This window comes from Erigeron canadensis, chromosome 9 (genome assembly GCF_010389155.1).
Source record: "Erigeron canadensis isolate Cc75 chromosome 9, C_canadensis_v1, whole genome shotgun sequence".
Taxonomy (NCBI): Eukaryota; Viridiplantae; Streptophyta; class Magnoliopsida; order Asterales; family Asteraceae; genus Erigeron; species Erigeron canadensis.
Genome location: NC_057769.1, coordinates 35,889,698 through 35,961,786, shown reverse-complemented (window position 1 = coordinate 35,961,786; position 72,089 = coordinate 35,889,698). Strand labels below are relative to the sequence as shown.

Genomic DNA, 72,089 nt, shown 5'->3' with positions numbered 1-72,089 from the left:
TATGAATTTATTAATTAAATAATTCCTTATAATTACTCTTAAATTCTTAAATTAGCTCTAAAGTTCATAGATAGTTATATATGGATTATTTACTGATCTTTAAGCCTTTTTATTTGTAATATTATGATTTATACATTTATTTGTGCATTATTTCTATTTATTTACTAATAATGATTAATTAGTGATTTTTACTTAATAATTTACTTTTAAATGTATAGTTCTTGTTCATTTACTTATAATTATTTTTCCCCAGTAGGTTTTGGTCACTTTTATCATTAGTTATGTATTTTTGATCAGATTCATAATTTATGCAATTTATTAATTAATTTATATACCTTTTAATTACCATTTTAATTCATTAATTCATAGAAATTCTTACAAATCACCACAAAAGCTTTTGTCCAAAAATCCCAGGTCTTTTAGGCAACTTATATCAATAAAAATTTATATCAATTCAACCTCTCTTGTGTCTTTGTAATTTGAGGACTTTTAAGCATAAAAATCGTTTACCGAAATAACGTTTTAAGCCTCATTTCTTAAGCAATTTAGGTACTTCAAAAAGGATTTTTTCTCTTGTTTCATTTTGTCCAGAAATTGCATCATATTTTGATGGTCCAAGTCGTGATAGTGATGGTGGTGTGATATGTGCAAATTTGTGCTTTCGGTTAGTGATTATTTGACCCGAAAAGGTGATTTTTGAGCTTGTTATTGCCATGCATCAAATGACTTGACTTTTATACTTTTGAAACACATTATTTCTAGTAGGTTCATCATATTTTCTTGCTCAAAAGATTATGGTGCATGTGTGTGCTCAAGATGCATTTTTGCAAGCTTTCGGTTTACGATTTCAAGCATATTTTAACAAGTTTTGATTCAAGTTTTATATCCTTGACATTTTGTAAATTTTTCCAGAATATTTAACATCAAGATTATCATATTTTTCGCTTATGAAAAGCCTAGCTTCATCCCATAATCCAACAAAAGATTCAACTTTCTTAAATCTAACAAAGATGCAATTATCTCAACTTTTTAACAATAAATCTTTATCCATCAATAATCCTTCATCATAAAAACATACTTTTATGAAAATTTCCAGAAAAATTCCAGAAAATATGTACCAAAAATTTACATAAACATGTTCATCTTTTCATGCAAAAATGTTATCTTACAACTATCAACATATATCAACACTTTTGATGCTAACTTTTATAGATCTAACTTTCCAACAACAAAAGTCCATATCTTTATAAAATTTCCAGAAAATCAAACTTCAAAATATATAAAAACATGACCATCTTTCAAAGGAAAAACTACTTTAAAAGCTATTTAATCCATAACAACACTTTTGGGTCTTAAACTAGTTAAATCCTTTGATCTTTCTTCATGGATTCAACATGCATGAGCATGGAAAGAAAGATCCTAGCAACTTTGTCCTCATCAAGTGTATATTCAAAAGAAAACATAAGGAAAACATGAACTTTTGATAAAACATTTTTAATAAAAACAAGAACAAGATTAAACTAGTAAAGAGATGAAGATATATACCCTTGAAGAACACTTTTTGTAGATGGATACATGGCAGAAAAATCGTGGCCTATGATGCTCCAAAAACCCACAATCTAAACTTATAATAACCCTTAAATATATCTTGAATTAACCCTTAACAATCTAGCTTAAAACCCTTATTATTAATATATGTTTATATTGATTTTTATTATGTTTTTGCCTTTGTTCCTTGGTTGGTCAAAATGAGAGGAGAAAGAAGAGGGAAGGAAGAGTTTCATTGAGAGAAATTATGTGTGTGAAAAGTGAATGTGTAGTGTATGTAAGAGTTGGGAGTTACTAGGAGAATAATAAATTAAAATTTGAAACAAAAATGTGAGTGTGAGAATGTAGGGGGGGGACGGCCAAAGAAGGGGGAAAATGAAGAGGTTTCTATTTTTTTTTTTATATATAATAATGTGTAAGTACATATATGTGTGAGTATACTAGTGTTTGTATTTGGTTTATAAGTGTCATGTGTACTCTTAGTTGTACATGTATGTTAGTTACTTGTGTCATAGTTGATCTACATATGTATGTATGTCGTGTATATATGTATGTATGTATACATTTTTGTGTTTTTAATTTGTTACATAGCTCATTGGTTGTATTCTTGTATTTATTTTAAGCATACATATATATACTTGTTATTATTTAAACACTTTTATGTACTTTGTTTTTCATGGCATTTTTATGACTAAATATTATTTAGCTGACTTGATGGTACAAATTGTTGGACATTTACAAGTATTTTAAATTTCTAGCTCAACTTGTGAGATTTATATTATTATTTATAAATTGGTTAAATATTTATTAAAATTTTGTTCAATGGCATTTTATTGAATTGAACTTATCACTAACAATAGCTTTAGATTGCTAATTTAGGGGCATAATCTACTAGCTTCAAGTATAACTATGGCTTGCGGGAACATAGACAACCTAACTAACACGTATATAATATTTAAAAAGTAGGGTTGTTACATGCCAGAATTACCTTCCATGGTGGCTCTATGTTTCGTTAATTTGCTGAAAAAGGTTCAATTGGTATATGATGAGACCGATCGTGGCTCTGATACCATCTTAAACAAATGAATATGAATATGAATAATGAGTAATTTTCTTATTGAATAGATGAATTACAATGAATTAGAAGATTACAATTTATACTACAACTTTTAGCTTAATTATGGAAAGTATTGCTGTAAATATGATGGGTGATAAGAACGAATTCATGGCTATAATCTTTTATTATGAGAAATGATATAGAGGCTCATCCCTTGCAATCTTCTTTTTAACATTGTCTTCAACCATGGCCAAGAATGAAGATTCCACCACCGCTTCCAAGTTGTCATCAATATATAAATCCACAGCCGCCGATCGGAACGAGGTGGACCGTGGATGAACCCGAACCCAACAAACAACCAACCACTTCCAATATCAACCATAACTAAAACATTCAAGCTATAAGTATCTACATATATGTAAAAATAACACATACCAAATTTTTTAGACCATTAGGTGTATAAAAGAATGACTTGTTGCCACAACCATGAAGCATCCATTACCAGCCAGGCCACTAGTCTCGTATAATGGTGTGGGTTTGTGGTCAAATAGAAAACAGAATTCTATACTAACAAATAAAATGAACCAAATTGACCAATTTGACTGAACCAAAACTATTTAACCAAAAAGAAAAAAGAAAAGTAACTACCCAATCATTAAGAGCCATGGGCTGAATGAGAATTATTTATGGGTCCAAAAAGAGCCCAGAAAAGGCCATAGGCAAGCCGGCAACAAATTAATTTGTCTAACATTTTTTTTAAGAAAAATTAAAAAATATTATATCCAAAAACATAACAAAAGTTATTGTTTTTAAAAATAAAAATTGCAAAATTATACAATATTAAAATAACATATTATAAACAATCATATGTTCATACCCCTAAAAAGTCGGACCATAAGTTGTCACCCATATTACTCTTATGTCTAAACTGCCCATACCAATCACATATAACCAATCGATGGTTGGGTGATAGATATTTGGTTAACTCAATATAGTTTGGTCAAGTTCCACAATTATGCAAGAACTGAAGAACCGACCACTTTTTGCTCTATTATGGTCGATGTTAACATAATCAATCAAACATCTACACTTTACATAATTTTTTACTTATTGGATGGACGAGAATAGCATATTTGGCAAGTATTCGTTGCAAGAATGCGTCAAAATGTTGATATTTTGATCGTTATTGCTAGGAAAGGGTCCAGAAAATTTCATTTACTTTTGGTCAAGCTTAAACTTTACCAAAGCTTAAACTTGGTAAAGTTTACGTATATGGAATTGTGTTGTATTGTTCATTTAGCCTTCTTGTTAAGTCTGGGATTCGCTGAAGAAGACTTGCTCGCTGACACATGTCGTCAGCAAGTCTTTAGCAAGTCATCAGCAGATGAAGAGACGTCTTCAGCAAGTTGAATACTCCAACATGGTGGTCATGGCGGGAAGAATTCAAATCAAATGAAGACAAAAAGGTCACATGGTGGTTAACTAACTGTAATATGCCTTGAATGGCAAAGATACATGTTGGGACCAAAGCAAGGGTTCTCTCTCTCTTACCCGATTTGGTATAGAAAGGGCACATGATTCAAGTACCATGAACCAATTGGATGTCGACAACCACTATCAAGTCACAATCAAAGCAGGCTGTGTTGCCCCAAGTCTTCTCCTATATAAAGCAACACAGCCACATTGTATCAAGTGTGTTAGTCACCTTGAAAGTGTGTGTCACTTGCAATTGCTTAAGTTTTTAGCGTGTCTAGACTTAGCAATTATCTTTGTTCTTTTGTATTCTTGTAAGTCAAGTGTATAAGATCAACCATGTATTCATCGTTTAATCAATGATACATATGATTATCCTTGCATTGGTGTATTACAATTGAACTTAACATTGTTCTTGTTATTTACTTGCTTGCTTACTTTCTTGTCTAGTTTAATTAAAACATAAGTTGTGCATTCGTGGACCATTAAGTGGTATCAGAGCCACTGTTCCTAAATCATTAGAACAAGATCTGTTTGCCTCCTTGTATTTACATTTAAAACTTCTGTTCTTTAGTTCTTCTTGAAACTTTTTTTTTAAAACAAGAACATGTCTTATGTTCCCAGCCTTGTGAACACACGTGACTTTGGCTACGTGTTGACACCTCCTAAGTTTGAGCCCAAAGATTTTGGGTCTTGGAAGGAGAGGATGCTCCTTCACATCTCTGGTGTGGAACCCTATTTAATGACCATATTAACTGAGGGTCCATACGTACCGATGTATGTCCAAAGGACTCCAGGAGCTACACCTGAAGCTCCTGAGATCGTCACTGACCTGGTTAAACCAGAGGTTCAATGGACAGATGAAGAAAGAATGCTGGTAAATCTTGATGCTAGACTGAAAAACATGATTATAGTTACTCTTCCCACTGAAATCATGAAACTAGTCATCAAGTATCCCTCTTCAAAGGAAGTATGGGATAGACTTGTCAGCACCTATGAAGGATCTGCTGACCTTATCAAAATCAAGAAAATTGATTTGAAAAGAGCTTATGAAAACTTCTTCTCCCTTCCTGATGAAAGTCTTGAGAGCACCTATACTCGCTTTAAAGGGTTGCTCAATGATATGACAAATGTTGGCATTACCCATGATAACTTTGAGGTATGTCATAAATTCATCGATTCTCTTCCTCTTAAGTGGCAGAACTTAAGACAAACTCTTCGTACTATGAAGAAAATCCAAGATTTTGATCTTGAAGAACTTTTTGGCACTCTTCAATTTGAAGAAAGAGCATTGGCTCAAAATATTCGAGCCTCTGCTGATGCCAAAAGACATGCTGGCCCTTCTTCTTCTTCTTCCTCTGTCAGCATCTCTCCTCATCCTATTTCTGACCCTGTTGCTCTTGTTTCTACTGAGCCCATCGATCTCTATGATGGTGCCAGTACCTCTAATCTTCCAGCATCAATTCAAACTCTCATTAATGAGCTGGATGATGAAGAAAAACAAGATATGTTTAATGACTTCATGGGCTTTGCCCTGGTTGCTGGTAGAAGATACTCCAGAAGGTGGAATAATCGCAAAACGGTTACTCCCCTCAAACCTCCTGTTGACAAATCACAGGAAGAGTGCTGGAGGTGTGGCAGGAAAGGCCACTACCAGAAGGAGTGTAGAGTCTCCTTACCCAATCCTGCTGCTTCCAAAACTAATCCTTCCAAATCTGCTGATGAATATAGGAACAAATATTATCAACTGAAGGCTAAGGTGGCTGAAACAGAGGATGTCAAAGTTCCAGCAAAAGGTCTAATTGCTGAAGAACATGATTGGGCTGACTCAGATGATTCTGATGATGACGATTATGTTGATGCCATCTGCCTTATGGCACTTGCTGACAGTGATGCTCTGACCAAGGATCAAGTCTCCACTAGTCAGTGGGTGAACGTCACTGTTAAAAAGGTACACTCTCTTCTCTCTTCTTCTAATCAAGACAAGACCAAAATTATTGAGTCCTTGTCTTGTGATCTTCAGTTCGTAGAAAGTCTACGTGCTGAACTTCAATCTAAACTTAACTCTGCTGGAGTAGACTTAAGTGAAAAATCTGAAAAACTTGTGAAATTGAAAAATGTTCATGTTGAACTTCAATCTCATGAGTTGATGACTCAAAAACTTCAACTTGAGAATGAAACTCTCAAGGCTGAAGTTTCTAATCTAAAGAAGATTGTGACCTCCTGGTCAAAGGCTTCTAAATTTCATCATCAATGCTTGAGCGAACAAGTCCCTGCTCAAGTACAGGCAGTAATTGGTGGCAATTTTGATGCTGCTGCCTCTATCGTTGACTCCTTTAATGATAATGTAAAGCCTGAAATCTCCATTCCTCCACCCTGTTCATCTTCCATCTCACAAGATGAAACGAAAAAGTGGTATTTTGTCAAGGGACAAAATGACTATCATGCTGAGATGGACTCAAAAGCTACAGCATCTACCATTGTTCCCTCTTCTTTAAATGCTAAAAGTACCAGTACCTCTACCAGTACTTTTGACATGTTCTCCCATCTCCCTATTGTTGGCATGATGCCACATGAAGGGAGAATTCAAAATTCTCCACCAAGAACCTTTAAAGGGGATATCTCGAGTGATGGGTATGTACCCATTGCTCCTCAGCCTCTATCCACAAAAGGTGTTGAGACTTTTAAAAGAAGCACTATTGCTGCTCCCTATGACTATGGTACCCTTCAGCGGGACAATCATGTCGGTCAGCAACTCTCTGGTGCTCAATCTTCATCTCAACTTGAACCTACCCATACAAATTCAATGTCTGATCATCAAATGAACAGAAGGGTTAGGTTCGCTGATGTAAGACACCAGGAAGTACTTCCCACAAAGGCTGTACATGCTGATGCTCAAACTGATACAGTATCTCAAACTGTTACTCCTAAAAGAGGAAGACAGCCTTCTCAAAATAGACCTGACACTCCTCAGCGAGGACACTTTCCTCGCGAGGACACTCCTCAGCGAGGACATTTGCCACATCAGCAAATGAGGTATATTACTCCACAAAGAGGACAAGTGCCCTCTCAGCACAGTCAATCCTCAATACCAAACAGGGAGTATCTACCTCATAGGCAAATGAGGTCAGTCACTCCAAAACGTCAAGTCAGATCCACAACTCCTAATCGTGAGAATCAGTCTCAGCAGGGTTCCTCCTCTTCCTATCGTGCTGGAAAGCAAGCATGGACCATGATTAGAGGTGTGAGTCCCTCAATAGCTACAGATCGCTCTCGAGATCGTCTATTGTTATGTCGTGAGTGCGGAATCCTCACGAGATAACTAGTTTGATTAGTTAACGTGTATATTGCTAATTATCAAGTAAATAATGAGCCGTATGATGCTATATTCGTTTCTATAAGCTATAGAACGAACTTAGTGGTCTGGTGTACGTGTATGTCGAATGTGATACCTCATTTTAGGGTATTCATTCGTATATATATGTTTCAGATCGAACTGGGCTTGCTGGGCTTTGTTCTTACGAACTTAGTTGCCCAGCCCATGTAACGAAGTTAATCTTCGTTTGTACCAAACGAAGTTTATCTTCGTTTGCCTCTAACGAAGATATACCTTATCTTCGTTAGTTGTAATACTTGGTTATATTCCTAAGTGTTTCATCTTAAGGAATCCTAACACATATTATGTTTGTACTTGTATAACACACAACAAACATCATACATAACACACATATATATAACACCAAAACATGTAATCGATCATTACCAAAACATAAAGTCCATAATCTATCAGTTACATATATAGATACGACATAAAATAACATAATGTCTTAATCTAAACGACATATCAAATCTAAGTTGTTGTTGTCACATCAACGTGCATCAACAAACTCCCCCTTGACAGCAGCACCTTCGATTTCTCCAGTCTTCAAAATCTGATCATGCATCAAACAACAATCTTTTGCTATTCGCATGAATATCTTCATGTAAGCAGAGTTGAAGTATCTTACGATATCGACTTTCTTCATGCTTCCAGAATGGCGAGAATGAACACTCTGTATCGTATAACTTCCTCAGATCATTTCTTGAAAAGTTCACCAACTACATTGGATCATATACTCTTCTCAACAAAATCTTCTTCTTTGAGTCTGCATACATCTTTGCTTCACCAGAATTTCGATCAATCTCCCAATTATCCATCTTGTCCAAGACATCTTGTGCCCATTTCTTGGCAGGGACTTTGATCATACACTTAACATCATGTTGAACATACTTAACTGTTTTATCTGGCTTGACCACTCTTTTCTTCGATCTTGGCTCAATCTTAAACTGTGGTTTATCTGAATCTTTCATGTTCTTTCTCAACCAGAAATCATTTCGGAGATTCTTACCAACAACATCAACTAAGCCATCATCACTTGGATTGATAATCCAGTTATTTCCAAGCTCATGTAAATCTTCTTCACACAAACTCCTGAAATGTCTCTCACACTACGCTAAGTACTGACAACCTTCTGGTCTTTTAAGTACAAACAGCTTCAGTTCATCATCATAAAACCAACTCCAAATGATTGTCTTGTACTTTGCAGCATCTTTGTCTGAGATATGTGTCCAATACAGATTTTGTTTCCACGTTTCCCTATGTACTATCCATTCATTAACTCTTTTCTCGGGAACATGTCGATCAACCATATGTAATGAATCATCATCTCTGAGAGGAACTGGAAAATCATTTGGATTGAATTGTCTTGTCACATTAATCTCATAATCAGACGGAATCAATGCATCACCATTCTTAGCATACACAACAAAATGTAAAACTTGAGTTTGGCTACTGAATGGAACTTGAAGCATTCTTTCCCGAACATCTGATCTCTTCTGATCCAACACTCTATAATAAAGATGAAATGTAATTGTATTGAAATAAGATAGATTACATTTTCATTACACAAAATGTCATAACTTATTACACACAATCAAATATACATTCTATCTAAAAATCTTTATCATAATCAAAATTAGAAACCTGAATCACGAGGAGCACCAGAAGGACCAGCACCAGTACCAGAAGCACCAACAGCAGAAGTATCACCTCCTGTTTCCCCTCGATCTCTGAACCCTTTCCTTTATCTTCAACTGGGCGAGAAACATTCCTATCACCAGCATTATCAACATCATCATCGTCATTCTGACGTCTTGGTTGAACCGCTGACAATCTGCAGACCTCTTCAGGAACTTCTCCCCCTTGATTCTTGACCCAGTTGATCAAAAAAGTCAAGGCGGCTCGAGTCTCGGTGAGATCAGACTCCAAAGTACGAAATCTAGTCTCCAGTAGATCAACACGACAACCAAGCGAAGAATCGGAAGGAAGTATGTACGATAAGGAAGGAGCCATCAGAGGACGCAATCCTTGTACTTGAGAAACAGCAGGAACAACAGCAGTAGTTGGTCTTGGAGGATCAGGAAATGCGACAGAAGAAGCTTCAACAACACGTCTACGCTTATTTCGGGTATATTGAAGTTCAACATCACCTTGCCGTTTCACCGGACTAACCGAACTAGCTCTATTCACCGGATCTTCCATATCTTCAAAAATCCCACGCAATTCAGAATCATGCTGAGCTGCAACATCAGGATCAATCTCAGCAGCATCAGGAATGGAGTTAGCTAAATCTGAAACAGCTGGAACCGCATGACAAGCCTTACTTCTACGCTCTCTATGGAACGCAACACCCTCTTGATCAAACGACTGATGTGAATGATCGCTTTCAGAAGCAGCCGAGATATCATGAATCATCTTAGTTCGACGTTCAGCAGCAGCAGAATCATCTGTGTCTGTCTCATTTGTAGCAGCAGAACCGTCGGAACTATCAACATCACCTCCATCATTTCCATCATCCGAACCATCAGACACATCATTTGAATCATCATCAGAACCATCAACAGAACTTTCAGAATCACCAGAATCAGAATCTTCATCAACATCATCCACAAACATATCATTCTCAAGACGAGATCGATAGTTTGGATTAATCAGGTGACCAAAAAGTGGTGGATCATGAAGACCAACCACATTACTTGTATTGGCTTCAAGATCAGCAAAAAGATGCGAAGGCCAAGCATGAAGAACGTAGCGAGGACCTTGGGCATACTCTAAGTTAGGACAAAAGTGTCTAACTATGGCCATAACAAAGCGAGGATACAAAAGAAATCTCTTCCTCCCCCTAGCATTAATCTGATCAATAAACTCTTGATAAAAGTATCGTAAGAAAGGATAAGGTCGATTATATACCAATGCAACCATCTGCGACGCAATCTGAGCAGACAGTTGATCAAAACCAGCCTTGCGATTGCTCAAACAGACGAGCAATGCATACGCCAGATATCTCCATCTTCCCTGAAAACCACTTTTGTCAAAAGGAAGTTTGACCTGGCCAACAAATCCCATTCTCTGAAAACAGCGAAGAAGAAGTTCAAACTCATAAGTCATCTCTACGTCTTCCTCTTCTTCGACTTCCGGTTCTGCTCCTAGATGCAAAATAGTACGAAGCGATTCAGCATTGAAATCAAAGGTGATGCCTTCAACAGTAGCACGTACAAAACTCTGTCCTTCAACCATGACTTCATGAGCAGTGGACCAAAAAGAATCGATATACTGCCTAACAAGTCTAGGCGAATCACAAAAAGCAAAAAATAATCGCGAGCGAGCAATGTAGTTAAACATTTCATGAAAATATTCGCAATTATGCTGATCTGGATCAAGATTCAGTGCAAGATTATGTTTCTTCACAAACTGACGAGGAGCGAGAGCCATTTCTGCAAAACAAATCACAATATCGAAACAAATATAAATAAGCACGGTAAATGAATTGCAGAATTGAAAAACCTAATCAATAATTTCACAAAGTAAAACTGCACAAAATTATTCAAACTCAACGAAAATAAACACTAAATTCGTTAAGTATACAGAAACGAAGATAGAATCTAAATTCGTAAGCAATAACGAAACGAAGATAAATCTTAAATTCGTAAGAACTAAACTTAAATTTTCACCTAACGAAGTTTAAATTCGTAAGGTCTAAACTGGACATTCAAGTTCGTAAGTTATAACTTATCTTCTAAGTTCGTAACTTATAAACGAAGTCTAAGTTCGTTTGGACAGAAACTAAGTTCGTAAGCATTGCTAAGATACTAAGTTTGTTAAGCCTTGCTAAGTTCGTTCCTTATCAACTAAAGTCTAAGTTCGTAAGGCATAATCAAAAGTCAACTTCGTTTCTATCAATATCTAACTTCGTGCGATCCAAAAGCTAAGTCCATGTTCACAAATCTAAATTCGTTTTGAACTAAAGTCTAAGTTCGTTTGCACAAGTCTAAATTCGTTTGAGTAAAACAGGTTAATGATTACAAGAATTTATAAATATAATCAAAACGAATCAAATCGAAGATACATGGAAAACCTAGATCATTTTCGTGGATGAAAAGAAGATCAAACACTTACTTAGATCACGGTTTGCAAAAGAAATCAAGAAAACGAATTAGATAGAGAAAAAAGAAAAGAGTTTGGGTTTTAGGGTTTTGCTTGAAAATAAAAGTAATTTTCGTTTTATGAAAAGAAACGAAGAAAAACCCCTTTATATAGTGAAATAACAATGGGCTAACAATGGGTCGGGCTAAACTCCACGAACGAAGTTATCCAAACGAAGATAGCCTTCGTTTGAACAAAATAGTTTCTTAACGAAGATAACAGTTATCTTCATAAGAACAAATCAAAATCAGAAAATATTCCAGATTTCAAGAAGTTTCTGAAAATTTTTCAGATTTTCATCCAAGCAATCTTCCAAAACACGACCCTTTATCGCAATCTGTACATAGCAAAAACTCGTTAGAAAGCAACCTGTTCATGCCTTGTACTAAAAACGTGTTATCACCCAAATTCATAATCATAATGTAAGTATATAACCGAACATTATAATCTTGAATGAAAACCCATGGTTTAAACACTAACCATCAACAAACCTGAAAATAATCAATTTATATATGAACCTCATTACCAATGACGATTATGACACCGAGAACTTCCTTTGATCATAGATATGCGTTACGGCAAACCATCTTGAAACACTTAAGTCGCATACTAGATGCCGTCTACAAGACAAACAATGAACAATCCAACAAAAATTCACTGAAGAACTTAGTAAAGTTTCCAAAAGGATGTCATAAATCACAGCATGAAATTCAAAAAGAAATTAATATCATATTTGATTATTTTCATTAAATACATGAATCATAAAGTAAATAACTACTCGAAAAGCAAGTTCATGTATTCATCCTTCACATGCTCAAATCTGCATCACAAATATTATCACTACACACCAAGGATCTTATCGTCATGATATCATCCGTGTGAATAACAATGTATAAACAGAAATCAGCACTCAAACTTTATCATCTTAACCTGAACACTGCACACTTACCACAGAGCTCATCAACGCATTGAGAACAAAACAGTATAATGCAGAAAATTCAAGCTACAAATACTCTCAATCAGGGTTAACAAATATGAAATAACTTAAAAATCTAACAATAGATCAAGGGAGGTCATTTCTCGGCAAACCCTAAAATGTCACCAAGTTATTAATCAAATACTTAACTTGTTACAAAATAACTTTGACATTTCACATAACACTTGAAAGATCATTTTCTAAACTTAAACAAATTAATGTCCATATTAGAAAATCTTCTTTGTAAACAAACTACACAACCTCATTAAAATTCACATGAAGGAATCCAGCAAAACATATACTCAGAATTTAAATAGGATATCTCGTGCAATAAGAACTTATAAAAATACAATTTTGACTCAATAACAAGAAAAATAACTCAGAATAAAAGTTGCAGAATAATAAACTAATCTAAATTCTAATTAACTTGACTTTATACATTATTAACATTATGCATGATTATTGCTGATTAGATCAGGTTAGCATGTTACATAAGCCTGCGGGTGAGAAATAAGTCTCTTATTATAAGTTCTGAACCGTGACCCAACAACGATTACCGGTATGTTTGTCCTCTTAAACACTCGGTACGTCCAGTTTCCTTTGTGTTATGACACTTTCGACATACCCTGGCCAAGGACAGTCACCATGTAACCCGAGTAGCCTAATATGCCATTGAATAGTTTGTGAACTTATGTAACCCACATTCAGATATATTTCCGTAATCGATACAAGCACTAAGATAACAAATATTCAATATATTCAAAAACATCCCTACCAAATCATGAGACACTTTATAGATAATTGAATTTAATTACTTTGTGATTTCACATGTTTGCTTCTGCATTTCATGATTTATAAGGAACCCGTGATTTTCTATGAGATCCATGTAGCGAACTTTCTGACAACCTATCCCAAGTTGGAAGCTTTAGGTAGGCTAGGTATTCAAAGACACCCCGAGGACATACTTGTCCAAATCTCAAAGACCACATTAGCCCCTTAATTGCTTCATTTGATTTGCATAACAATATCACATTTACTTTTATGCTCATGATTGGTAGAGGTTCTTGCCTATTCATTGAACAAATCTTATAGTAATGCTAGATCTTTCACAAAATTTAAGGACTAGATCAATTCATTACTGAAAAGCAAGCAATCTTAGCCATATATCTGAATATGTTTCCCACAAGAACATTGTATAAATTAAGTTCAGATTGAAGGAAACCTTGATACTTTGTGCCTACCGATGTATCCCAAATTGTAATCACTGAACTAAGCAGTTATATTACGATTAAGCAGGCTTAAAAGCTAAAGTATCGTCACTTCTAATCATTTATCGCAGTAACCTTACTTTATTCATATATTTTTTTTTGGATTTTCGATTTTTTCAATGTTTTTGTATTTTTCTGACACTAGATATATACGAACTTATACTAAGACAACTCTTTTTGTATTTTTATGACTCTATCTATGTACGACTTACACTACAAAGACACGAAAAATACATTTAAGTTCTTTGAGAAAACGAACTTAGCGACAGTTAGGGTATCGGGAGGTTGTTTTGAGAGAAAATAATCAAACAAACGATCTCGAACCTTCAATAAGATATCGATTGGCTCTGATACCACTTGTGAGTCCCTCGATAGCTACAGATCGCTCTCGAGATCGTCTATTGTTATGTCGTGAGTGTGGAATCCTCACGAGATAACTAGTTTGATTAGTTAACATGTATATTGCTAATTATCAAGTAAATAATCAGTCGTATGATGCTATATTTGTTTCTATAAGCTATAGAACGAACTTAGTGGTCTGGTGTACGTGTATGTCGAATGTGATATCTCATTTTAGGGTATTCATTCGTATATATATTTTTCAGATCGAACTGGGCTTGCTGGGCTTTGTTCTTACGAACTTAGCTGCCCAGCCCATGTAACGAAGTTAATCTTCGTTTGTACCAAACGAAGTTTATCTTCGTTTGCCTCTAACGAAGATATACCTTATCTTCGTTAGTTGTAATACTTGATTATATTCCTAAGTGTTTCATCTTAAGGAATCCTAACACATATTATGTTTGTACTTGTATAACACACAACAAACATCATACATAACACACATATATATAACACCAAAACATGTAATCGATCATTACCAAAACATAAAGTCCATAATCTATCAATTACATATATAGATACGACATAAAATAACATAATGTCTTAATATAAACGACATATCAAATCTAAGTTGTTGTTGTCACATCAACGTGCATCAACAAGAGGACATCAGATTCCTCAAAATCATCATGGTGAATCCATACTTGGTCCTGTTCCTCAAATGCCCCCTCCTAAACTTAGACAAGGGAATAAGTCCAAGTCTAAGCAAAAGAGCAAGGCTTCATCTTCCTCCACTCCACAAATAAATGAATTTACTCAGCGAGTAAATGATCTTTCCTCTCAGCTGAGGGACTTTCTCCTTCAAAATCAAGGCAATTCCTCTGACAAAAAATGCTATCTTTGTAGCAGCAGAGGACATGTTGCCTCTGAATGTGTTTTGTTCAGCCCAAAAGATGCTCCAGTAGTTGTATGTCAACCAAACATCTCTACAGCTGCTGAAACATCTTCCTCCTCGAATAGGATCAGTGAGAACCTCTCTACTGAACCAGTTATCAGTGACACCTCCTCTGTCACAAATGCAAGCATTGAGCAGCTTTGCTTATCTTCATAGTAATGAAACCAGCATTATGCCCACAAATGAAGATAATACTATCCCTGTCTCTATGGGAGATCACATAACTCTTGAGGAGGCTCTCTCTGTAGAGCCAACATCCTCCGCTGAAGTACCTTCAGATAATCCTGCTGATATAGAAATGGATGATCAAAGTGAACCTTAAATCCTTTCTTTTCATCCATGCAGGGCTCGCTAGGTAAAGGAGTATGGTATTTGGACAGCGGTTGTTCAAAACACATGACAGGCTCTAAGTCCCTGCTGGATGACTATACTGAGGCACCTGGTCCTACAGTGGTGTTTGGTGATAACTCCACTGGACAGACTGAAGGGTATGGTCTTCTTTCTAATGGCCTCATAAAATTCTCAAAAGGTGCTTATGTAAATGGATTAAAGCATAATCTCATCAGCATAAGTCAACTATGTGATGCTGACTACAAAGTAATCCTTAATAAACATCAAGGCACTGTAGTAAACATCAACAAGGAAGTCGTCCTGGTTGCACCAAGAAAAAGAGATGTATATCTTGTAGACTTCACTCCTATCAAGACTGATAGTGAGACTTGTTTCTTTGCTAAGTCAGCATCCGAGTTGAATTGGTTATGGCACAAGCGTATGTCGCATGTGAATTTCAAAACCATAAACTCACTGGCCAAAAAGAACCTTGTTCATGGCCTTCCTCCTCTGTCTTTCGAAAAAGATAGGCTTTGTGGTGCTTGTGAAAAAGGCAAATGCCATAGAGCTACCTTCAAAACTAAACAAGCCAACTCTGTTAAGGGTTGCTTTCACCTTCTTCACATGGACCTTTTTGGACCAGTGAATGTCCAAAGTCTAAAGGGTAGCAGATACACTTTAGTGATTGTGGATGAATATTCACGATATACTTGGACAATTTTTCTTAATTCTAAGAGTGATGCTGCTAATGAAATCATCAAATTCATTAAGAAAATAGAAATCTCAACAGCATAAGGGTCAAAGAACTCAGAAGTGATCATGGCACTGAGTTTAGAAACCACACTCTTGAAACTTTTTGTGCTGATCAAGGGATCTCACAAAACTTCTCTTCCACTAGAACTTCTAAGCAAAATGGTGTTGTTGAAAGGAGAAATAGAACTCTTATAGAGGCAGCACGCACTATGCTCAGTGAGTCCTCTCTTCCCAGTAGGTTTTGGGCTGAAGCAGTCAACACTGCTTGTCACACTCAAAATCGACGTCTCATTGTTAAAAGACATGACAAAACAGCATATGAAGTTTTAAGAGGAAAGAAACGTCAAATCAAATACTTTCATGTATTTGGCTGTCCTGTCTTTATTCTTAATAATAAGGATCATTTAGGGAAATTTGATCCTAAAGCTGATGATGGTTACTTTGTTGGATACTCTTCCATTAGCAAAGCTTTTAGAGTATTCAATACTCATCTTCAAAAAGTGGATGAATCCATTCATGTCACCTTTGATGAAAGCTCATCTGCTCTTAATGATATTCATCCATCTTCTACTGAAGAGATCTTCAATGAGTTCACTAATCCTCCTATGGAGGATGCTGACTCATTTATAAATGCTTCTTGCTCACTTCCTCCTCAGCATCTCTCTGAGGATAGTTCAGCAGACCCTGAGCTGGAGCAAGTTGCTGCTCATATCTATTCGATTGAGCCAGTTGAGCCTATCTTAAGGTCAATCCATGCAGCATCAGCCAAAACTAGATCACTGGGCTGATGCTGTGCAAGTTGATGACTCTACTGATGATGAGTTTCATGATGCTTCAGCTAACACTGAAGACATGGTGTCTGCTGATGACCCCATCATTGATAACTCAATTCAGTCAAATGGCTCCACTGATCAAACTCCTCTTGATCCTTCCATTACCATTGATTTCTCCTCTTATTCTTCTCCTGCTGATCCCATGCAAATATCTTCCGCTGTCACTCTAGGTTCATCAAGTGTTCCTTCACTTAAATGGACTTCAAGTCATCCTGCTCACCAAGTTATTGGTGATCCCCAGCAGGGCATTGTGACTAGATCAGCGACTAGAAACACATGTCTATATGTTAACTTCTTGTCAATGATCACTCCTAAGAATATTGGAGAGGCAATGGTTGACCCGTCGTGGGTTGCTGCCATGCAAGAAGAACTAACTCAATTTCAAAGACAGCATGTCTGGTTCTTAGTTCCTCTTCCTCCTGGCAAAGAACCCATTGGAACTAAATGGGTTTATAGAAATAAGATGGATGAAGATGGTGTTGTTATTCGCAACAAGGCTAGGTTAGTAGCTCAAGGGTACCTTCAAGAAGAAGGTGTTGACTATAACGAAACCTTTGCTCCAGTGGCTAGACTTGAAGCAATACGCTTATTCCTGGCACATGCTGCTTATCGAAACTTCATTGTATATCAAATGGATGTCAAGAGTGCCTTCCTAAATGGAAAACTTGAAGAAGAAGTTTATGTGGAGCAGCCACCTGGTTTTGAAGATCTAACCAAGCCAAACCACGTCTATCGTCTTTATAAAGCATTATATGGTCTTAAACAAGCTCCCAGAGCTTGGTATGACACTCTCTCTGAATTTCTTCTTTCTCATGAGTTTCAGCGAGGATCTATAGACAGCACCCTTTTTATCTATAGAAAGGGTGCTCATGTTCTCTATGTACAAATATATGTCGATGACATCATATTTGGATCCTCCAGTAAGAAACTTTGCAATAAATTTAGCTCACTAATGTCCTCTCATTTTGAAATGAGCATGATGGGTGAGCTAACCTTCTTCCTTGGTTTACAAATTCGCCAGCTCACTGATGGCATCTTTATAAACCAAGAAAAATATATACGAGACATGCTGACCAAGTTTGATATGTCTAATATCACCACAAAGTCTACTCCCATGTCTCCTCCAAACAATCTTCATGCTGACTCTGATGGTAAGCATGTAAACCCCACTCTCTATCGTGGAATGATTGGCTCACTGATGTATCTCACAGCGAGTCGTCCTGACATTATGTTTGCTACTTGCCTTTGTGCAAGGTATCAAGCATCACCCAGGGAGTCTCACCTTCTCGCTGTCAAGCGAATCTTTAAATATCTTAAAGGGACTTCCTCTTTAGGTCTCTGGTATCCCAAGGAGTCTACCTTTGACTTAGTTGCATACTCTGACTCTGACTATGCTGGCTGCATGTTAGATAGAAAAAGTACCAGTGTGGATGTCAACTGTTGGGGGAAAGGCTGACTAGTTGGTCTAGTAAGAAACAGCATACAGTTTCCATCTCCACTGCTGAAGCAGAATATGTGTCTGCAGCAAGTTGTTGTGTACAAGTCTTTTGGATGAAAAACCAACTCGCTGACTATGATCTAAATTTTTCCAAGATCCCCATCATGTGTGATAACACTAGTGCTATTGCCATCACACATAATCCTGTTCAGCATTCCAAAACTAAGCATACTGACATTAGGTATCACTTCATTCGTGATCATGTCATGAAGGGGGATGTTGAAATTTACTTCATTCCCACTGATGACCAACTTGCTGACATCTTCACTAAACCTTTAGATGAAAATAGATTAAAGGATCTCGTCAGCAGGTTGGGAATGTTAAATGGTGATTTTACAAGTTCAACAACATGATCACTCATGTTTTGCTGCCCATATTCCTCTTATGAAGATGAGTAGCGACTTCTTAAGTCAAAGTCATCAGCGAGCTCTTCCTTTTACTCGCTGATCCCTGTTGCTTTGGGAAAAAGCAAAATAAAGGCAATGGAAAGCCAAAAGTTTCCATCTAGTCCAGCAGCAAACGGCTGCTGGTAAAGACGTCTAAAATCCGTTGATCCCTGATGATTTGGGAAAAAGCATAACAAAAGTAATAGGGTGCTAAAAGTCCCTATCTAGTCCAGCAGCAAACGGCTGCTGGTAAAGACATCTAAAATCCGTTGATCCCTGATGCTTTGGGAAAAAGCATAACAAAAGTAATAGGGTGCTGAAAGTCCCTATCTAGTCCAGCAGCAAACGGCTGCTGGTAAAGACATCTAAAATCCGTTGATGGCTGACAATTTGCCAAAAATTGTTTAATGCTCATCAGCATCCACCCCTTCTGTTTTTGTGGTGCTGATTAAAACTTGGTAACTATTATTTCTTCAAAATAATACTACTCTTCAGTGGATACCTCAAGCCATCTGAGTGTATTCCACTACATGCTTTATTAATATTATATTATATATGTCTCAAACAGTTACCTCAATTTCCTCCCAAATGAGCTACTTGTACACTGTACAGCCGTATACACTCGAGTATATTCGGCGTATTGGTACATGTCTCATCAAACTACTTATTTACGTTACTCACATACGTATTTTTGATTAATAAATAAAAAACATTTATTTGCACTACCATTGGTACAACATAAGCATTATTTCTAGTTTTATTTTTCCTAATACATCAAATATCTTCATACTACGTATGTGAGAGAAAAAGTGACGGTTCACTTTTGCAGACGTAGGGTCCACTCCCATACCATATATATTTCCAATCATGTCTATATCCAACCTTTTACGTTTCATTCTCTCTAAACTCCTCATATCTTTCTAAACTGCTCAAATCTCTCAACTTCTTAAAGTTCTTTCAAATTCTCTTCAATATCATCTAATCATTCCTCTCAAATCCTCTTTTATAATATCTCAAATGGCTTCTTCATCTGCACAATCTCCTTATGCTGAAAACATTGATTCTGAAAGTGTTCTTGCCTATCTCACTTCCAAAGTATATGATCCTGAAGGAATTTCATCTTCTCCTCTCGTTTCTTTTCAAGCTTCAAAGCTGACAGTCAAAGCAAATAACTATCTTGGATCTCAAGGAGTACCCAAGAATGTAGAAGGGTACTACTCTATGATGGATTTCATCATGGGGTGTGACGTCAGAAGGGCTCTCTACAGAGACCCTGGTGAGATGCCTGTTCATCTTCTAAGAGAGTACTGGTGGACGTGCAACTATGATAAGGTGAATGAAAGTACAGTATTGACATCACCGTCAACTCACTGAGGAGGGCTCTTCGCCTCCCTCAACAATCTGAAGAACGTCCATTTGTTGGTGTTGTCCCAAGCCAAGTATGGAAGGATTGGCTAGCCTCCATTGGATATGGTACAAGTATGGAGCCAGTATGTGCACAGCAATCCTCAAAAGAAGTTTCTGTCGGGGATATGGAGGTTGTTGTTCACCCATGTCATACAATGTCTCGGTGGGAACAGTGGATCATTCGATCAAGCCACTGCTGGCCAGATGCAGATTATCTATGCTCTGGCACATGGACGTTTCTTGGACTTTGATGCAGTCATTTTTGAAGATCTCAAAGGCAAGGTCACTATTAAAAACAGATCGAGTTCAGTGCCTTTTGCTCGATTTCTCTCACTTATCTTCAAAAGTGAGTTGGGAAAAGAATTTTTCATCGCTGGAGCTAACTACATCAACTCTCCGAGGATCGCCAATACTATCTACAAGACTCCAGCATGCGATCCTGAGCTATTTGAAGCAAGATATGCTGAGCTCACTCCTGCAATGTATAAGGTACTACTCACTGTCTATCCTGAGCAGTATGCCCCTAACCCTGCTGGAGCTGGTGTGCTGGTAATCTCCCCAGCAGCCTCCAAAGCTCCCAAGAAAACCAAAAAGATATTACAAAAACTTTCTTCCATCTCACCTCCTGCTGCTGTCCCAACACAGCAGCAGCGAGTATCAAAGGGCCCAACCACTAAGGTTAAGAAGTCCTCACGGCCCAAGGACATTAAAAACCCAGCCAACCCATCAGGAGTCTCCCAACAGACTGCTGACGAGAATATGGGAAACAGTGAACAGCCACCTCAAACTTCTGTAGGCGAGGTTGGTGTAGATATTGGGTCAACCCAGCCCACTAGAGTTGAGTCAACCACTCCTATAATTCCTCCCTCTTCTCAACCTTCTGAGTCGCTGACAGCAGCCAGATCACAGGTGTTGCTAGAGTCAGCAAATTCTACGGCCGATGATGAGTTGGTGCAACAACACACTGACTCTGAGGCACCCGGTTCCCCTAACCCCTTAAATTTCTCTACTAAAGCAAGGTTGGTTGAAGGTGAAGGTGGTGCTGAAGTTGTTGAAGGTGAGAATGTTGTTGAAGGTGGTGGTGTTGTTGGTACGAATAATGAAGAAACAATTGCTGGTGAAAACCCTGAAGGCACAAATGACTATATGGATGAAGGTGAAGGGTTTGATGTAGAAGGTGCTGGATTTGACGTGGCGGATGATGAGATGTTTGATGATGAGGAAAGTGATTTCCAACTGGAAGAGTTCACCATCGATGAATTCCAGCTGGATTCCTCCACCCATGCTGATGAACAACTTGCAAGTGATATGGAGGAGGATGCTGATGAGGACACCGCTGCTGCTGCTAATGATAATGCAGCAGTTGTCATTCCTGAACTGGCTGTTGCTGATGACAATGCAGCAGCCCCTATAGAAGCTCAAACAGAAGCAGCTGTTGACCTAAGCGCAGAGATTATGGTTAATGCACCTGCTGGTAGGGCAACACCAGCAGTGATGGCACTTGACAATATGCCTGCACTGAGGATGCCTTCCTTCAGCATGCCCTCTTCCTTCCCCAACATGTTTGAAAGTCAACCTGCTAGCAAGTCTGCCAATATTATTGACTGCCAAAGAACTGGGCCTTGCTTACAATACCCATTCTTCTGAAAGGCTTGCCAGGATTGAAGAAACGTTGAATGACATATCCAAGGCTGCTCATCTAGCTATTGAAATCAAAGATCATGAAGATGATGCCTTGGTACGTACACTAAAGAGCTGGTATGTCAGGCAGCAGGAAAACAGTGCCAGCATCGAAAGCATTAAAGAAAAATCCATCTCCCTAGCTGCTGATCAAGAAAAACTGCGCACTTCTCTCTCCTCTATCAAAAAAGATCAGCAGATTATTCTGGGGACAATTCGATCGCTGTGCAAATCTAGAAATGCCACCAAAGTAATGGCTATGAAGGCATCTACAAGTAGCACCTCAGCAGCTCCTGAAGTTAAAAAGCTTGCTGACCTGGTCTCTCCACTTATCTCCCAAGTGGAAGACAACACCAAGGCCATCCGAGCCTTGGATACTCGTGTGGCCAGTCTTCCTCCTCCTCAAGTATCATTCACTGAGGAAGATCGTAAGTGCCGGCAAAAGTTGGAAACAGAGGTTGCTGAAATTAAGAACCTGCTGACCCAACTTCTTAACAAAAAGGATGCTCCTACAGCAGTAGTGGAGGTAGTTATAAATGATACTACCTCCAAGGGGGAGAAACTTGATGCTGCTCTCTATGATCTTGTCTCTGAAGCAGTTAAGAAGGCTGCTAATGATATCATTGAAAAAGCTACTGACAAGATCATCGATGAAGATGACAATACTGGTACAGCCACCGAAACTATCAATGATGAAAGAGCAATAGTGGTTGTACAAGAGATGGAAAGTGATGTTGTTCCCCCTGCTGGTGCTGAGGGGGAGACAAATACTGAGGGGGAGCAACAATTAATGGTGATTGATGCTCCCCAAGATGATACAGTTGCTGAAGAAGTGCTCAGCCCTCGTACTATTGCAGCAGGTCAGGAAGCTGCCAGACAACAAATGTTAGAAAGAATGGGGGCTGAAGCAACAAGGGTTCAAGCCAGTAGGAGACCAGAATATTATCTCAATGCTGACAATCTCTCCATCATCTCCCCAGCAGGCAATCAATTCCAAGTGATTGACATTCTTGCTCTAACTACTGAAGGAAAAACTCAACAAGAGGCACTGGAGGAGCTTGATAGAAGGAAGGTGAACAAAGAAAATGAAAGGAAAAACATGGAGCTCATTGTCAGGATGGCCCTTGCTGAAAGAGATGAGATGGATGGTGAGCAGAGAATGCTACTACTTACTGGTGGGCCTCAGGCCCTGCAAAAACAAGCCGATGTTGAACAGCAGGTCAAGGAAAAGAGGGAGAATTTTGAACGGGAAAAAGCCAGGTGGTTGGGCATTATGGATGAGAGGAAAAGGCCTGAAAAGATTGTTGCTGTGGAGGTCAGGAAAGCTGCTATGGGAACACAGACAAATCTAAAGTTCAGAAGGGAGGGTCTTCCCACTCCAGTAAAACTAATAAATGTGAAGTTGAAGAACCTTGGGGTGTCTGAATGGTTTGAAGTCTATATGCTGATTAAAGATAAGAAGGCTGCTAGCTATGATCACCTTCAAGACATGCTCAAGAGATTTTTTGAAAGGGTACTGGAGTATGAAACTAAATTCAAGGAAGACCTCCCCCTTCTGAGAACTATCTTCGGCACTCCAGCAGCTGTTTCTCAGACAGCAGGCAGAAGGGTACCAAAAAGAAAGCATTCTAGCATACCTCTGTCCGCTGACCTCCCTCCAATTCCCACCGATGCTGGCTTGAACCTAAGGCTTCCCCCGAGAGCTTATTTTGAAGAAGGAAGGGTATTGGAGCAACCTGCTGGCATCTTCTTCAACAATTTTGCAAATGATCAACTATTCTTTTGCCTTGAAGAGATGGAAAGGGCTTCTATTGGATTTCTGGTTGGATTAAGGAAAAGATTTGCAAAAATGGCTAGTGCCAGACCAGTAGTCAGCAGAATAGAAGAAGAGCTGATGAAGCCCCACAGGTTGAGTGATCCAGTGCTGAGGATAGCAAAGCAAGAAGAAGCATTTGAGATTGAAGCTGCTATGGCATCCTCGAGTACTTTTCATATGTAAATTATAAATGATGTAACATTCCTTTTGTATGAAATAAAGATCCTTCCTCTTCCACTATCTTTATGTTTTCTTAAGTAATTTTCATCCAGCAAGTCTCCTCAGCTAATAGGGGGAGATTGTTAAGTCTGGGATTCGCTGAAGAAGACTTGCTCGCTGACTCATGTCGTCAGCAAGTCTTTAGCAAGTCATCAGCAGATGAAGAGACGTCTTCAGCAAGTTGAATACTCCAACATGGTGGTCATGGCGAGAAGAATTCAAATCAAATGAAGACAAAAAGGTCACATGGTGGTTAACTAACTGTAATATGCCTTGAATGGCAAAGATACATGTTGGGACCAAAGCAAGGGTTCTCTCTCTCTTACCCGATTTGGTATAGAAGACAAGGGCACATGATTCAAGTACCATGAGCCAATTGGATGTCGACAACCATTATCAAGTCACAATCAAAGCAGGCTGTGTTGCCCCAAGTCTTCTCCTATATAAAGCAACACAGCCACATTGTATCAAGTGTGTTAGTCACCTTGAAAGTGTGTGTCACTTGTAATTGCTTAAGTTTTTAGTGTGTCTAGACTTAGCAATTATCTTTGTTCTTTTGTATTCTTGTAAGTCAAGTGTATAAGATCAATCATGTATTCATCGTTTAATCAATGATACATATGATTATCCTTGCATTGATGTATTACAATTGAACTTAACATTGTTCTTGTTATTTACTTGCTTGCTTACTTTCTTGTCTAGTTTAATTAAAACATAAGTTGTGCATTCGTGGACCATTACTTCTCAATAAAATGTGGACATGTTGTTGGGTTATATAACTATTTATCACATCAAATCACAAAGCACGCAACGGAAGACAAGATCTATGCAGTTTAATTAATTAACCAAAGTATAGAATATGTACCTTATAATGGAGAGATTGAAACAAGAACAAGGTTTAAATTAACCTCTCTACGATTGCACACTCAACGTTGGAACGTATGTATGCTAGTACTTGATCACGAACGAACAACCCTTTGTTTAAACCCGAATACCTAGCTAACCCGAAAACCTTTTTTTCCTAGCTAAGTGAACCGAAAATCAAACCCTTTGTGTGTTGAGTTTCGGCCGAGAGAGAGAGAGAAAGAGAGGAGAGAAAAAACCCTTTGGATTTAATTGTATACAAAACAACTAAACATAGGTTTGTATTTATAGGCTTAGGAAACTTAATGGCCAAGTTTAGGGTTTTGAGAATCCTAGTCGACCGTCCTCCCCCCCCCCCCCCCCCCCGAACATTCTAGAGGGGTTTTCTAATTGTTTCCTAATTCAAACTCTTCTCCGTTAAGTCCGTTAATTAAGTACCGTTAACTTTTAACTCTTTTAACGGACCTTCGTTAGTTTTTCGTGATCAAATTAATTAATAAATTACATTTAATATATTAATCAATTTATAGTTACATTCACGTTGAGGTGTGACCCCGTAGGCTTAAATACTTTTCGGACATACGTTCATTTTACGTGATCATATTCTAACAGCTCCCACTTGATCTCGTAACGAATGAAGGTAATAACATTGGTAAGCGTCTAGCAACACGCCAATGCTCCCGAAAACATTTAAGTATAGTTTTAAATGGTTAAGGCATTTATTATTCCTTTGTTCCGATACCTTTGTTAAATATGAATATGGATCGAGATCATTTCATAATTTAACGATTATGTTTCTCATTCTATAACTAATTAATGATTACCAAATATAATCGAGAACAATCTGGATTTATTTGGGCACGGCCATGCAAACATCCTTAATTAGTCATAATGAGGGCGCCAAACGGTATCATACTTCAATTTCAAATTGAAGGAACAAATCCTATATTGACTACACGTGTCAGTCATCACATTTCACGACGCTTTCTGAAAATAGCCCTTTATGTACCCCCTTATTCAGGTGAGTTAGAACTATATCTAGTAAGTTCGATTCATGTATGTTGACCTACTTGTATCTCAAGTCAAAGGATCAATAAAAGTAACCATTTACGAATTTCACTTAATGACAATGATCCATAAAGTGATAATTCGTTAGTGGGGTAGTCCAATATGCATCCGCTATGGATATCATGTGAGTTTGGTGGGAACCACCCATTACATATTCCAAGAATATAACCAATCACTCACATTTGTCTTCGTTTAATTATATTCCCATATAATTAATCGACAATGGACAATTTAGAATATTTAATAATAAAATATTCAAGAATTAAACATACAAATATAGGACACAATTTAATATTGAATGAAATCAAACATATCAAGTACTTTATTTCATTATAGAAAATATAAATTGTTTAACATCCCTTATCCAAATACTGAAACAACAGATTTACATGAAATAACTAGCTAATTTAAGTCCTATGCCCTCGGCATGCCTTTCAAGCTTGGGCCTAGACAAAGCTTTTGTGAAAGGATCAGCTAAGTTAAAATCTGTGTGAACTTTGAGTAAATTGATTTCCCCTAGTTCGATCTGCTCACGAACATAGTGATATCGTCTAGCATAATGTCTGGCACCTTTCTGAACTCCGGGTTCGTTGGCAATGATTAATGCACCGGTATTATCACAGTACAAATCAGTGGGTAATTCATTTGAGGGGATCACGTCAAGCCCGCTAATGAACTTCCTTATCCAGACTGCTTCCAATGCGGCTTCTGAGGCGGCAATGTACTCAGACTCTGTTGCAGACATGGCGACTGTGGCTTGCTTCTTGCTTTTCCAGTCCACAGCTCCTCCGTTTAAAATGAAGACGAATCCTGATTGAGACTTCATATCATCTTTATCAGTTTGAAATCCAGCATCACAGTATCCAGTCACTTTGAGCTCTAAGTCTGGATTTCCTCCATACACCAAAAATATATCTTTAGTAGCTCGTAGGTACTTCAGAAAATTTTTAACAGCAATCCAATGGCTTTCACCAGGATTCTGTTAGTATCGGCTAACGATGTTTTGCGCGAATGCCACATCGGGTCTAGTGCATCTAACCGCATACATAATAGATCCTACAACCGAAGCATAAGGAATTCTACTCATACACTCCACCTCACTAGGCGTAGTAGCACCTTGTTTGACAGATAAACTAAGTCTTTCTTGCATAGGTATAGACCCACGCTTAGAGTTCTCTATCTTGAATCGCTTCAAGATCTTATCAATATCAGCACTTTGACTTAGTCCAATTAATCGCCTTGATCTATCTCGGTAGATCTTGATTCCAAGAATGAATGCCGCTTCTCCTAAATCTTTCATGGCAAAACACTTTCCAAGATGAGATTTAACATCTTGCAACATTGGAATGTGTTTTCCTATGATTAATATGTCATCGACATACAAGACAAGGAAAGTAACATTACTCCCACTAGCTTTGCGATATACACATGGCTCATCGGGATTTTGAACAAAACCAAACTTTTTGATTTCTTCATCAAACCGTTTATTCCAACTTCTTGATGCTTGCTTTAGTCCATAAATGGATCTTTGAAGCTTGCATATTTTGTTGGGATGTTTCGGATCAATAAAACCTTCCGGTTGATCCATATAGACTTCTTCATCCAAGTAACCATTTAAAAAGGCAGTCTTAACATCCATTTGCCATATCTCAAAGTCATAGTATGCTGCTATGGCTAAGAGAATCCTAATAGCTCTAATGTCCGCAACTGGAGAAAAGGTTTCTTCATAATCAACACCGAAACGTTGAGTATAACCTTTCGCCACGAGACGAGCTTTATAGGTGTGTACATTTCCATCCATGTCCGTCTTCTTCTTGAAGATCCACTTACACCCAACAGTTTGAGCATTTTGTGGAAGATCAACCAAGCTCCAGACTTGATTGTCTTTCATGGATTTCATTTCCACCTTCGCAGCTTCAAGCCATTTGTCAGATTCCGGATCTGATAATGCAGCTTTGAAATTCGGAGGCTCATCGAGATCTCCAACAACGTCTTCTTCTACCATCAGACATAGTCTTTCGGTAGGACGTCTTGTCCTTTCGGACCTACGAAGTGGAATCGCTTCATTATCATCGACTTGAGGTTCATCACTTTGAACATTTTCCCCCCCAAGTTGATGATTACTAGTATCTTCAGAAGGTGACACATCTTCTTCTTGAGTCTCATCAAGTTCTACAACCCTCCCACTGTTCTCTTGAACTAACTTCTTTTCAAAGAACTCAGCATATCGAGCAACACGAACAGTGTTTTTGGCGGGATCATAGAAGTCGTAACCCATCGTTTCCTTAGGGTATCCGACAAAGATGCACTTAGTAGTTCTGGGTTCAAGTTTGTTAGGCGTATCGCGCTTCACAAGTGCCTCACATCCCCAGACTCTTAAGTAAGACAAATTAGGGACATCACCATGCCATAATTCGTACGGTGTCTTGTCAACGTTCTTGGTTGGAACCATATTGAGAATGCGTACAGCAGTCTCTAGAGCATAATCCCAAAATGAAAATGGGAGAGTTGTACGGGTCATCATTGATCTCACCATGTCTAGCAAGGTTTGATTTCTCCTTTCAGATACTCCATTATGCTGAGGAGTATATGGAGGAGTAAGCTGTTGGACAATTCTACATGCTTTAAGATAACCTTAAACTCTTGGCTTAAGTATTCACCACCTCGATCCGAACGAAGAATCTTGATGGTTTTACCGAGTTGATTTTTAAACTCTTTGAATGTTTCAAAGACTTCATGTTTATGTTTAAGCAAGTAAACATAACCATAACGACTGAAATCATCCGTAAAAGTAATGAAGTAGCTAGCTCCTTTTCTTGACACATGTCTAAATGGGCCACAAACATCGGTATGAATGAGTCCAAGAAGATCTTTAGCCCTTTCTGGCGAATGCTTAAAGGGTTTTCGTGTCATCTTGCCGGAAACACATGACTCGCATTTATCAAATGATTCATCATTCAATTTTAAGATCCCTTCACGTTGAAGTCTTTCAATGCGGTTTTTGCCAATGTGTGCAAGACAACAGTGCCAAAGATAGGTAGAGTCCAAGTCAGTCTTGGCTCTTTTGCTAACATTATACATTGAATTATTTGAAACACAATCACGCATATCAATTTCATAAATACCATTAAAAGCAATAGCATCAAAATAATGAACATTATTTTTAGAAACTGAAATACCAATATCATTAAAAACATTAATGAATCTGTTGTCTTTCAACAAAGAAACTGAAATAACACCTCTAGTAATAGAAGGTGCATAATGACAATTGTCTAGAACAATAATTAAACCGGGAGGAAGAACTAAATGAAATTCTCCAATCGCTTCAACAGCTGTTGGTAGACCATTGCCTACTATCAACTGCAAAGCTCCGGGCTTTAGTTTCCTCCTTTTCCTAAGCCCCTGTAATTCATTACAGATATGAGTTCCACAGCCAGTGTCATAAACCCACAATTTACGCTTAGTTAAGGAAAATAATTCAATGGTGAAGATACCTGAAGTACTAGCGCTGCTAGTATTCTTCTTCTCCGAGTTCAACTCGGCAAGATACCTAGGACAGTTCCTCTTCCAGTGCCCGACTTCATTACAATGATGACAACTCTGGTCTTTAGCCATTGTACCCTTTTTCGTTAAAGGCATTTCATTACCCTTGGCGATTGGTTGTTTTCTTTTCTGAACTTTTCCCCCTTTGTTTGCAAGAACATGGGGTGTTGGAAATTTCTTTGGAAGCTGTTTTTCATACTCAATTATCATGGCATGGAGTTCAATAACGGTATTACCCGTCCCATGTAAACGATAATTGCTCACAAAATTCTCAAAGTCTTTAGAAAGTGACTTGAGAATTATTCCAATCATAAATGGAGGAGCATAAGCATTATTCAGTTTTTCCAATTTCTCAAAATACATTTTCAATTTTAGTATATGAGGTCCAACCGGTGTTCCTTGCTTGTGTTGTAGGCTAAGAATTGCTTTATGCAATTCATACAAATATTGCCTTCCAATCGCAGTATCGGTTGCACTCAACTCATTAGTTGCGGCACCAATTCTAGGAACAACTGATTACTCCTCATCAAGGACTTCATAGTTATTTAGAACCATTCTCGGTCTATGAATGAGATCATTTGAGTTTTGTCCAGAAAGAATTTTTCTTTTAATCTTTTGCCGAAAAGCATTGGTGTTTGTGGAGGGATTTATCGCCATCTACAAAACAGATTAAGTTCAAAAATCACTATTTTCGATAATCAATCCTTAAGAAATTAATTACCCAAATGTTTATAGAATAAACAATTAATTTCATTAAGGCTAGGATCCAATTGACATGCAACCATTTCATCAGTTGATCTGTTAGAAATAATTGCACTCAAAGGGTAAGTGACGATCAGTAATTGCATTACAAGTGCAATTCCTAGAAAGTATGGGACCTACGCAAGACACTCGATTCATCAAGCAATCTTTTGTAGTCATGTTTGTAACACCCCAACTAAGGCGGAACAATGAGATGTACAGAAAGTCGAGTATTCAAAACAAAGGATTATAAATAACATTCACCATAGTTTTATTTGATAAAAGAATTTACAAATGTATAAGCATGTGAACCAATTTCCAAGTACAAATGCGTCCACCGTACTTGAATATTAAGTTCACGAAACAAATAACAAGCACATGAAGTAGTATACTACAATGATCAAGGTGGATTCCATTGCCTATCACAAGGTTTGATCTTTTACTCCAAAGGGTAATGCAAATAATCATGAAGCATATAAATCCTCAATGCTTAAGCTTATTTCCTGAAAAGCATGAAGAAAAAGTGTCAACTACGAAAACGTAGTTGGTGAGTGCATAGGTTTTTATATAAATCTTGGTACATCACCGTTTTAATACTTAGAAAAACTGATTACTATTACATTTCGAAATATCCAAACCATATGATCGACAAAATTTTCATATCATGTTATCAAGTTTCCAAATATCATAATGTCATATCAAGACTTGGAGAATCTATAGTAAAATTTCAGGTTCTCATTTGTCAAATCATCATGAGAGAAAAAGTATATAAATCGATTAATCGTATATCATACCAAAATCATTCGGTTACCAAAATCATTTCAATATCACCAATTTCAACGTCTTTCAAGATATCATATGAGAGACGATACCCAATCCGTATGTCCAAACAATTTCCAATTATCAACAATATTAATATGAATTTCACTTAGCCACAAGGGCATAATTCAATATCAAATTTCATTTAGCCACAAAGGCATAATTTACATAATTTTGATGAGTAAATGCTTGAGCCACTACTACTACCATTTTTTCAAAGTCCAATAATAAATAAATAAATAAATTTTGCACAAACTGTCAATCAAGTGCCGTAGTAATAATAATATAGAAGGGTCGTGTCATGGAGACGACCTAAGTAAGGTAGCTAGAACACCCGTGGTCGGACTGGAAGTGGAAGTTGTCACAAAGGCAACCAACCTTCCACCGTTACACAAATGGGTGGGTGGACGAAACCTAGTTGCGCAACTAACTAACTACAGGCCTCCATAATCGGAGTAAATAGTAGTGAACCGAAGAAAGCGGTTTGACAGAACTCAAGCTCATCATATAAATCATTTATCATAATGAACATACGAAACAATTTCATTTCATAATCATAATATCAAGAATCATTTCATATATATGTAATAATAAAAGCAATTTAGCTTATATATCATGCTTTTCACCCCGATAGTTAAAACACATAAAATAGTTTGAAAGGGAGCTATGACTCACCTTGATATGCCGCATATTATACTCATCTATCCAAAATGGGTACTTCCCATCTATAGTTTCCTTGACCATATATCCATTATGTTCCTCCATCATTTTTCAAGCCAAGACTATCTCTACGATAGGACTAATATACGTAAGTTCCTATCTTAAGCCATCACTTAGAAATGCCATTTTCATTATGTTGCTATCAATTGTGGGGTCCAAGTATATTGGTAACACTCGCATCGTTTTGGTTGTAGAGATTGATGGTGTAAAGGGTTACTTTCATTACATGTGTAGTTATAAGTTGTTAGATTTTCGGCAACTTGGCTTCATTTGTGGTTTCACTTGATATATTAGGTTATCATATAGAAATATCTTATTAAGTTATGTTGTCCTTATTCATCATTTGTTGTGTAACCGATTTTAGCGTGAATTAACATTTGTGATATCAATATATATAGCTTGGTTAACATAATTACTTATGTAAATCTCACTTAATTATCTTTGTTTTATTTTGATTACACTTATCTCATGAAATTCGTTTAAGTGTTATGGGCCATTATCAATTGGGCCTTAGGTGTCATGGGCTTTTAAATGTTTTGGGCTTACATTAGTTATTAGGCTTTACCTTATTTGGGTTAGGTGCATAATAGGTCATAGTGGTTATTGGGCTATAAGGCTTATTGGGCCAAGTGGGCCTACTGATTTGTGTTCCTTATGGGTTCATTATTTGGGCCGGGTTAGCCCATTATGGTTCTTAGTTCATTACATAGCCCATTATGCCATTTATAAGATTACTTACAAATTTTCTGTTTTATACTTTATTTTTAAGAAATGTTAGCTACTATTTGGGGTCAAGACGAATTAATTGGACCTTCATGATTTTTACACAGTGACTTATATGTATCTAGTATTTTTGTGAATTTTTGGTGAATTTTTAGATGATGTTTGGTGTCCGTAAAAATTATCTAAACACAAACTGTCCCGAATGGGCACTGCTTGCGACATCAGAAGTTTTATAAAAGTTCTTGATGTTCTGATTGTTAGAAAAATCCCATGATTTTATTTTAAGTTCACAACACATTGAAATTACTTTCCACCAAGTATGACTTCCTGGAACTTTATGGATTAGGAGATAAAAATTGTTAAAGTTTATAAAATATTCATACAAAATTACAGTTTTAACCAGTTTCAGTAGAAAAATCATATCTTTCGTTTGGTTCAGTATTTTTGAGTAATTCCAGTTGGAGATTAATCTTAACTCATTTTTCTACAACTTTTATTTTGATAGTCTTTCTTGAAAATGCCCTCACATGCCCAGTTTTCCCGTTCAAAGACAGAAGATGGATTCTGTCAGCTTACTTTGTTTGCCCAATGCATGCCTTTACTTTATGGCTTCACCCAATACTTATTTTGGCAAACCCAATACATTTTGTTCATCCTAATTCATCTCTTCATGTTTTCTCCAGATTTTATTTCATATTTTATGGACAAATCATGTGATGAAGGTGATGAATTTATATTTGTGTTCTTGTGATTTCGGTTAGTGACTTTTATGCATTGTTTGGTCTTGAATTCTTATAAAATCCTTATTTCTTGTACTAACTTCATAAATCCCAGATTATTAACATGTATTTTAACATCAAAATATATATGAAATCATCAATTAAAGACCCATCTCAAATCTCAAATCAAAACAACTTAAACTAGTGCAAATCCAAGCATGCATGTAATCATCTCATCATTTAATCATCTCATCATTTTAACAACAAATCTTTATCCAACTTCAATTCAACAACTTAAAAACATATTTTTATGAAAAACTCCAGAAATATATTCATCAAGATATATAAAAATATGACCATATTTCAAAGGAAAAATCACTTTAAAAGTTATTTAATCTATAACAACACTTTTGGGTCTTAAACTTGTTGAATCCTTGAATCTTTTCTCTAGATCTTGACATGCAATAGCATGAAAGAAAAGATTCTATCAACTTGCTCTCATCAAGTGTATAATCAAAAGAAAACATAAAGAAAACATGAACTTTTGATAAAACCTTTTTAATATGAACAAGAACAAGATTAATCTAGAAAAGAGATGAAGATATATACCCTTGAAGAACACTTTTTGATGATGAAAATATGCAGATTTTCGTGACCCTTAATGCCTCCAACAACCCTTGTTTCAACCTTAATATAACCCTTAAACTATGCTTGAATTAAACCTTTATTAATCTAGCGTATAACCCTTATTATTAATATGTGTTTAGATGGATTTTTCTTCCTTTTTATTCCTTGAGGGCTGCCAAAAATGAAGAGAGAAAGAGAGGAGAGAAAGTAGTTGTTTGAGTGTAAGAATGTGTTTGTGTGTGTGTTGGAAGAATAAGTGTTGGAGTGTTAATTGTATGGGGAGTATAAGGGAGGATGAATTTTGATTGGAGGTGTTGTATGGGGAGTGGGGAGGGCCGGCCTTGGGGGTGGAATAAGGAGGGGATTTTTAGTTTAAAATTTAAAATGGGTATTAGTTGTAGGTGTATAATGTGATTATGTATAGGTTATATGTATATGTTCATGCATGCTTAATATTTACTAATTATTTGTGGTTTAAAACAAATTTGTGTTAGTATGTATATATATATATGTCGTGTATATATGTATGTATGGATATATTCTTGTATTTTTAGTTGGTTACATAAGCTATTAGTTATAAACTTGTATTTATTTTTAAGCATATATATACTTACTCATTATTTAAGCACTTTATGTACATATAACTTACAAATATTTTCGAGATGGAAATTTTTATTTTCATGGCCATATTTACTTAAATTTGGTTTGGTGTTTAATTTGTTGGACAATTTATAGGAATTTTGATTGTTATCTCAACTTGTGAGTCTTACATTATTGTTTATATAACTTAATTGATTAACAATAAAATTTTTTGTTCAAAGGTATTTTATGAAGTTCATTTAAAACTAGTTTATTGCTTGAGATTATCTCGAATGATTCTAGTTATTGTTTATGGCATTTCTAAGGCATTTCACCATACTAGAGGGCAATTGTCAATATGCCTAAATGTCTAGAAGGTCAATTTCCCTAACAAACCTCTAGGGATAGATACCTAGATAAATATAAGTACGTTGTCTTAGTCGGAAAATGAGGGTTGTCACAATGTTTTGTCCCATCTTTTGCCACGGGTCAAGGTCTCACCGCTTAACTCGTTTTAAGTCGTCCAACTAAGAACGTGCAAAATTGACCACCACTATGTACCAGTGAATGGGTTTTGCCATGCAATCGCCATTTCACCACTGTGTACCAGTGAGTAAAACGACGACCCCATGTGTCCTTGACAAATTGGATGGCAATGACTTAAGTTTATTGGGTCATACAATTTGATATGTGATCAAAAAGTTATGTTTAGAAGATTCATGCATATCTTCTAAACATAATATTTAATAAAATCATTTATATAGTCTTAATAACACAAGAGAGCTCGGTAGCTCCATTTGAACGCACAAAGAAACGAAAGGGGAAAGGTTTGCGATAAACGCAATTAAAAACTCGCCCTTTTAGAAGGCTAGCGCACTCCGGCTTATACCTCTCTTAGAGTTTGTTCAAATGGTGAGCCGGTGTATCCCAAGGTTGTAAGACTCCAATTTTATTAAAAAATCTCTTATTTCGATATTGCTTAGTCAAGTTTATCTTTTCTCAAAAACAATTTTACATCACAATTTATATCACAATAAATATGTAAAATCATAAACTATAACTTTTAAGCATGCAACGAGTTATGGTAGGTCACCTAAACATGTCACTATGGTTTATTCATGTCTAATCCGGCTCCACTTTCAAAGAAGAGGACCACATACATCAAGTCGCCTTGATTGTGTAAGCCTTAAACATATACAACACAAACAATTATCATATAATCACATATTTTGCTCACTGGAATCTCAAGTAGCTTCACGACCTGTTTAGACCTATTTCTATTCCGATTCAGATTTCGACCAGAACTACAAACTGTGGTTTCCATGCAGGTTTTTCACAATCAATGCGGTTTCTATCACGGTGATTGCCATAGCAATGAAGCTACCAGTAGATCTAAGCGCAAACACGGAGGATGACAGTAATGCGAGGTTTGTCAGCATTTTGTTCTTGGTCACCATGGTAGCCAATTTCCTTCCTTCTTTGGGGCTTATGGGTGACAAAGAACTTCTCATTAACATCATTGCCTTGGGTATTCTATTAATCACCATACTTGTTAATATATGGATCCTAGCTTTTTCATGGGCGTTGAGGAGTTTTGCTGCAGGTATATTCATATTACCTTGTCTGTTGGTATTTTCGGTAGCTTTGACCGTGCCAGCATCTAGAAGAAACTTACAACTACAGTACAAGGAGTTGTGCAGATTGGCTTCAAATCATGACGAGATAAATTTCTCTTACGAAGAACTCGTTAACTACGTTAAAATGCATTGGATGATGGCAGAAACAGGTGACCCCCAATTTGCGATAGCTTGTTCACAGATTTCTTTTACTTTAGGAGTTTTATGTTCAGATGTTGCCATCTTTGCCGTCTCATGGTTTATAGATCCATACTTTCCTCGCAGAGAATCATCCGATTATGATTGGTCAATCAAGATTATTAATAATGTGCAACATGTTGGGGTTTTGGTAGGTTGTGTAGCACCAATATCTAGATGTTTTACTGTCATCGGTTATAACAAGCCTTCTACGAAATGGAACAAGAACCATCTAAACGTGTTCAAAGTTGAAAAACAATGGATAGAAAGACTTGAGCAATGGAAACGCATCCACGTCCGTTCTCATATCCCAGGGCGCCATTGCAAAAAGGTTTTCCATCTGGTCAAAAACATGATTTTGAACATTTGTATTGCACTTCAGATAGTGGCTGCAGTTATATGTAAAATGATTTGCCTTCTTCCTAGATGTTTCCTGATCTTATTCTTTTATTGTTGGTATCTCTGCAAATTATTATTGAAAAGGTTTAAATGGGGGTCAAAAAATGACTACATAAGTGAAGAAGAGGTGGAAAAATATGCCAAGTATGTTATGCTAGCTGAAGAAGAGGCGAACCTTTCAGAGAGAATATTGACAAATATGCTTCGATCTATAACTAAACTTATTAAAGTATCTGCAGAGAAGGAGCCGAAAAATCTTATGAAGCTAATTCTAGATATATCTACTGGATTCAATGGAGTAATAAAGTTCGACAATGATGAAGTCCCTCCTCTATATCCTGAAGAAACCCAGAATTGTTGGAGCCTAGTAGCGGTAACGTTAATGACTATTGCAATTGCACTTCCAAACATTTCAAATAGCCATGTCAAAGAATTACTTGCTAGTATGCGGGAAGGACTCCAAATCGTAAGAATTGTTGAAGAAACCCTCAATGAAAATGCTGACTTGGTAGGTTCGAGAAAAGCAGCTAGACGTTTGTGGACAGACATTGAGTTATACAACAAGTGACTACATATTGATCTTCAAAATAAGTTTAGCAAGTCAAAATCAACAAAGAAGATTCTTCAATGGTTGGGTAATGAAGCAGTCAAAAATGTGATAGAGTTTAAGAGCTGCAAAAACAGAAGTTTGAACCGCTCTGTTCATAATTTATTGCTTCCAGTTCCATGTATAGAATTAGTCAAACCATACTACTCCACTGCAGTAAGCAAGAAAATTGGCCAAATGATGCGGAACTTTTTGAGTGGATATCAACAATAATTGCAGATCTATTCTGTGCTTGCTTTACCAACTTACCACGTGTCATAAAAATGAAGTGTCATCACGATGCAATAGAGAAAAGGAGGGACAGTATCCAGATTGCTGCTCAGCTTCTTGGTAAATCCAAAAAGATTCTAGAGATCCTCGAAGATCGCCAACTTCCAAATTTAGATTTAGACTCGATGGCCTATATCAATAAGTGGCTAGCTTTGCCAAATAGTCAAATACCTAACCGTTGTACTTCTTCAACCAGAGTTCAGCTTACTTCTTCAAGATCTAGTGAATTGCACATGGTAACTGTCGTGTAATATGTATGGATGTATTTTTATTGTCTATCGTGGATGTTGTTTTCTTTAGGTTGTCTAGCTTCATGTCTTGAACTTTAACGGGTTCCAATGTTCGTTAGCTATATAAAAAAAAATCAACAAATGCAACCGTATAGCAGAAGTAAAAAGGTCCAAATAACTTATATAAACACCGCGCTCTAATGACAACAATGACGAATCTTCAACTCCTAGCAGTTCTTCATGCTAAACTGCAAGCTGAATCAGAACAAGTGGAAACTGGGTGATTTATGGAATGCCCAGATTCCCTGGTGATTTATGCAGGGGTCATCATAGTTTCTTAGGAAAATTGTAGGTTTTCTTTAGGAATATAGAAGCTGCGTCATCATTTCTATAGCACAAACACGTAAGAGTCACTGACCTGAAGTTGAAGGCAAAGAAAGTCGGGATTAGGCAGACGACCCATAAATCTCTGCTAGAGTCAAACACCTGAATCCCTCAATAATAGTCTCGGTTTCAGTTCTAAAAGTGGGAGAACATTTCTTGCTGGAGTTGAAAATTTATTTATCTTTTACATCTTGGCAACCCGTCGCCATTAGCCCAGAATGTATAGATCCTTAAGGGACATAAGGTCGTCTTCTATAGTTTGACAGTCTTGACAGGTAAAAGAACGTGATGGGCTACTAGCCAGCAGCTAAAACCGACAAGAACCCTTAAAAAGATGCTTTCATTATTATTTAAGAAACTCAACATGTTCTGTCTACCATCAATTTCTGCAATAAACATCAAGTTCTGTTGTAGGTCCTCAAGGAATGGTTGGATTGTCTTCAACCATGGCCAACAATGAAGATTCCACCGCCACTTCCAAATTGTCTTCAATATATAAATCCATGGTCGCCGATCGGAATGAGGTGGACCGTGGATGAACCCGAACCCAACAAACAAACAACGACTTCCAATATCAACCATAACTCAAACATTCAAGCTGTAAGTATATACATATATATGTAAAAATAATACATATCCACTTTCTAATATGTACTAACCTTTAACAAAAATCAAAACTTTTTAAGACCATTAGGTGTATAAAAGAATGACTCGTTGCCACAACCGTAAAGCATCCATTAACAGCCGGGCCACTAGTTCCATATAATGGTGTGGGTTCGTGGTCAAATAGAAAACAGAATTCTACGCTAACAAAAAAACGAACCAAATTGACCAATTTGACTGAACCAAAACTATTTAACCAAAAAATAAATAAACTACCCAACCATTAGGGGCCATGGGCCGAATGAGAATTTATGGGACCAAAAAGAGCCCAAGAAAAGGCCATAGGCTAGCTGCAACAAATTTTAACTTGTCTAACATTTTTTTTTTTTAGAAAAAACAATTAATAAATGTTATATCCATAAACATAGCAAAAATTATTGTTTTTAAAAATACAAATTGCAAAATTATACAATATTAAAATAACATATTATAAAAAAAAAATCAAATGTTCATGTCCCTAAAAACTCAGACCATAAGTAGTCACCCATGTTACTCTTATGTCTAAACCTCCCATACCAATCACATATAAACCAATCGATGGTTTGGTGATAGATATTTGGTTAACTCAATATAGTTTGGTCAAGTTCTACAATTATTCAAGAACTTAAGAACCGGCCACTTTTTGCTCCAATAGGTCGAAGTTAACATAATCAATCAAACATCTACAGTTTACATAATTTTTTTCTTATTGGATAGACCACATGAATAGTACATTTGGCAAGTATTTGTTGCAACAATGCGTCAAAATGTTGATATTTTGGTCGTTATTGCTAGGATAGGGTTCAGAAAATTTCATTTCATGCATGTGCCCATTTACTTTTGGTCAAGCCTACACCGTTTACTTATATGAAAATTTCTGTTTTATCTTTCAGTTAACCTTCTCAATAAAATGTGGACATGTGATTTCTACTCTAAAACATTTTTATATTACTGTCAACATTTTAGATAACTTTAATAATTAAGAATAGGAAAAGTTAATGTATAAAAACAAGTATATCTGTGATAGTACTTCTGACCTTTATGTTAAAATAAGTTAGATGGCATAATTAGTTTTGTGTTTTCAGTAGAACACTTATGTAACATTTGATTTAAATCTAAATATTTTTGCTATTATCATCAGGTAGTTGGATATTAATCAGGACACCTCGACCAGTTTTCATGTGGCTATTATTCATCTAGAAAATAAATTAATTTCCAAGAATTTCATTTCATGAAATATGCATTTACTCTTTAAGTCAAGCTTAGTTCAATAATTCTATGCGTCTAAATTCAAGCGAGTACAGATATAAGCCAACCTTGTTCATTCCTGCTTTCTGCAACTTGTAATCAAACACATATTTAATGTCATGATGCGTTTACTATTAAGTCAAGCTTAGTTCAATAATGTGCTATATGCGTCGTCTTAATATAAGTCAACTTTATTCGATCATTCCTGCTTTCAGCAACTTGTAATCAAACAAATATTTTTGCAACACTTTAATATATTCATAGAATTCTGATTATTTACCTGCAAGCATCATGATGGAACCCATGGATGTCATGCCATGGGTCGGGCTGTATATTTGTGCAGCATCTTTATTCTGTACTCTTGCAATGGCAGCAGACGTATTTAATGGCTTTATTATAGGGAAACTGTGGTTTCCATGCAGGTTTTTCACAATCAATGCGGTTTCTATCACGGTGATTGCCATAGCAATGAAGCTACCAGTAGATCTAAGCGCAAACACGGAGGATGACAGTAATGCGAGGTTTGTCAGCATTTTGTTCTTGGTCACCATGGTAGCCAATTTCCTTCCTTCTTTGGGGCTTATGGGTGACAAAGAACTTCTCATTAACATAATTGCCTTGGGTATTCTATTAATCACCATACTTGTTAATATATGGATCCTAGCTTTTTCATGGGCGATGAGGAGTTTTGCTGCAGGTATATTCATATTACCTTGTCTGTTGGCATTTCCGGTAGCTTTGACAGTTCCAGCAAACAGAAGAAACTTTGAACTACAATACAAGGAGTTGCGCGGTTTGGCTTCAAGTCACGAGGAGATTAATTTTTCTTACCAGGAGCTTGTTATTTATGTTAAAATGTATTGGATGATGGCAGAGACGGGTAACCCCCAATTTGTGATAGCTTGTTCGCAGATTTCTTCTACTTTGGGGGTTTTATGTTTAGCCACCACCACAGGTGCCATCTCTCTGTTTTCTTATGTACGATATATTGATGGATCATCTGATTATAAGTGGTCAATTAAGATTATTTATTCTATGCAATTAGTTGGAGTTTTGGTAGGTGGTTTAGCACCAATTTTTAGATGTTTCACGATCATCAGTTATTTCAAGCCCTCTAAGAAATGGAGCAAGAACCATCTAAACGTGTTTAAAGTTGAGAAACATTGGATAGAAAGACTTGAGCAGTGGAAGCGCATATATGTCCGTTCACATATTCCAGGTCGTCATTGCAAAAAGGTTTTCCATATGGTCAAAAACATGATTTTGAACATTTGTATTGCACTTCAAATAGTGGTTGCAGTCATATGTAAAACAGTGTGCCTTGTTCCTAGATGTTTCCTGATCTTATTTTCTTGTTGTTGGTACTTCTGTAAATCTTTAATGAAAAGGTTTAAATGGGGATCAAAAGCATCCAGGGACTATGTACCTAAAGAAGAGGTTGAAAAATATAGTAAGTATGTTCTGCTAGCTGAAGAAGCGGCGGAGCTTTCAGAGAGAATATTGACAAATATACTTGAATCTATAAGTAAACTTATTAAAGTATCTACAGAGACAGAGCCAAGAAATCTTATGAAGCTTCTGGATTATTCCATAGGATTTAATGGAATAGTAGAGTTCGATGATGATGAAGTCCCACCTCTATATCCTGATGAAACCCAGAATTGTTGGAGCCTAGTAGCGGTAACGTTAACGACTATCGCAATTGCACTTCCTGGCATTTCAAATAGCCATGTCAAAGAATTACTTGCTAGTATGCGGGAAGGACTCCAAATCGTAAGAAATATTGAAGAAACCCTCAATGAAAATGCTGACTTGGTAGATGCGAGAAAAGCAGCTAGACGTTTGTGGACAGAAGTTGAGTTATACAACAAGTGGCTACATATTGATCTTCAAAAGAAGTTTAGCAAGTCAAAATCAACAAAACAGATTCTTCAATGGTTGGGTGATGAAGCAGTCAAAAATGTGATAGAGTTTAAGAGCTTCAAAAACGGAAGTTTGAACCACTCTGTTCATAATTTTATTGCTTCCAGTTCCATGTATAGAATTAGTCAAACCATACTACTCCACTGCAGGAAGCAAGAAAATTGGCCAAATGATGCGGAACTTTTTGAGTGGATATCAACAATAATTGCAGATCTATTCTGTGCTTGCTTTACCAACTTACCACGTGTCATAAAAATAAAGTGTCATCACGATGCAATAGAGAAAAGGAGGGACAGTATCCAGATTGCTGCTCAGCTTCTTGGTAAATCCAAAAAGATTCTAGAGATCCTCGAAGATCGCCAACTTCCAAATTTAGATTTAGACTCGATGGCCTATATCAATAAGTGGCGTGCTTTGCCAAATAGTCAGACAATTAGACGTTGTACTTCTTCAACCAAAGTCCAACTTACTTCTTCGAGTGAATTGCTCATGGTAACTGTCGTGTAATATGTATGGATGTATTTTTGTTGTCCTGTAACCGTTGTACTTCTTCAACCAGGTTGTCTAGCTTCATGTCACTAAGTTTCTTATTGGATGGACGACATGAATAGTATATTTGACAAGTATTCGTGCCCGCAAGAATGCGTCAAAATGTGGATATTTAGTCGTTATTAATGCTAGGAAAGGGTCCAGAAATTTCATTTCATGCATGTGCGCATTGACTTTTGGTCAAGTTTACTTGTATGTAATTTCTGTTTTATAGCTCATTTAGCCTTCTCAATAAAATGTGGACATGTTATTTCTACAATTAAACATTTTTATATTACTGTGAACAACTTAGATAACTTTAATAATTAAAAAAAAGGAAAAGTTAATGTTCAAGAACAAGTATATATATTTATTATGGTACTTCTGAATTTTATGTTAAATTAAGTTTATATGGCATAAGTTGTGTATATTCAGAAAACTTATGTAACATTTAAATCTAAATATTTTTGCTAATATCATCAGATAGTTGGATATTAAGGCCGGTGCTTATAAGGATGGAGTACCCTCAGCTTCTTGACTGCCACGTCAGCATTACATCACTCAGGACTTCCCTTAAGACTCTCACTGTCTATAAGACAAGCTTCTTCGAACTTCTTCCTCACATCATCAATTAATTTATTTTTTCCTATTACCTAAACATAAAATTAAAAAACTAGTTTTTGAATATTAAAAAACATATTAGGATTAACAAATTATAAAGAATACAAAAATAAAAACAATAAATTAATTTTAGGGGCTAAATTGATAACTTTTAAAACTCAAAAAGTTAATTCATAAACATATTATATTATAAGGGTAGAAATGAAAATTCATTATTATATATATATAATATATATATATAGATATACATATATGTACCTGTCCCTTTTGTCTTCCTCAGCAACTTCACCAGCAAATCTCACACACACACAAACTAGAACAAGATACAAGACATACACATATATATATTATGAATATATCTACCATGTTTATATATGTATTAAAGCAAAAAAAGAAGAAAAAGAAAAATACAAGTAAACACCGATGGCCCCACACGCAAGCGTCTTCCAACTTCTTGTGGGAGAATATTTGGCTGGACGCAAGCTTGAGGACACTAGCTGTCAATAACGTCCAACTTCTCCACGTCAAAGGACGCACCCTTTGAGACGCCTATAAGCACAGGCCTAATTAATCAGGACACCTGGACCTGTTTTCATGTGGCTATTATTCATCTAGAAAATAATCTTCCAAGAATTTCATTTCATGATATATGCGTTTACTTTAAAGTCAAGATTAGTTCAATAATTTGCGTCTAAATATAAGTCAAACTTATTCATTCCTGCTTTCTGCAACTTGTAATCAAACAAATATGTTTGCAACACTTTAATATTCATAGGATTCTGATTATTTACCTGCAAGCATCATGATTGAACCCATGGATTTCATGCCGTGGGTGGGGCTGTATATTTGTGCAGCATCCTTAGTCTGTACTCTTGCAATGGCAGCGGATGCTTTCCGTGGCTTTAGAATAGGGAAACTATGGTTTCCATGTAGGTTTTTCACAGTCAATGCAGTTTCCGTCACATTGATTGCCATATCAATGAAGCTGCCAGTTGATCTAAGTGCAAACACGGAGGATGACATCTTTGCAAGGGATGTCAGCATTTGTTTCTTGGTCACCATGGTAGCTAATTTCCTTCCTTCTTTAGGGCTTATGGGTGACAAAGAACTTCTCATTAACATCATAGCCTTGGGGATTCTATTAATCACCGTACTCGTTAATATATGGGTGGTGGGTGGTTTAGTTAGTGTAAACGTGTTACCTTGTCTGTTGGCATTTTCGGTAGCTTTGACCGTTCCAGCATCTAGAAGAAACTTAGAACTACAATACAAGGAGTTGCGCAGATTGACTTCAAATCATGATGAGATAAATTTCTCTTACGAAGAGCTTGTTAACTACGTTAAAATGCATTGGATGATGGCAGAAACAGGTGACCCCCAATTTGCGATAGCTTGTTCACAGATTTCTTTTACTTTAGGGGTTCTATGTTTAGATGTTGCCATCTATGTCATCTCATGGTTTATAAATCCATACTTTCCTCGCGAAGAATCATCCGATTATGATTGGTCAATCAAGATTATTATGTATGTGCAATTTGTTGGGGTCTTACTAGGCTGTTTAGCACCGATATCTAGATGTTTTTCTGTTACCAGTTATGTCAAGCCTTCTAAGAAATGGAGCAAGAACCATCTAAATGTGTTCAAAGTTGAAAAGCAATGGATAGAAAGACTTCAGCAATGGAAACGCATCCACGTCCGTTCTCATATTCCAGGGCGCCATTGCAAAAAGGTTTTCCATCTGGTCAAAAACATGATTTTGAACATTTGTATTGCACTACAGATCGTGGCTGCAGTACTATGCAAAATGATTTGCCTTGTTCCTAGATGTTTCCTGATCTTATTCTTTTATTGTTGGTATCTCTGCAAATTATTATTGAAAAGGTTTAAATGGGGGTCAAAAAATGACTACGTAAGTAAAGAAGAGGTGGAAAAATATGCCAAGTATGTTATGCTAGCTGAAGAAGAGGCGAACCTTTCAGAGAGAATATTGACAAATATGCTTCAATCTATAACTAAAGTTGTTAAAGTAGCTGCAGAGAAGGAGCCGAGAAATCTTATGAAGCTACTTCTAGATAAATCTACAGGATTCAATGGAGTAATAAAGTTCGACAATGATGAAGTCCCTCCTCTATATCCTGAAGAAGTCCAGAATTGTTGGAGCCTAGTAGCGGTAACGTTAATGACTATTGCAATTGCACTTCCTAACATTTCAAATAGACATGTCAAAGAATTACTTGCTAGTATGCGAGAAGGACTCCAAATCGTAAAAATTGTTGAAGAAACCCTCAATGAAAATGCTGACTTGGTAGGTGCGAGAAAAGCAGCTAGACGTTTGTGGACAGAAGTTGAGTTATACAACAAGTGGCTACACATGATCTTCAAAAGAAGTTTAGCAAGTCAAAATCAAAAAAGAAGATTCTTCAATGGTTGGGTGATGAAGCAGTCAAAAATGTGATAGAGTTTAAGAGCTGCAAAAAAGGAAATCTGAATCACTCGGTTCATAATTTTATTGCTTCTAGTTCAATGTATAGAATCAGTCAAACCATAATACTCCACTGCAATAAGCAAGAAAATTGGCCAAATGATGCGGAACTTTTTGAGTGGATATCAACAATAATTGCAGATATATTCTGTGCTTGCTGTACCAACTTACCACGTGTCATAAAAATGAAGTGTCATCACGATGCAATAGAGAAAAGGAGGTACAGTATCCAGATTGCTGCTCAGCTTCTTGGTAAATCCAAAAAGATTCTTGAGATCCTCGAAGATCGCCAACTTCCAAATTTAGATTTAGACTCGATGGCCTATATCAATAAGTTGCGTGCTTTGCCAAATAGTCAGACACTTAGCCGTTGTACTTCTTCAACCAAAATCCAACTTACTTCTTCGAGTGAATTGCTCATGGTAACTATCCTATGATATGTAGATGTATTTTTCTTCGAGTGAATTGCTCATGGTAACTATGCTATGATATGTAGATGTATTTTTGTTGTCCTGTAACCGTTGTACTTCTTCAACCAGGTTGTCTAACTTCATGTCACTAAGTTTCTTTATGATTTGATAGCCAAATGTCACTTTTAGTTTCTGTCTAGTTTTTCCAATGTTTACTCCTCCTTTTTATCCTTTCTGGTCCATTGTTGAAGACTTGCGGTTTGTATTTTTCTTTTTATTTTTTACGAGTATTACAAGGCATGAAAGACATATCTTTTTTCTTTTCTAAGAACAGATGGAATGAAACCCGGGATTCTCGAAAAACTTCATATTATTAATCCACTCAAACAAATATAGAAAGTGAGACTCGAACTCAAGTGGATCCTGACAAACTCAAAGACCTTACCAGTGAAATCCGTATCTATTTGGATCTTCAAGTTGATTTGAACTTGCCGGTTCCTAAGTTTCTAGCTCAAGTATTTTGAGGTAGAGGAGCTCATCTTTTTCCCACTCTTCATCTGTTTTAGAAAATGGCAAATTGGCAACAAACTCGAGCCTTCTTGAATAAAAGGTAAACGAAGGGGTTCCTATCTAGGCTACGCAAGGAAAGCGGAGCCTTTAGCTCTAATGTATGTGGCCCAACTGACCATCTCCTAGACTATATCCACCCAACCATATCCTAGACTATCTCCTTGGTGATCCCGAGATGTTTAATTGCTAAGTTTAAACCCAACACTCTTCTGTACGACACTTACCACAAACCATCTTTTTAAGATTAACACTCTTCTGCTCGACACGTATCCTGGTATTCAACCTGATTCATACTAATGTAGAATTTTGGTATACTTTCACAAGCAGAATAAACGTAATTTAGCATGATGATAAAATGATTAATGCTAACACTAGAGTTAAATCGGCAATTACATCACCGAGATTATTATGACTCCACTCAAGATATAGATCAGATTGTAGGACAAGTATTTAGCTGGAAACTCTGTCACAAAAGATAACCATATTCATCCACACGAGAAGCCAAACTCTTTTTTGACAAACAAAAAAAATCTTAATATATAGCAAATGAAACCGCTGCCAGTAAAGAGTATAATACTATACATTACAATAAATAAATACCTAACATTAATTCAGAATCTGGGTTGTGAGCAACTTTCCCAACAGTAGTCTTTAGCACCAATTACATCCATTGAGAATAGGCTTTCAAAAAAGAAGCAAGTTTTCCATCAGAACGAAAACAATCAAGAAATGCAGCCTTGAAGCAGAAGTAAAAAGGTCCAAAGAACTTATATAAACACCGCGCTCTGATGGCAACAATAACGAATCTTCGACTTCGAGCAGTTCTTTATGCTAAACAGTTCTTCATGCTAAACCGCCATCTGAATCAGAACAAGGGAGGACTGGGTGGGGTTGATTTAACAAAAAGATTCTCGAAGATCAACTGTACAAAAACATAACCTTTAAGGTAGCCTGCTTACTTTATAGCCAACATTACAAATCCAAACAGAACTACAGTAAGATCTATGGAAATCCCTAGTTCCCTGGTGAACTTATGTAGTAATCATATGGTAAGATTCAAGGAAATACCCAGATTCCCTGGTGAAGTATGCAGGGATCATCATAGTTTCTTAGGCAAATTGTAAGTTTTCTTTAGGAATCTAGAAGCTGCGTCATCATTTCTATAGCACAAAACACGTAAGAGAGTGTTTGGGTCAGATGAGCTCCACTGACCTGAAGTTGCGGGTAATGGGAGTCGGGATTTGGCAGATGACCCGTAAATCTCTAGAGTCAAACGCCTGAATCGCTCAATAATAGTCTCAGTTTCAGTTCGAAAAAGTGGAAGAACATCTCTTGCTGTAGTTGAAAACTTATTTATTACATCCATTGGCAACCCATCACCGTTAGCCCAAAATAGATCCTTAAGGGACTTAAAGTCGTCTTCAATAAGTTGACAATCTTGACGGGTAAAAGAACGTGATGGGCCACCAGCAAGTAAAACCAACAAGAAGCCTTCAAAAGATGCTTTCATAATCTCAGCCACTAAACGTGTCCGGACTACCTCATGCACTGTCTCTGCAATAACCATTAAATTCTGTTCTAGGTCCTGAAGGAAAGGTTCGATTGTGGAAGATGACAGCTCACCAACATAAAGACCATCCCAAAGAGAATGGCTAAGATCCTGAAACACAATCTTGTAAGCCATGGACTCACACAGCTGTTGAATGCCTTCCAAACACGCACCCGGGGTGAGATCAAACTTTTTTGATAAACCATTTGAAAAATCTTCAACATGAGCGGATTCAGAATTTCTCAGAAGGGTTATGATTCTTTTCTCTAAAACTTCGAGCTCTGTACGAATTTGTTGCAAAGTATTTATACGTACACATAATTGTGGTACTCCAAAAGCGTTATTATTCCCGTTCATTGTAGCAACCTGAGAATTCCTTCTCTGTAGGATGGCAGATTTTTCCTTTTTCTTGAATACACCATGAAACTTTGCCTCCGCTGCACACCTGGTCAATGCCGGCATAGTGGGAATATATGTATTTCTTGATCCTGTACATCAAATAAGCAAACAGTGAATATTCATGATATCGTATGAAATGTCCATCAATCTGAAGATTACATACTTCAGAAAAACAAAAGCTACATATAGTTGGATGGAATGGAATAACAATAAAATAGATTGAACAAGCTAATGGGAGGTATCATTACATTCGTCCCAAAAATAATTGTCCACGTTAGTATTTTAGTTTGTACCGGTTGTCCATTTCTAAAAAGGTTAATGGGTCTTGCTAATTGTGCATAATATAGTTATAGTAAAAATATTAATGACTGGTTACTTAGGAGCCATTTCATTTTTGTAGGATGGTCCGTTCGAACATGGTTCTTTCAGTTTGACTATTTTAGCGTAAATAAATATGAAGTAAATTGTAACTGTGATTTAATAATGGGATTTTCATATGTTCAAAATGTAAAAGGTGGGTTCTAGTTAATAACTAAATGCTTCAAAAAATAAAGAGAGAGAAGCAACAAGAGAGGGGATAATGTACGTCTAAGCCACCCATATACGTATTGAAATTGCTTTATATAGGCCACCAAAGTGGAAAAGTACGTACCTTATTTCATTTACGTCAATTATGGCATTGAAAAGAAAATGGAAGATAACGTAAATGCCCTTAATGTTTTAACAACAAAAAGAAATAATCTTTGGAAAGGTCTCAACATGTTATGGAAACTTCTTGCATTTTTCAAATATCTTAAAAGAATTTTTGTCATCTGGCATGATTTTGGCCAAAATTGGTATTAATGAAACCAAATACTAATTTGGGTGGCCTACTATGTACTTTATAATATATTTGTGGCCTTAATTAAAGCGATTATATATTTGAGTTACCATACACTTTTAAAAATCAAAAAACTATTATACAGCATTTCTTATCTATATATAGATGTAGAAATAGATATATCATTTTAGGGAAAAAAATATTTTAAGTATTAAATATAGAAGGTTACTAACAGACACATTGAGCAAACAGGTTATATCTTCTTAAGTTATCGTCCCATTCCCCCTCCCTCGAGGAACGTGATTCTTTGCATTTTTGTAGTTCTAATTCCATGGGAAAGACTGTTTTCATTCCATACCATGATGAAATGGAATAAACAAAACAAACTAAAAAAACAGGGAGTCCTTGCCCATGGAATAAAAATTAGCAAAATGAAAAGAATCGTTTTCCATGAGAAATTATTTATTGATTTTATTTCACTCTTTTAGACGTAAACCACAGCTTTAGTTTCATTCTGGAATGGACCATTTCATGTCCTTCATGCGTACGTTTCAAGATGTAAAATTCAGCCAATGATTGTGGAGATTAGAACATTACCGCAACCTGACTTCACTTTACTTGCGTAATACTGGAGACATCTATCAAGGCCAACTATTAAATCAGGAAGCAATGCTGGATGCATGGGAATTGGCAACTGAAAAAAGGCATCCAGAGTTTCATCTATAATCCTCAAGACTTCAATAGCAGAGGGAGCATATCCTTCTTGATTAGCTCGTGGATTCCATACCTATATATTATTTCAATATTTCAGTATTTGCAGACATATTGAAGGTATAATGCAAAATTCTAATGAGAACCACCTCTTGTTGAAGATTTCTGTCTACCCACTCCTTCAATCTGTCCAATCTCAACTTGGTCCAACCTTTGACAAGATTGGCTATTGCAGCTTCAGCTTCAAAAGGTGGCATCTCACGAATGATTGCTTTCCCACCATCATCACTATCAACCGAATCCTCAACTGCTATCTGAACAAGGTCTTTCTCTAACTTATCAGCAGCTCTCAAAACTTGCACTGCATCTGGCGTCAACTCGGTTATACCCGAAATAAATTGTTTTAATTCATTCCCATAACAAATATGAAGAGTGGCAACAGCCACACCAGCAGCAAGAGGATGCCATCTTTTGAGTATTGGGCTAAACATTTTCTTTTCTTTGGTAGCTAATTCACCAACGTCTTTCGCAAGAATAGCAAGGACCGGAAGTGGGTTTGGCTGGTTTCGTGATGCCCTCCTGCTTGAATCTGCTTTCTCCATTATCTGCATCACAATCAAGATTCAGACTTATTGATATCTATCAAACCATAAACAACGAAAACTATTCATAGTAGATCTCGTAACTAGTAAATGTGAAGCCATATATATGAGAAAACGTATCACATTACTAACTTTCTGAATCAAACTATTGAACAGAACATTCATATGGTGGAGTATTGGCGTTTTGAATGGACCCATTCCATTTATCCCATTCCATTTCACAAAACAATCAGCTTTTGACTGGACCATTATAGTTCTTTGACTCCATATCAATCACTGCATTATAAAACTGTGCAGGGACAAATGGACAATAATGCCAATATAAAAGTTTTCTAGTCATTTTACTCTAGTTCTTCATTTAAGCTATATAGCATCAAAAACAACTTACTTGGGCAAAGGCAGTCCGAAGCGATGACCTAATGTATGTATCAGTCCTACTTCGAGGCACATCAACTTCATTTTTTCTTCGGCGACGGTACTCATTAGATATGTCTTCAACCAAAATTTTAGCAGCTGATACCCCCAAAGAAACAATACTCTGCATAGAATTAATATTTCCTTTGTCAAACGTATCATGATATGCAAGAAGTCGTTTTTCAGCCCAGCCCAATATCGATGTCAATGTAGAATTCAAGATTTTAGCATAAGTAGTATCCTTCGTTGTCTTTGCATCTTTTGCAACTTCTACAAGCTGGCAATCAGCAGCATACAGCAGATCATTATCTAATTGTCCAGTTGAAACAAAACGATTAAATAAAACCCACGAAAAACATATGTTATGAAACATTTGGTTTATTCCTAGTATTCCCCATGTTTTCTTAAGGAGTTCCATAACCTCATCAACTTCATCTATAATAGACGATTCATCATTAGCATCAAAGCATGTTTCTAGAAGGATCTCATAGAGTCTAAGATTCAACGGAACCCCATCTGCCCAATGGCATGATTCTGACAACCCATCATTCGATCGGTTGGCAAGTGACATTACAGCTCCACGTAAAACTTGCATTGCCTCGTTATTCCTTCCAGTTTCAATTGGTCTTTCCAATGCACCATGAATAATTTTTTGCAGCCTCTGGGAAGCAGTCGTGGAGTTGCCAAGTGGCACATGAGGGTGTAAAAGAAGTCCAGCTTCCAACATCTTCAAGTTTCTCTTCTGCCACATATCATACTCTTGTTGGTCGGTAAAATCTGAAGATTTAAACTGCTGTAATAGCTCTAATGGAAGAACCATCATTTCAACTCGTCTCCCAACCTGTTATCAGTGTATATAGATTATCATGATAAATATATTTTCAATTAATACATTACAAACTATATTATAAACATGATAGTATATGACAACTTGAGTTTGAACATCTAGCTAATATAGATTGTCCGTATATCTTAATACAAGACACAAGAGTATAACAAAAGTCGGTACAATTTGACTTTAGGATCAAAAGAGACAATTTGCAATAATAATAAACTTGGCAGTCTTCTATTCATGCCAAAATACAGAGGTCAGCAAACACAATCAATATCAAGCACATTACTTTCGTCCACTTTTCATCTAATCAACCAACAAAAAAGCATCAATAACAACTTATAATTATTATCAGTCTCTCCATAAAAAGTTTCCTCCTTTCATCCTCTTATCCAAGATAGTTCATCTATGTACTACGTTGACTAAGTAAATTAAATTTGAACGGAAGTAAATTAATATAACTTCCATTACTTTCAGTTTTGAACATCTACAAAAACCACAATCTTCAAAGGCGTTTGACTACATAGCATCGTTCACAAGAGAAAAGTCTTGTATTCGAAAACGGATTTTCGCTCATTTTCATTATTCCACTACACAAAAAATGGTCAAATTTCAACACACTATAAACCACCAAATATTATACCTTTTTTTTTTAAAAAAAAAACTACATTTTAATTTTCATATCTAATATAATCTAATGTGTAATATAAAATATATATACACATTTAACATCAAAATTACACAACTTTCTAATCAAATTTTGCAAATTTAAAGCATTTACATCACCAAATCTAATCACACACACATATATACATATATATTATATATATATATAATACCTGACCAGCAGAAATTCTCAACAATGCTCTTCTAATTCTAGAATCAGCAGCTTCAGAAATCTTCATCTGAATCCTAATTAACTCACCAACAGTCATAACCTTCTTCACCGCCTTCCCACCGGAACCACCGCCGCCGCCGGATCCAGCTGAGCCAGGACTTCCGGCACCGACAGACGAGCTAGATCGGAGACCGAACGCCTTCTTCATCTTCGACGCCGCCGTCGACGTTATCGATCTCTGAGACGGTGAAGCTGACAACGCCGCCGGCGAACCTGACGCCGCTGGAGAACCGGACATCGCCGGAGAATTGTAGGACAATGCTTTGCCGGTTGAAGTACGGCATGCGGCAACGAAGATCTCGTAGGCGGTTTCACGGAGGTCAGTGGCGGTTAGTGACGGTGTTAAGTCAGTGAATGGTGATGGAAGTGGCGGTGAACCGGAATTAGTAGTGGATGAACCGGTGGTGGTGATGGTGGTGGTGGACCGGGTTCCGTTCATTGTGGTTGAACCGGTTGAGTCTCTTCTTGAATGGCCCAGTATTCTTTCTCTACTAAAGAGAGAAGCCATTTTGAAAAAAAGTGTGTGTGTATGAAACAAAAAAAAAAAAAGAGTAAAGTGTAAAAGATGTGAGAATATGATAATGATGATGATGAAGCTAGCTGTGTGTGTATCAGTGTGTGTGTTTTTTTGTTCTTTTTAAAATTATTTTTTTTTAATTGTGAGTCTGTCAGCAGTGGATCTTTAAATAATTATATTATTATATGGTTATGATTATTACGAGTATTATTTTATTGTTAGATGGGGTTTAGTAACAATAATCCAAGATTTTTTGTTTTTTGACTTTTGACTTTGTAAAAAGAGTTTTTTTCCAAAATAGTGTGGTGGGAAAACTTATTTACCAAACTAGTATAGTTTTAACAATATTTACCATTTTAGTATAAAACATAATTAAACATTATATTTATATCTATTAAATATAATAAATAAAGATATGTTGATAACACATGTTGTTCGATTGCATTCATGTTCATTTTTTCTTTCAATAACGATTGGGTATAAAAAATACAACCATACACAATGATTAATTAGGCAAACACAAAATCGATACTATGAGTTTTCTGAAGATGAAACAACACTACAAAGACAAAAATATCGGCATTTACGATGACACGTGAATACAAATCGATCAAGTATGTCCCAAACACTAAAAATTTATGCTCTATAATATCGATCTAACTTGATATTATTATACGCCAATTAGTTTAATAATCTAAGATACTATGATAATAGCTAAAAGCAATTACTTGGTAGTTAATCAGAGATGTTATTCTCAATGGGATGACATCCTCTCTATAAATGTCTCTTCCATTGATTCGACGATCCGCATTTGATTTATCATTTATTCTATTGTTTCAACAGAAATACCATTATATTTTACTATTACTTTGTTAGTGATTTTTTGTATATTTATCAACATTTTTTTTTATAAAGTTAGTTTTGATTCAGACGTGCTGAAGACAATTTTAACCAACAAATTGTTGGACCTCCAACCCCCCCTTGAGATGAGAAACCCAAAATTCGAACCCGAGACATTGAGGAAAACTCACCTTCGAGACCCACATAATAGATTTAGAAAATACCTCTGACCAACCCACCTAATTTAATGTTTAATTATGTTTTATACTAAAATGGTAAATATTATTGAAACTATATTAGTTTGGTAAATAAGTTTTCCCACTACACTTTGGAAAAAAACTCTTGTAAAACTTAGAAAGTTTTTTCCTTTTTGTTGTTAAACGTATTTATTTTTTTATTTTTTAATAAGTTAGTTTCAATTTGAACTTGCTAAAGACAATTTTAACCAGCGATTTGATGGACCTCCAACCCCATCTTCATAAAAAATATCTTAAAATTTAAAACTCCAGGGCCCACATAATGTATTTAAAGTTAAATGTATTTATTTACAATGTTTTTTGTATGGGTTTGATTTGAAGATTTGAAACAGTATATAATTTTAATAATTTATTTATTTTATTTGATTATATTTTGCATATTGGATTTCTAGTTTTAAAGATTTGATACTTTCTCATCTTAAAATTATTGTTTTTAGTTTTTACGCAAGAATCAAACATTATTTAAAAAAAAAAAAAAAAAAACAAATCCTAACAATGCTACAGCTTCAATACAAATCATATCATTAATATGGAGAGGGGCGGTACTAAAGGAGGGCAAGGGGGTCCAATGCCCCTCTTCAAATTTAAATTTTGTCATGTATTTTTAAATTTTTCATAAATTTTTAAAAAAATTCTATAGGTTTTTAACATTTTGCCCCCTTTTAAATTTATTTTTCGTAAGTATTCTAATTTTGTCCCCTTTAGAATTTTTTCCTGGTATCGCGTCTAAACATGGAACATTATTTGGGTTAGTCTTGGTTGTAATCTTTATTTTTACTTAAATTTGCATATTTTAATTGAATATCTTACAAGTCAAACTTTTGTTACTTATATGAAATGAAGTCTAAATTTGTGCTTAATAGTAAAAATAAAAAATATATAAAAAAGAAAAAATTATATTCGTATTCCATTTATGGGCTTTTTCACAAGTGATACCAAGTCAAACGCCCTTTTAACTCTTTTAGGTGGTGAGTTAAATCCTTTTGTAAATGCGAATATGCACTTTTATTGATTGCTAAAATCCTAATCCAGCGTATTAAATCATGATTAATTTTTATTCTTTTTTGAAAGAAAAAATATTTTTTAGTATGATTGAAATTGAGTAGAGAAAAAAGGCACATGTCAAGGTTGTATTAGAGGACAAAAATAGCCATTGGATTGGATTGGTTATATAAAACTTCATGTCGACGCAAACGTAAAGAAAGCGAAGCTGGAGTACAGGAAATATAGGTTGTATAATTGGAATGGACTTATCATTAATTAATAGAGGTGGCCACCACACATCCCATGTAATAAAATGGTAACATATTATGCTTTTCAAATTTCATTTCATAAAACATTTTATTAAGTTGTTTTTCCTTTAAGAGGATTTGTTTTTGATATATATTTCTTGCTTAGTTGCTGACTTATTGTTCAAAGAGTTATAACGGGATTTGAACAATTTAACTAGTCATCACGTATACCACTATGACCAAAACAATTAACAATAATGTGGAAAATATAACTGAGATGAAATAAATACCTTCTTAAATGTTTTATAATCTAATCTAATGTGTGAAGTAGTTAAATGTGTGCGCGCATTTCATAAATCAAAAAGAAATGTATGAATGGATGTTACATACAAACTACTACTCTACTCTAACATGACAACAACCGTCACATTAATTGGTTAACTTCAAGGATAAAATATTGTTTCAACTTAAAATATGATTCATAAAGTATATATCTACATGTGCACACATGGACTAATTCTCGTTGAGGAATCCACATATCAACAATACTCATACTCAATACTCAATATTATATATAAGTTTAACTTATAAATAAAGTTTGGTATTCATCATGACTGTGTATTATTATAATTTATTATATTTTATAGATGAAGTCTATTAGAGTATTTTATATAAATGATATATTTTTAGTTTGATCCAAATGATCTCTTATCATAGCGAACTGAAGTATCCAACAGACATGTTATTTTTGAGAAAAATAATAGATGTGAAATTACCATGTTATTAAAAAGTCTTAATTTTGACAATGATAATATGGAGGTGGTTGAATAAAATGACAATTGGGATGAAAAAGACAACTGATCAGTTTATGGGCAAAGAGAAATTACATTTGTGCCATTTGCTCTCTTAGATATTATGTTACGTCGCATTCATTTTATGTCATATGAATAAAATATTTCTCTTCTTCTATACTTATATATGTATCTGTTCCAATTTAGAATACTAGTATAGTAGCTTGATATATTTAAAAATATGTATAAAAATTTGGAATTGTTACATAGCAAATAAAATGTGAAAATCAAGAATGAAGATGAGTTAAATTCATATGTCATCCTTTAAACTTCTAAACGTGTATTTAAGTATACGAGCATGGTACCCACGCAATTCGTCGGCGGTGGTGAAGAATGCGGTCTGATGGTGGCGGTGATAGGGTTTCACTTTGCTAGAGATGAAAATGGTTAAAGGACATAGTTGGTATATCATGTGAGAAGGTGCTTAGCAAGGAAAATTATCTAAAGATATTTTTGTCTTATCCCGTTCTTAATTAAGTTAAAAGAAGAAAACCAGTTTCTTTTATAAGGTAATTATAGATATTTTAATCCATTTAGGTTTCCGTAAATTATTACAGTATTTGCCTATATTTTTCTAAACATGTTTTTATGTCTTATCCATCCCTTTGGGAAAATGGGATTAGTTGGTATCTTGACAGCTTGACTTGCGGAAAAAAGCCCAATCAAAATCTACAATTTTCATTACCCATTTGTCCATTACATTATAGCATGTACAAAACAAGTTGGGCCAGAACTGGGCCATTTATCACCTCCAAAGGCTCCAATTCTTCATAAGCATTACTCGTAAAAGGTATACGACATTTCATCGTTTAAATTTCTAAAGGTAGTAAAAGACTATTTCTCAATATCAATTAGCTATACAAATTTACCATAATGGTTTCCTCTGGAATTGGAGTTAGGTATATAAAGAGGCATGCCGCTAAACACAAATTTACCGTTCAAAAAAAAATTAGCTATACAAATTACGTCCACAAAATAAATTTAGCAATATTAATAGCGTACTATATTGTTTTAGCTGTATGTTTACATTTTAGACGTCTTTCCAAAAGAAAACTATATAGTTGAGCATATATAGGTACCTTTATGATCTACATTTAGTTTAGTACCAGTAAAAGTAAATTTTTGTCATAAGTTTAAACCTTTCTTAACACATATATTTAACCAATTGCTATCTTATTTTAAATTACTAATTCGAGCAATGTATAATAAAAACATATATATACATTTATTAATTACATAATCGAATTTACATTTACAATAGAGGAAGGCTAGCGGGCTAGTCTATATACAAACAATAACCATACCAATCATGCTATAAGCGGATATGGAAAACATGAGATGTAGTCCGCCATATTCCTACCCGAGAGTAAAGAGACTGCATCGCGTAAGCTATTGTATACAGACATGTTACATATTTCCTTTCATTACATATGTGATCATTATGTGCACCAACATACTATGGCAATATAGTTTTACTTTTGTACAAAGTATCCTACATCGAGTGAGAGATGTCCAAAAATGACGATCTTGATCGGCTGTTCGATCTTAATTAATTACAGACAATATTGTCTTTTTAATTAACGCTTAATTGGGAATCCAACATCCATGAAGCCCATATGGAAGCCCATAAGGAAACTTTGCTCTTGCAATTTCTACGAATGTTGATGCATCTAATATAAGCGCGTAGCCTTCACCATTTTTGTCACTAACCACTGAAATCACGACTCCTGTGGCGCATATGAACATTAGTACATAAGAACATGATATATTAGTTCTATAAATATTTTTTAGTTGATTGTCTATATATCATGGTTTTAGTTAAGGTTTTGGATAATACCGTCGTCCTCTTCTATAGCACCAGGTCGTGCGACGAAAAATGGTTCAGATGGCACTGCACCTTCATCATACCAATTTTTTGCCTTTTTCTCTTCCAAGTCTATCTGTAAACCGTGTGAAAAATGTTAGAAATTTACAACTAATGAATTATTTTTGTTTTGACACTTGAGAACGTGTAACAAGCAAAAATTGACAAGAAAAAATGTACCTTAGTGAGGGTGTTGGGGAAGTTACAAGGGCGTTGAGCACCACAAGCATAAGCATATCGGTATCTCTTGCCTAAATAAGCCGGATTGATGCTACACATATCCATCCCCCTTCCATGTTCATTGGGGTTTAACGCATCTACTAATTCCCCATTTGGACTCCCATCAAAAGGTATTCTAAATCGACCAACCCTGCCATTAATTTATCTCTATTAGAAACTCAAAATCATCCCAAAAGCCGATAATTAAGAATAAAGGTGTCACAAATGAATCAATACGTACAACTTAATGTACCTAGCGTCGGGTAGAACGTCCTGGCCTGACCATGATCGTAGATTTTGAAGCCGTAGCTTGTCAAGGATGGTAGTGTCAGCGTTATGCTCACAACAATCGGCTATAACTCCAATCACTCTTCCATCTTCGTCTTTCTCTTCATACGCGTTGATGAAGTGAAATGTCACAAATAAAGGAACTTCAACACTTGCCACCTTGAACATTTTATGACAAAAAGTTATTTTAGGCATAACTTAAACAACCATTTTTCTATTAAAAAAAAATGTATCCAACAATGATCAGATCAAACATTTTATATATACTTTTTCTATGTAATGAAGCTTACCAATTTACCACTAGCTTTGCACATAACATGCATAAACCCTTTGGATTCTGGATGCCACTCAAATTTGTACAATGGTGTAGGTTCAGCCCTTAATAAGTTTTGTGCACAATACCTCAAAGGCATCTCGGGTACAATCACATAATGTTCGGTCATCGGGAATGAATGGACCCACCCCGGTGACGGCCCGTTACGACAGTCAACCCGACCAATCACCTTTCTTTCATTTGAACCGGGCTCCATTCTTGCGACTAAATAACCCGGGTTCAACAAATCAGGCAACAATGTCAAAAATTCTGTATCAGTCACTATAGGATGGGCTGAGTGTACCAGCCCACCGAGTGAGTCACTATACTCGAACTTCCCTATAGTATCTAAATTATTGGGGTCGATTATAATTGACCCTTTAATTGTCTCGGTGAGACAAACCACCCGGCCGTCACCTAACTGTACAACGCCAGTATTGGCATTATCAGTTAGGGAGGCACCTGAGAATAAATTGGCCAAGTCTCCAATATATGACAAAAAGTTGTCATATTTTGGGACCTCTGAAAATTCACGATAACAAAGTTTATTGTTTTTTCGTGCGGCTTTATAAGCATCAGATTCAATTTGTCGGTGGCCCATAACAAGGCGGCCATTCTCGAAGTGGAGGCGAACAATGGTGGCGTAGCCGTCGAAGAGGTGGCGGAAGCTGTAGTCTCCGATATGCCACAGTCCTGGTCCATTTCGTAAGTAAGTCCCATTCTGCATGCATGGTTATATATAGATCATAAAATTAAAAAATATATCAATTGATTTACAAAAGCTACTTGGTCTAATAGTTAAGTGAGAGGTGAAAAACTTATTTGATTCCGGTTCAAATCTGAGTATAAGCTTTTGAATTAATAAATGAATGCTAACAATCACAGTAATATTTTTCGTTAAGAAAATAATATTATGCATAAAGAAAGACAAATGAATTGGTGGCAAACAAGTATATATGTTTATATAATAAAAAATGTCATCTCATAGTAATGGAATCTTTTTGATGCGATTAAGATTATTATATAATAATTCACCCCATATGATATGATATGATCGATTTGATGTATAGACTAGCTAATTAATGTTCGATTAAACTAAGATAACTCGAAAATAAAAACGATATAGCTTATGATGGTGAAACAACAAAAAAAAAAAATTCAAATGCTTTTTGTAAACTTACATTTTCATAAGCTACTAATTGGGTTATATGAAATGATGCATGTAATTCGTAATGTTTGTTTTCATGCATGCATATGCATATGGTAAGGGGTTTGACGCAGCATGGTTGGATCAGTGGTAAACAGTCTTGTCTCTGGAGACAAAGGTTATGGGTTTGATCCTCATCCCATGCAAAGGTTGTAAGACCTTTTCTACCATTTAGGTAAAAACAGGTGGCACTGAGCAGTTAATTACTTACTTACTTAAGGGGTTTGGCTCATATTTAGAATAAAAGTTTTAACAACCATTTATAAGATTTTATACGAAATATAGTATAGTATTTTTAGAAATTGATATAGTTATAATTATTCTACATAGCTATAGTTATTTAATTTGCAATATACTATGAAGGACGGTAATATGATTGAATTAAATGCGATAATAAAAATGACTGAATTATCATACTATACGGATCTCCGAGTAGAAATATAGCCATGATAAAATTTCATATATTCATATTATATAATAGGTGTCAAATTAGTAGTGGTGCACTATAAAATTGGTATCATAAGATTTGCACTAGCTAGCTAGCTGCAAATTGAAATATAATTATCTATACCAATTAATGTATCATGATTCAATATTTGACAACTGATTAAACAAATTATTGGAACCCATGGAAATGTACATACCAGCCATTTTGGGATCTCCCCTTGTACAACGAGCTCCCCTTCCCATCTATCTTGTTGGATGCTAGTCCATGCGGCTAGCTTCTTCTCCTTCGCCACCTTACACGGTCGCACTTGAACAATTGGTGGTACGTCGGTTGCGACACTCACTATAGTACTTAACTCCCTACTTTTATTTGTTTTTGGATAAACAGCTTGTCCAAAGGCACTAACATCGACGTCGGAGAGAGCCATGCATGATGGCAAGGTTCGAGTGGCTAAAAATGAAAGGGAGGATGCCATAAAACTAACTTGTCTCGGATGGCTAATTATATAGTTTATGAAATAGCTAATTAATTTGCGAGGTAGGAAAGGTTATAAAACTTGTTGGTAAAGATATGGTGGTTTTGAGGGAGTATATATAAGGGATTTATGGACACTATATATGTAGCTAAGGAAGCTGGCTCATGGTATCATGATGAATGATGATACTCGTTTATAATAGTAGCGCGCAACATTAAAATTTAAACCACCTGTGAAGTTGGCATAATGGCAAGACGTACATCTTGATATTTTTTACACAAATGGTCAATTAGCTTTAAATTTTAATTATGAAGTAATTATTTTAAAGATAGCTCGGGAAATGCTTTAGTTGGTCACAAAGATATTTTAGTTCAGATATATATTACATATGAGTACTTAAACCTCCATCAGTCTATCGAGCCTCATCTCAAGTACTGTTGTAATCAGGATGGATTAAAGGAGGGGAACTTTTATAAAATGTTGAGTTGCACCTTAAGTATTCTAGCTATCTAATTTAAAAGCAGGATATAATAGTTTTGTCAGTTTAAAAAATAATAGTAATAATATTAGAATTAATAAAAAAAATATAAAAAAAAAACTTAAAAACAAAATTGAAAATTGCTTTTATCTTCGTGACTCAATGATTATGCCATACAATTAATTACGAGTACATGATATCTAAAATTGTTGTATTTCAATTTCCTTGCTCCTTTCGGCAAATGAATATACTTTACGTAAATATCCAAGCGTGTATATGTGTGCATTTTTGTTGGGAAATATTAGGTTTGGTCGTATTAGCTAGAGAACAATTTAGAATAAGTTGTATAAAAGAGTTTTAGTAGTTTTGTACGCATAATTAAAATTCAATCAGTATTCAGTAAGTATAACAAGAAAAAATAACAATGTCGAACAATAGTAAGAAACAAACGCATACATTTCCTATATAAAATGACAAAACCGTCTTTCTATATAGGAGTAAAATTACGCAGATGATCCTTATGGTTTTCTTGAATTTACACATTTGAGCCTTTTAGATTAATAACTTTACGTATGATCCTTTATTTTGAAACTTTTTGCATTAATAGTCCTTTATGGCTACTAACTTTTCTATATAACAATTCTATCTTTTTTTGAAATTAGAAAGTACGAGAATGATCATGTAATGTTTCGGATAACTAGTTTTGAACTTTATCATCATTTGTGACTCGTAGATAAATAAAAACTGTTTTTTTTCCAATGATTATGTAAGAAAATTACTCATATAAATCACTAAATAATAGAATATAAAACTAATCATATTAATAGTTATGTTAAAAAAAGCTAAAGGGCTTACAATCTCTCTTTGCTGTAGGGGCGCTTCTCCTACGGGGCACATGAATCTTCCGTTTTTTCCTTTGATAATGAAGCTAATAATGGGGTGTTTTTATACATGTTTTTATATCGTTGGTTATCCTTCCTTGTTAATAACATTGAAGTAAGTTCGTTTTTTCTTCCAGATAAATTTAAAGATTTGTAAGAATTTTGAGTATTGATAAAGATATAATGTCACAGCTAAAAAACGCATAAATGTCTTTAACATTGTAGATAATCTAACAATTTATTCATATTTTAATTGGAAACAAAGTCATTTTTATTAAACTAGCTCCACACGATTACTTTCATAAAATCTTGGGTCTCTCATTTAATATTTCGACAATTTTAACAGTTCATTAACATTTGTCCATGTATAAAGGTGGGGGAGAGCTTCCCCACTCCTCCCCTCCCCTCCCCTCCCCAAATGCTAGGAGCATCTCGCCACCCCTCCCCTTTGCTTTTTTTTTTCTGTTTCAAGCTCAAACGGTCAAAAAATCCGGCACCACGCTCCTCAACTCCCTCCCCACCCTACCGGTACCGGGGGGGTCGGCGCAGTGTGCCAACCGGTACCGGCCCGGTACCGGTCCCCTCCCCTACCCACTCCGTCCACCCTAATACCCGATAGGGATAAATTTATAGGCCCTCTCGGCTAAAAACTTAAAGATCCGTCAACGCTAGTATGATAAACTTAACATCATGGTTTTTCCAAATTAAACGAAATTGTAACACTAACAATAATATGGTGAGGATTGATAATTAACTAATTAAGAGCATATAATTGGGTTTTCCCATACATACAACATTACCATATGTGTAATTAGCAACACGACAATATAGCTCATCAATAAGACCTTTGTCTGTACCAAACGTTCTTAGTGACTTGTAGAGATATGATTGGCTCTCGCATATTAAAATCATTGATCCTGACAATATTCTTCTTTCATTTCAAAGATTGGCTTTGTATTTGATATATGTCCTTAATACGTTGGCAGTCTACAATGATCCCATTTTATTATCCATATATTTGTTTTTGCTTTAAAATTATGGTAAAAGTGCTCTTAGAGAACTAACGTTTTGCATCTTGAACTAAATTTGGCCCATATGTTGCTATCATCGATAGAGAAGTGTAAATGATAACTACCAACATTATGAATCAGATAGTTATATACTGTCCAAAAATAAAATATTTGTAATTGTTATCTCTGGGTAAAAGTTAACTATAGGTATAGATCACCATAGGTAAAAGTTAACTAAAACCTATATAGATCGCTATAGGTATCTATATATCTTATTTGTTTTACTTTAATACTTGTTTTACAATACCCAACCCCAATATATGAGTTAATTACAGAAATCGTCCCTGTCGTGGACCTCTACTTGCAGTTTCGTTCCTAAGTTTAATAGATTACAAAAAAAAAACTTTACTCCGTCAACACTTTTGGTCCTGACCATAAACGTCCGCTAAAAAATTGTCACGTGTCTGGCACGTGATGGATAATCTCGTAGTTTGGCTTCGAGTTATTTACAAAAATCGTCTCTATCGTGAACCACCACTTTCAGCTTTGGTCCCTAACTTTTAATAACTAACTTTAAACCAAATTAGTTAAACTAAATCTAAAAAATCTTATCAATATATATTAAACTAAATCTTAGATACAACCTTTTAAAAATAATATATATATATATATATATATATAAACTTTTAATAAATCACACAAATTGCTCGTGAGCTAGACAAATGAAAAGGGAATGAGATGTGACCATTTGAATGCTACTATAAATACATGTGTGCGTGAGTAAATTAGGAAAGCATGAAACAAATTGAAGTTCGCGTCTCCTAATAACTTCGAAATCGGATTCAAGTGAGTGATAAAGTTACTATGGCAGCTACGACAGATTCCGGTGACTCACAACCACCGTCATCTCCGGTAACTCCTCTTTCCCCTCCAAACCCAGTAACTGTAATTTATTAAAATTTGTGTGATTTATTAAAAGTTTGTATATATTATGTCTAGAAGTTTGTATATAAAATTTAGTTTCATCTATGTTGATAAGATTTTGGGTTTTTAGATTTAGATTAACTAATTTGGCTTAAAGTTAATTAATAAAGGTTAGGGACCAAAGCTGAAAGTGGTGGTTCACAATAGCGATTTCTGTAAATAACTCGAAGCCAAATTACGAGATTACCCATCACGTGCCAGACACGTGACCTCCTTTTAACGGAGGTTTATGGTCAGGACCAAAAGTGTTAACGGATCAAAGTTTTTTGAAATAAAACTATAATTTATTAAACTTAGCGACGAAATATACAAATAGAGGTCCATGACAGGAACGATTTCTGTAATTAACTCTCTCTCTATATATATATATATATGTATGTATGTATGTATGCACTTATATCATTTTCTAATCATTACTTTCCAAGCTAATCATCAACAGATAGATTGGTATTTTAGAAATTTAAAGCTTTGAAATATTGGGATCAAATTTTAATGTGAGCAAAATATCATAAATTTAATGTGAATGTATATGAGTTTTTGACTTTTATTTTTTTCAAAAATAGGTTAGAGTTGAAAATATGAAGATACATGTCACTAAACTCAAATTTATTATTAAAAAATAATTACTAATTATCAATAGATAGATTGGTATTTTAGAAATTTGAAGCTTTGAAATATTGGGATCAAATTTTAATGTGAGCAAAATATCATAAATTTAATGTAAATGTATATGAGTTTTTGACTTTTTTTTCAAAAATAGGTTAGAGTCGAATATATTAAGATACATGTCTCTGAACTCATATTTGTTATTAAAAAATAATCATTGTTCCAGAACCAGTTATCCTTTGCATTTTCTGTGCATCTATATGCATGTTTTTTAAGTTGGTTGTAAAAAGAAGTTAACATAACAATAAGTATATAAAATTAAAAACTATTCAAATAAAAAGTCGACTTTATAACATCTCTATCTCTATCTCTATATTTTATTTTATATATAATAAAAGAGAATTGTCTTCTAAAGTTATTTTTAGAAAAAGTATTATGTGGCATGTCTATATTTCTTTTCAAAAGATTTTATTTTATTTATGATGTCATATTTAGTATTGAACATTTTAAAAAATAAATAACCCATTAAATACTTATCTTAAATTTCTATTTTTGATTAGAAATGTTGTACTCCAATGAGTATTTATATATAAATATTTTAAATTTTTATTTTTGATTGGAAATGTCTTATTATGTTTTATTAATGCAATAAGTATTTATAAATAAATATTATATTAGTCAGTTTAACATCTCCAAACTATATAGTTATAAACTTATAATGTATTAAATAACAAAAATTAAATACATTTTTCTTTACATTTTATTTTTGTTTAAAATATTTTTTAAAATGTCCGGGTTAAACCCGGGATGATTACCTAGTATTAATATTATAACTCTTTTTCTTACATAATTATTACGAATACCGGGCAACATTATCAATAACCTTATAGTCGTGTGTCTTTGCTACAAGCCTACAAACTTGAAACATATACGATATAATGCATTGCGCGTACAAACACTAATAATATTTAAGAGAAGAGACACACACATTCTTTTTTAATAAAAAATATCATTAAAGATAACTTTTTTCCAAACCATTAAAAATCACTAAAGCATAAAAAAATTGAAAATTATCATCCCACCGCATTGGTAAAAGTATAGATGTTCGATCAGAATTAAACGTAACCCTACATACGTACTTACTTTTTCGTTTTGTGGTTTTTATATTAGTGAAAAACGCTTTTGGTCAAGAGGCAGTGAAGAGACCGTCCAAAGTGGGCTGCAATTTAAAGAACTATGGACTCCACATGACAAATCATGACGAGCTAATCAATAACGAATAATCTACATCGTCTATACCCAAATTGGAAAGTTAAATTTGTGTACAATCATCAGATTATACAATTTTATAGTACTATTTTGTTCGGAACACAAAATTCACACACACACATTCATTTTCAACTTTTCAAACAAGACTCAATAGAGAAAATACATAACTCACCTCTATGTTGTGTTTATGATTTATTTAAAATAACATTAATACATTAAGTTATAATGGATCTCTCAACTTTAAAAATGATTACATTAGTTCATTTTAAATTAATTATCTTTACATTAATAACCACATAATCACTATTAACACCGTCGTCGTTATCACTACTATACCTGGTCGCCACCAACGCCATAACCACCCGCCGCCGCCAGCACTACCCCCAACACTGTCACCACCACACCGCCGTTGTATCGTGTGAATATACGGCTAGTTGAATGTAGATACAAATCCGTATTAAGCCATGAAAATGTATTAATAATATCAATAATAACTAGTATATAAGAAGGCTGCAACCCATCTTTCACATAATTTCTCATATCTCACTTTCGATCAATCATTTTATGCCACATCATTTTACCTTTTTCATATCATATACGCCTTATTTCATATTTCATTATTTTATTGACAACTCACCTTTTACACTACTACATCCCGTATCCCACTACAATTAAATAAATACATAAACACATGCCAAAATACCAAACCCAATAATAAACAAAAAAATATTAAGTAATGTCTTTACTCTTTCTTTATTCTCATCGATGCATTGAACTTTATTTCAAATCCCCACACCACACCATTGGGGGTGGTGTTTAGTGTGTTGTTATACATGTGGCACCACATGTATCCTACAAACAATTGAACAAAAGTTTACATCTTTTATTATATAAACTTTTGTTCAGAACTGAGCCCCATTACACACCTAATGTTGAGTAGGATCCAAGAAATAACCTTTAAAAGCCACCACATACCTTAAAATGGTTTAAGGTTCTTGTTAGGATTCAAACTCCTGCCTCTTGTATAAACGCTGATGACTTAACATGTTGAGTTGATATCATTGTCTACCACATAATTCAATTGACTTTGTTGATATGTTAAAATAGCAGTTGATTCGGAATACATTGTTGAGGCAGTCAATAAATGTAGAAGAAAGTTTGTTGGATGAACGCAATCAATTCAACTGACCGAGGAGAAAACAACTCATGTCATGATGCACCAAAAATTGGACAAACTACAATGTCCACACAAAATTAAAATTTTGTCTTCATTTATATCTCTTACTCAGGACATACAAAATTAAAGATGTGATGTTTAGTAATTTCTTTTGCTACTGTCTTATCGTTGCTTTTTGTTATCTTTGTCGAAAAAGTGTACATTCTTAATGTTTATTTGCCTCATGCTAGGCTTGGTTTGTCACGCAAAAATAAAGCATTTCTTTGTTCATTAAAACAAGGTTTTTAATGCCCGTATATATCACAAACAAAATTTTAGTTCATATTGTAACACTAGTAAAAGTTGAAAAAAACTATGGGTCAAATGTAAAGATGGTAGACAACTTATACGTTGAACAAAGTATACAAAACTTATAGGTAAAAAATGTGAAATGTACCAGCTTAAAGATCGAAAATAGAAGATTGATTTTATAGATAATTTCTAATAAAAGTTAAAGGTCTAAAATGAAAAGTAAATTAAAAGTCATAAATTTATATTCAACGTTAAAAGTTAAAGATCTAAAATGAAAAGTAAATTAAAATTGAAAACTAATTAAACTAAATATTAACTTTTTACGATTATCTTTAGAGACAAGGGTATAATTGGCACTTTCAATCGGCACATTTGATCAACACAATTTGACAAATCGTTCTCTTACAACATCTTAATTAGCAATTTTTGGCAAAGACATATTTGTCAAGCCTCCATTTGGCCGATTAAAATGAATGTTGGTGCAATATTCAAAACCTATAAAAAAATTGTGAGACCCGCCAACAAAAGAAAACATGTGGCAGCATCGACACTAATGGTTTTCCTTTCGCACTACCCACTCATATTTGACAATAAACGGTAGATTTTGGCAAGAAATTGGGAGGACACGTGACACAATCCAATTGGCTTAAAAGTTATCCGAAACTTACCAAAGTGCTAAATAGTGTCCTTACACCCTTGCGTCTTACGATCTTACAAAAAAAAATTAACCTTATGTTGAAAAGTTCAAGATAAATCACATATGAAATTACTCAATTATCCTTAGTAAACCAATTTACACAATTATCCTTAGTAAACCAATTTACACCATCAATCTCTTATGTTCTAAAATATCCATATAGTACCACGTATACATCATTTGTAACATTAATATGCAACACTCAACAACGTTACCACCACTAATAATCGTCGCCAGGAAATGGTTTGGAATCGGCTGCAGCTTCCCTGAGTAGAGAAATTTATTTTCTATTTACGAATTTTATTAAGTAGTAAATGACTTGTAGAAACAACAAAGTAACTATCTGGGAGGCTAGCTAGGAGCTAGATGGGAGGGTTGAGTGGGCGACTGGGCGTAACCCAGCACCGGCGTTAATCAAATTTACTTTTATCCCCTCACTATGATTCCTTACTAGTTACTTTCGTTGCTTCCTCTTCTTATTCTGTAATTTCTAGTGGGGAATCCTTATTATGTCTACCACATATGATTCAAATTCTCATTTGCTTGCATCATATTGTGAGAAAATCAAAAATGTGATGATTGAAAATCATGAAAGTGCTTAGTTCTTTGTTGGAATGAAACGTCATACTAATGTTAATGAATGCACTTTTAATTATGAGAATTTTTTATTAAGTATTATGGAGTAAGCATTTGAGATTTTGAGTAGAGGGATTGATTGTTGCAATGCAAGTTGTCAATTAAGTGGACAACTAGTTATTTAAGTTCAAAGTCTACGATGATTCTATCGTACTTTTTGTTATTTTTTATTTTGATTTGTAACATACTAACACCTCAAATTTCAATTAATTGTTTAATATTAATTATGTTAATGATTAAAATAAATATATCAAACTAGATTTTGATCCCGTGACTTTGCCTTATGTGTAAACCCCGGCTCATAATTATACGAGACCCAAAGATAAAATTAAAAGAAATCGAACAAATGTAAATTTGTAATAACTAGGGAAAGTGTCTGCGCGTTGTGACAGTGAGATGGTGGGGGTGATAGGTCATAGGAAGTAATAAGTCATAGAGTGTGATAGCAGAATGTTTTAGCCGAACCGGTTCCGCCCTTGGATTTAAAAATTCGTCGAAAGTATATATCGAATGACATCTCTAATGAAAGAGCATGAAATTTTAAGTATACCCATACAATTTTATAATTTATAAATATACGGGTTTTGAGATAAAAGATTTTTGAATGAATTAGAGAATAAAATAATTTACGGAGAAGGGAGAAATAAATGAGTGGTTGAAATTTTTGAGGAGAGAGAAAAAAATGAGTGTTGACATTTAAGGGTATTATAGGTATATTAGGTAGAGATGTTTAAGTTAGTGAATAAAGAATATGGGTAATTTAGGTAATTCAAATCCTTAATTAAGAATTTGAAAAAAGACAAAATGCTTTATAAGATAGTATAGATAGTCAAATAGGAAATACACATATATAACTGAGAAAAAGTAGAAAGTATCGAAATTTACATGTAATTATCGCTTTACACGGATAGTATTTCTATGCCAATGAGATTGTTGGCTTATTGGTAAAGTCTTTAATCTTGAGCATATATATTTAGGTACAAGTCTCACTTTTTATATTTATGATGAAGGTGTATAAGGTGGGTTTTTTTTTTTTTAAGATTTTTGAGTTTCATAGTTTAAGAGTAAGAGTAATATGTGTTAAAAATAAAAAATCCTAGTAAACTTTGATTGAGAGTTGAGAAAATTGACTCGCTTGTGATTCGAGCGTAGCTGTTTGACTTCCTTTTTTTTGAGTGATTTACTTAGAAAAATTCTATATATATGCTTTATGTCTATTCATGTGTTGGTTGATCCCCACATATACAAGCAAGCAATTGAATTGAAGGAGATTATTATGGAAAACGCTAGAAGTGGCAGACAAAATCGGTGTTCCCCTAACAGAGAAAACCAATTGATGTATGGGGTTTGTCCTCTAATACAATTGCTTAGCTTTATTTTTTATACACTGCACAGTAGTTTTATTTTTTATACACCGCTATAATTGGTTAAACACATAAAATTATATTGATGCAAGTCATCGAATTGCTCGTAGCTCTACCAGAACACTACTTGTAGATAGATGGATATGTTTAAGTTAGGCTTCAACACACATTAATATGGATTTCAAACTAACATTTTTGTAAAGTTGGCTGATTTCTTGTGATATAGAAATAAGTTCATAGAATGATCGGATCAGGTTTTAGTAGTTACATGTAAAAGAAACGCGAAAGTAAAAATTCACTTAGTTTAACATTAACCGTTCATAGAATAATTTAATTATAAGTTTTATAAAATGAGTTATTGTCCTTCAATGAACCTTTTATACCTATGAAACAAGTAAATTACGGAGTACTACATTTTTGATATTTTAAGGAAGTATAACTTTTTTTTGTGATAACGCTTGTTTCATATAATAATAAATTTATTAGTATAGGTCAGTGTAACACTTAAATTTGAAAAGTATTGTCAAACCATTTGTACTTCGATTAAAAGTATGTTCGTGGTGTCAAGGGTAACAATCAAGTTTGACAAGTTACACTTAAAAGTTCACCATGGAAACGGAAAAAAAAAATTAAGAACTAAACTGTAAACCTGACAAGGGGTTCTCATAGTAAAGAGTAAAAACAAACATACAGTCATACGAGTATTTGAAATGGTTAGAAAACATAAAGTTAAAAGTGAACGATTGTAGTAATGTAAGGTTAAAAGTAAAAACTAAATTAATTTAAGGGAATAGGTTAAATAACCATGCAGTACCTATCTTAAGTAAAAAATGGGGGAGGTTATGTAAAATTCAGGGGAGGGGGGTATGTAAAATTCAGGGGCTATGTATATTTATCAAATTCAAAGGTTTAATTTGTAACTTTTTTTAAAGTGGTAGTACCTAAGCTTAGGTAAAGTCTGCAGTACGAATCATTTTCCCTTAATTTAAAGGTAAAAGAAATAATTAGCAACTAATCTAAAGTTAGATGTGAAAATTAGTTTGGTGGTACACTGGTATCATTATTTGTACCAACATGTTTACTGTTCCCTCGGCGGCTGGCCCTGCTTCTCAGATTTGATAGTAAGGGGCTAATGTTCAAAAAAGAAAAAGAGTTGATTGCAAAATTGGTCCCTATGGTTTGTACACTTTAGTAAAGGGGGTCCCTTTTCAATAATCATTGCAATGGGGGTTCATATTTTGAAATTTTTTTGCAAAATTGGTCCAATTTTGACAGATCCGTTAAAGGGGGACGTCAAGTGTGCACGTGTGCCGCACGTGTGGGGTATTTATGTACTTTATACCCCACAGGGACCCTCATTGTTAAAATG

At 35.3% G+C, this 72,089-nt stretch overlaps 5 protein-coding genes across 5 annotated transcripts; 3 read left to right on the top strand and 2 right to left on the bottom strand.

Moving 5' to 3' along the window:
* The first annotated feature begins 35,837 nt into the window (after positions 1-35,837).
* LOC122583724 lies at positions 35,838-37,244 on the top strand. Its single transcript, XM_043756099.1, has one exon. The coding sequence runs from the start codon at positions 35,838-35,840 to the stop codon at positions 37,242-37,244; it is 1,407 nt and encodes a 468-aa protein (XP_043612034.1).
* Positions 37,245-37,546: 302 nt separating this feature from the next.
* Positions 37,547-42,487, top strand: LOC122583723. The gene is made up of 3 exons (XM_043756098.1): positions 37,547-37,789; positions 38,582-38,767; positions 40,322-42,487. The coding sequence occupies exons 1-3, from the start codon at positions 37,547-37,549 to the stop codon at positions 42,485-42,487; spliced, it is 2,595 nt and encodes an 864-aa protein (XP_043612033.1).
* A 1,456-nt stretch (positions 42,488-43,943) lies between these two features.
* On the top strand, positions 43,944-45,584 carry LOC122583721. Its single transcript, XM_043756097.1, has one exon. The coding sequence runs from the start codon at positions 43,944-43,946 to the stop codon at positions 45,582-45,584; it is 1,641 nt and encodes a 546-aa protein (XP_043612032.1).
* Positions 45,585-47,176: 1,592 nt separating this feature from the next.
* Positions 47,177-53,375, bottom strand: LOC122583803 (protein unc-13 homolog). Its single transcript, XM_043756178.1, has 5 exons — positions 52,758-53,375; positions 51,061-51,927; positions 50,220-50,675; positions 49,957-50,146; positions 47,177-48,628 (listed from the first exon to the last, which is right to left on the bottom strand). The coding sequence occupies exons 1-5, from the start codon at positions 53,322-53,324 to the stop codon at positions 47,691-47,693; spliced, it is 3,018 nt and encodes a 1,005-aa protein (XP_043612113.1). The 5' UTR covers positions 53,325-53,375; the 3' UTR covers positions 47,177-47,690.
* Positions 53,376-58,086: 4,711 nt separating this feature from the next.
* On the bottom strand, positions 58,087-61,327 carry LOC122583924 (carotenoid cleavage dioxygenase 8 homolog B, chloroplastic-like). The gene is made up of 6 exons (XM_043756299.1): positions 61,049-61,327; positions 59,175-59,918; positions 58,850-59,043; positions 58,558-58,747; positions 58,351-58,453; positions 58,087-58,240 (listed from the first exon to the last, which is right to left on the bottom strand). Exons 1-6 carry the CDS (start codon positions 61,325-61,327, stop codon positions 58,098-58,100), a joined length of 1,653 nt encoding a protein of 550 aa, XP_043612234.1. The 3' UTR covers positions 58,087-58,097.
* Between the last annotated feature and the right edge of the window lie 10,762 nt (positions 61,328-72,089).

What these genes read in the sequence shown, in the direction of transcription:
- LOC122583924 (XM_043756299.1), bottom strand. Translation starts at nt 61,327, where the DNA reads ATGGCATCCTCCCTTTCATTTTTAGCCACTCGAACCTTGCCATCATGC. An exon ending in GCAAAGCTAGTGGTAAATTG is followed by an intron (nt 59,044 to 59,174) that starts GTAAGCTTCATT and finishes AAAATGTTCAAG; the next exon opens with GTGGCAAGTGTTGAAGTTCC. An exon ending in TGCTATAGAAGAGGACGACG is followed by an intron (nt 58,241 to 58,350) that starts GTATTATCCAAA and finishes TATGCGCCACAG; the next exon opens with GAGTCGTGATTTCAGTGGTT.
- LOC122583723 (XM_043756098.1), top strand. Translation starts at nt 37,547, where the DNA reads ATGAAGTGTCATCACGATGCAATAGAGAAAAGGAGGGACAGTATCCAG. An exon ending in GATCTAGTGAATTGCACATG is followed by an intron (nt 37,790 to 38,581) that starts GTAACTGTCGTG and finishes GTTCTGTTGTAG; the next exon opens with GTCCTCAAGGAATGGTTGGA. An exon ending in ATAACTCAAACATTCAAGCT is followed by an intron (nt 38,768 to 40,321) that starts GTAAGTATATAC and finishes ATATATTCATAG; the next exon opens with AATTCTGATTATTTACCTGC.
- LOC122583724 (XM_043756099.1), top strand. Translation starts at nt 35,838, where the DNA reads ATGAAGCTACCAGTAGATCTAAGCGCAAACACGGAGGATGACAGTAAT.
- LOC122583803 (XM_043756178.1), bottom strand. Translation starts at nt 53,324, where the DNA reads ATGGCTTCTCTCTTTAGTAGAGAAAGAATACTGGGCCATTCAAGAAGA. An exon ending in TGAGAATTTCTGCTGGTCAG is followed by an intron (nt 51,928 to 52,757) that starts GTATTATATATA and finishes CACTGATAACAG; the next exon opens with GTTGGGAGACGAGTTGAAAT. An exon ending in TAAAGTGAAGTCAGGTTGCG is followed by an intron (nt 48,629 to 49,956) that starts GTAATGTTCTAA and finishes TTTGATGTACAG; the next exon opens with GATCAAGAAATACATATATT.
- LOC122583721 (XM_043756097.1), top strand. Translation starts at nt 43,944, where the DNA reads ATGGATTTCATGCCGTGGGTGGGGCTGTATATTTGTGCAGCATCCTTA.